This window comes from Erigeron canadensis, chromosome 3, assembly GCF_010389155.1.
Source record: "Erigeron canadensis isolate Cc75 chromosome 3, C_canadensis_v1, whole genome shotgun sequence".
NCBI lineage: Eukaryota > Viridiplantae > Streptophyta > Magnoliopsida > Asterales > Asteraceae > Erigeron > Erigeron canadensis.
In genome coordinates this window covers 20,500,455-20,572,543 of record NC_057763.1, presented here as the reverse complement: position 1 = coordinate 20,572,543, position 72,089 = coordinate 20,500,455, and the positions used below count along the sequence as shown (strand labels likewise).

General features: G+C 34.6%; 4 protein-coding genes and 2 pseudogenes across 4 annotated transcripts; 2 read left to right on the top strand and 4 right to left on the bottom strand.

Annotated features, from left to right (window-relative positions):
* Positions 1-15,193: 15,193 nt before the first annotated feature.
* LOC122593332 lies at positions 15,194-16,943 on the bottom strand. Its single transcript, XM_043765727.1, has 2 exons — positions 15,621-16,943; positions 15,194-15,450 (listed from the first exon to the last, which is right to left on the bottom strand). Exon 1 carries the CDS (start codon positions 16,808-16,810, stop codon positions 15,629-15,631), a length of 1,182 nt encoding a protein of 393 aa, XP_043621662.1. The 5' UTR covers positions 16,811-16,943; the 3' UTR covers positions 15,194-15,450; positions 15,621-15,628.
* Positions 16,944-20,593: 3,650 nt separating this feature from the next.
* On the bottom strand, positions 20,594-27,178 carry LOC122593486 (probable aldehyde dehydrogenase). Its single transcript, XM_043765904.1, has 16 exons — positions 26,780-27,178; positions 25,975-26,054; positions 25,419-25,522; positions 25,236-25,303; positions 25,092-25,149; positions 24,892-25,005; positions 24,668-24,751; positions 24,277-24,381; positions 24,042-24,155; positions 23,790-23,921; positions 23,347-23,436; positions 22,966-23,055; positions 22,639-22,848; positions 22,222-22,332; positions 21,520-21,599; positions 20,594-20,965 (listed from the first exon to the last, which is right to left on the bottom strand). Exons 1-16 carry the CDS (start codon positions 26,857-26,859, stop codon positions 20,827-20,829), a joined length of 1,659 nt encoding a protein of 552 aa, XP_043621839.1. The 5' UTR covers positions 26,860-27,178; the 3' UTR covers positions 20,594-20,826.
* A 6,903-nt stretch (positions 27,179-34,081) lies between these two features.
* LOC122592962 (NAD(P)H-quinone oxidoreductase subunit N, chloroplastic) lies at positions 34,082-35,721 on the top strand. Its single transcript, XM_043765295.1, has 4 exons — positions 34,082-34,516; positions 34,639-34,755; positions 35,233-35,318; positions 35,428-35,721. The coding sequence occupies exons 1-4, from the start codon at positions 34,139-34,141 to the stop codon at positions 35,489-35,491; spliced, it is 645 nt and encodes a 214-aa protein (XP_043621230.1). The 5' UTR covers positions 34,082-34,138; the 3' UTR covers positions 35,492-35,721.
* Positions 35,722-37,873: 2,152 nt separating this feature from the next.
* Positions 37,874-39,734, top strand: LOC122590520 (annotated as a pseudogene).
* A 1,029-nt stretch (positions 39,735-40,763) lies between these two features.
* Positions 40,764-41,261, bottom strand: LOC122594682 (calcium uniporter protein 5, mitochondrial-like). The gene has a single exon (XM_043767107.1). It carries the CDS (start codon positions 41,254-41,256, stop codon positions 40,765-40,767), a length of 492 nt encoding a protein of 163 aa, XP_043623042.1. The 5' UTR covers positions 41,257-41,261; the 3' UTR covers position 40,764.
* A 23,221-nt stretch (positions 41,262-64,482) lies between these two features.
* LOC122591650 lies at positions 64,483-67,796 on the bottom strand (annotated as a pseudogene).
* Between the last annotated feature and the right edge of the window lie 4,293 nt (positions 67,797-72,089).

Here is a 72,089-nt window from a genome sequence, read left to right as displayed (position 1 = left end):
TTTAATAAAATGTTTAGTTAAATTCTTGCCCTACAAAATGTTTAGTTAAACTGGCCTTCATAGAGCCTACAAAAAGAAGCTGCTTTCACACCATCATTCTTACCTTCTGCTGGGTGATATGGACCTCCAGGAATAAATATATCTTCAAGAACAAAAACCCATGCCTGCGCCTAGCCAAGAACGAGATAAAACGAACAAGATTCTCATGGATAGTCAACAGATTCCCCAAATTAAGCATACTGGGCCAAATGGTGTAGTTTCAATCTCTAGTTATTTATATTATGTCTATCTCGATACGTTGATGCTTGTAATCCGATGTACTTCATGTTTGTATTCTAGCCTCTCGCTAGCAATGTTTATCGGTAATGAAAAATCCCAGCATTTGAATGTTAAAAAAAAAAAAAAAACATGTTTAGTTAAATTATTGATGTAATAAGAAAAATGAAAATGAAATTGGGTAAGTTTAATGAATTGTGTATATTATGTCTAGGATTTAGGTAAGAATTGGGTAGAATTAGGTAGTTGTGAGTTGAAAGGTTTTGATTGTAGAAGAGATTGAGCAAGGAAACTTGTTTGGGTACCATTCCCTCCCCCTAATGATTCACGAAGGGTACCCCCGCCATAAAATGGAAAATGATTGAACGGATCATCCATTTTTCTTTGAAATTAACATCCGCAATATCAAATGTAACATTAGCTTGAACAACATCATGAAATGGCAAAATGAACACAGTTCATACATGATTATGACTGATTTTGGCTCTGGTATGAACATGATAAACCTTCACATGTTTTGAGAATTATACCAATTATTAAAATGTTTGATTTTAGAAAAGTTACTTTAGTTGATAACTAGAGTTTAGACCTGTGTCCGACACTGGACACGGGGTTTACGATATTATCAATATTAGATCTTCATATATTTAATTTATAAAAACTTATAATTTTGAAAATATACGGTTCTAAGTGTTATACTTTGCAAGTTGTAGTACAATAACCACATGTTCGTCACTGTCATTATTAGCTGATACATATTGATGAGATTGTTTGTCGTTGTCAATCCACAAGGCACATGCTACAATAATTTCTCTATTATATAATTTTTTGAAACCAATTGTACTCATAATGTGATATTATTATGAAAGATTATTAAGAATTAAAATATAAACATACTTGTGATCTTATACTTGACATTTAAATATATGTGTTTGATCATAATACGACTCATAACATGAATATGTTTATTTTCAATCATTGTCCTATGATAATTTGATAACAATTAGGATTGTTTTCATATTGTTTGATAACAATTAGGACTTTTGATTTGAGTGACAATTGTAACTTTAAAAATACTTTTTGTAACGTTTTTAAAAAATCTAAGAAAAAAATTTCTCAAATTGATGGCTAAAAATAAATATGAATTAAGTATTTAGGGTTAAAAAGTGTAAATTCTTGATGGAAAACAAAAAAGTGTAAATTAATGATACTTTTTCTACAAATTAATATAAATACCAATATAATAATATTGGAAGCTGACGAGTTGTGGACACTCTTGGCAGAGGGTATGAGGGAGACGGCAAAGGAGGTACTAGGAGTAACTAGAGGAACTTAACGACAACGGAAAGTGGGTAGGGAATCTTGGTGGATTAGTGAAGAGGTCTAGTCCAAGGTCGCGGCAAAACTTAGTTGCTTTAAGGATCTTGTCAAAAGCCGCCAGAACGGGACAAATGAAGACTGGTCTTTGGCTAGGCAGAGGTACTACGAAGCCAGGAAAGAAGCAAAGAGGACTATCGCTATAGCAAAAGAAATAGCGTACGAAGAACTGTACAAGAAACTAGATTCCAAAGAAGGCGAAAACGAAATCTTCAGAATCGCTAAAGCAAGGGAGAAAAGACGTAGGGATTTAGGAGATGTCATTTATATAAAAGACGAAAGTGGACGGAGCATTGTGAAGGAGGGAGACTGTAACATCCGTAAATTTTGACCCGTTGACTCTATGTGTAATTTGACGAATTAATGAAATTAATGACATCGTTGAGTCTATTTTGTAATTAATTGACTAACTTTGTACTCGTTGGGTCGATTGTCGGTATGCTAAGTGATATGTCGTGGATTGTGAACTAGTTAGTTAGTGATGGGTCGACCCATGGATCAAGGTCTTGACCCATGACCCATCTAGTCAACCCAACCCCCTCCCCACCCACCTTATCCCTTTCACCTCTCATTCTCTTATCTCTCCCTCTCTCTTAATTCTTCTAAAGAACACACAGACTCTTCCTCTTAACTCTCTCTCTAGATTAATCCTTATTTTGTGGTAATTCAAGCTTGGAAATTTCAAGATTAATAAACCTTATCATAATAATAACAACATATCAAAGAATTGGGCTCCAAAGTGCAAGAACATACCACATTAGGGTTAAAATTCGGATTTGGGTGCTAGGTGGTGAGCTTGGTAAGTTAAACTTGTTCTACAACCTTTATTTTATCTTCATTTACTTGTTTCTAGTTGATGTCGAGTGGGTTTGGGTCATAATTCGGGTCAAAAAGCTTGCATGTGTGGTTTAGGATTTTAGGAAGTTTGATTCATGAATTGGAGCTTAAATCGAGTTATGGAATGGAATTGTAAGATGGGTTATGTTTAAATATAGTCTATGTTTGATTTTGTGGGATAAAAACTAATTTGGAGAAGTGTCGGAATAGATTTTGAGGTTAAATGGTGAATTGGGTCGACTTTGATGTTAGAAAGTGCAGGTTTTGGGCTGCAGGGAGTGGGACTGTGGCGCAATGAGGAGGCAAAGCCTCACTGCGGCGCAGCCCTTTCTTGCGTCTGGATTTGGCTTTGAACCTCACTGCAGCGCAGTGAGGTGTGCCAAGCCTCACTGCGGCGCAGTGAAGGCTTTTCTGGTCGCCAGTTTTCGTTCGTTGTTTTCAAACGCTTGTATCTTTCAAACCGAAAGTCCAATCGAGTCATGTGACCTATCGTTGGATTCGTAAATGAGTGTAGTTTCTTGTAGTAACCTTATTTTTTTATTGAAACCTTCCCCATTTCAAAAAGGGTCGAATCTTTTGAGTCTAAGTCTTATTCGGGGAAAGTTACTAACGCTTTGGCATGTTGTAGTTCTACCTAAACTTGATATGGATCTCACCTAGGCGTTTCACAACTTTATCAAGTCTCGAGAGTCGGTAGGATTGTACTTGCCTTATTGGGACGTGAATGAATCGTATTAATAATTGCACATAATATTATAATTATAGGTGGTGGACGTGAGGTGAACGCAAGACAACTTTAATTGCTTTTAACTTGTATTATCTACTCTTAGCCGATCAAGGTGAGTTCGTATCTCCCTAATCTATTGAGATTCGGGCTGAAAAGTGTGCATTGTGTGTTTATTTGTTTGCATTGGTTGTTTGTTGATCGAATGATGATTGATGGTTGAATTGAATTGTTTTGTGCATGTTGGTTTTGAGAAAGGTTATATTTTGGTTAGGTGTACATACATGAAAGTCGACTTTGCTTTCAAAAGGTTTGAGATGTGGAGGGTTAGCCGCTGGTATACCCTGTATACATACATCAATGACTCTTTGAAAGCAAGCCCTCTCAAGTGTCTGTATGTATAGTTTGTTCATATGGTTGAGTTATTGGGTGTTGGATTGATGGATTGTTGGATTTGCATTGTGATGGTTGCATTGAGAAGATTTGGTTGTCTGTTGAGACAAATGTGTTTATCCAGGTATAGACGTATACACTGGTGTTGGTCATCCGGGTTTATAGACGTATATTCTCTGATGTTTTTGAGATGCCACATTGGTCATGGTGATGACATGTAAGTATCTTTGCATAGATGGCATGATGGCCATACATATCATTCGCATCGTGACATTGACATTGCATTGGTTTTCTTATCGGGTTGTGATATTGTGATGCATTGATTGGATGACGTGTAAGACTTCTTGTATGCAATGATTGTTCTTGTTTCTATAATATGTGGTTATTGTCGGTGGTTCCTTTTGGGCCACCACTACGAACTCACCAACCTCATGTTGACTTGTTAGTACACTTTTCAGGTAATCAAGTGGTTCAAGGACGTGATGCATGACCGTGACTAGCTTTTGGGATTCGGGCATGGACTTATATGGATCAAGGATTCATTCGCCCATTTTTGACTAATGCTTAGGATCGATAGCCATCTTTTGAATATTCTTTTGTAAACTTTGATGGTCATTTGGTCCTCGTGCATTGTATGAATATTTGACTAGTTATGAATTCACCGAATTCAGTATTTTCATTTAGTTGCCTACGATAATTCCTCCTTGTGCTATGTGATTTCCGTAATATTTCGAGCCCTAGCTCGAAGTGTTACAGAGACATTAGGAAAAGATGGGAAGAGTACTTCGCCAACCTGTTTAATGGGAGAGGGTCGGGGAGAATTGAAGGAGGAGAAGACCTCACCGCACACCCAAACACACGTTACGACGACAACGATGCTACGAGGATCAGCCGAGAGGAAGTAAGGGTCGCCTTAAAGAAGATGGGGAGAAACAAAGCAGTAGGTCCTGACCAAATTCCGGTTGAGGCATGGAGATGCCTGGGGACGTGGGGATAAGCTTGTTGACAAGCCTCTTCAACAAGATTTGGACGAGTGTAAAAATGCCAGAAGAATGAAGACTTAGTGAGGTTATACCTATTTATAAGAACAAGGGGGACGTGCAGAGTTGTAGCAACTATGGGGGCATTAAAATCCTAAGTCATACTATGAAGCTCTAGGAGAGAGTGATCGAAACGAGACTTAGAAGAGTTACGAAGGTGGCAGAGAACCAATTTGGTTTTATGCCAGGGAGGTCGACGATGGAGGCTATCCATATCACTAGAAGCCTGATGGAAAAGTATAGGGAAAGACAAAAAGCGCTACATTGTGCTTTCCTAGATTTGGATAAGGCGTACGATAGTGTACCACGAGAGCTGATCTGGAGGATGCTCCAAGCAAAAGGAGTTACTGGGAGATACATTAGTGTTATTAGGGATATGTACGATAGGGCGAGGACCGGTGTTCGAACACCGGTGGGGAGCACAGAGCTTTTCTCGGTAGAAATGGGCCTTCACCAGGGTTCAGCGCTTAGCCCATACCTTTTTACCTTGATCTTAGACGATTTGTCTAGTGGCCTACAGGAGGAACTACCGTGGTGCATGACATTGCACTGATTGCAAGATCGATGGAGGAGCTAAACCGTAGGTTAGAGAAATGGAGAGAAGCCCTTGAAGATAATGGTCTGTGTGTGAGCCGAGAAAAGACTGAATACCTACGATGTGACTTCGATAAACAGGAAATAAGACAAAATGGGGATGAGGATATTCGCATTAGGGAGCGGGTATTGGGTCCGAAGGTGTCTTTTAGATACATGGGATCGGTGATACACAAATCGGGGGGGGGGGGGGGATAGACGAAGACGTGACACATCGAATACAAGCTGGATGGATGAGGTGGAGAGCAGCTTCTGGAGTCATGTGCGACAAGCGGATGCCGCTAAAACTGAAAGGCAAGTTTTACAGAGTGGCTATTAGACCGGCTATGTTATACGGGTCAGAATGTTGGTCGATGACGAAAGCCCAAGGGTCTCGAGTAGAGGTGGCAGAGATGAGGATGCTAAGGTGGTCTTGCGGGAAGACCCTATCTGACAGGATCCCCGCGGGAGTATTTAGAGCTGAACTTGAAGTAGGGACCATCATTAACAAGCTAAGAGAAGGGCGCTTGAGAAGGTTTGGCCATGTTAGGAGAAGGGATCGAACAACACCACTAAGGAGAGCGGAGTCTATCCACGTCGAAGGCATACGAAGAAGGGGAAGGCCAAAGATGAGGTGGGAGGACCGACTGGCGAATGACCTAATAGAGCTTGGTTTGTCGGAGGACATGACGTCAGATAGGACGGCCTGGAGAACTAGGATTAGAGTGGAGGATTAGGTTAGGGTTTGTCTTTTGCGGGACTTCGATTGACTTCCTTTTCCCATTGTGCCTTGCCTAAGGTGGTTTGCGTTGGTTAGGCCGGGAGAGGTAGGCCTAACATAGGTAACTCAAGGCAATAAAAGGCTTTGACCTGACAGGAGGAGAGGTAGGCTAACGGAGGTGGAAAGACAGAATACCGAAGGATATGGAGGAGTTTTCTGGTGGATGGGGTTGGACAGGGAGTGTAAGGCATATGGGAATAGTTTTTTTTTTTTTCTTAGACTTTGGTTCTCAGTAACCTCCGTAGAGGTTTTGGCCGGAGTAGAGGGAGGCCAAAATCGAGGGGGGAGGTTACTCTTGGCCGCCCCAAATTGCTTTGCCTGTTGGAGGACATGACCGATGAGAGTTTATTAGAGGACTAGGACTAGTTTAGGGGTTTAGGTGCTTAGGAGAGGACTATGATTAGTCTAAGTTAATGTCTAGCTAGGCAGCTAAGTTAGCGTGTAAAGGACTAGGTGCATAGGTTACCTTTATCGTGTTGGAGCGTTTTTGCGAGTAGACTAGGATTAGTTTGGCCTAGTGGCCTAAGGTACTTTGCTACGTAGATTGTTTAGAAATAATTTAATCCCCTTAGTCTTCAGTCAATTCTTGCGTATAGGTTTGGTTGTCATGGCAGTTTACATCCCTCTTGTTTGAGCCCCTTGTTGAAGACTGTGTTTATTATGTTCCTACATTTTATGCTGTTATTTGCGTATTATGGTTGCTAGATCTTATGTACTATGCTAAGGTATTTTTTAGGCCATACATTTGCTACTCTTCCTTACTCGCCAGGTAGCCATAAAAACTTATAACTTTGAATATATAATGTTCTAAGTGTTATACTTTGCAAGTTGTAGTACAATAACCACATGTTCGTCACTGTCATTATTAATTGATACATATTGTGGGATGTTTGTCGTAGTCATTCCACAAGACACATGCTACAATAATTTCTCTATTTTATAAGTTTTTGAAACCAATTGTACTCATAATGTATGTGATCCCGTACTTGACATTCAAGTATACGTCTTTGATCATGATACGGCCCATAACATGAATATGTTTATTTTCAACCACTGTCCTATAATAATTAGATAACAATAAGGTTGTTTTCATATTGTTTGATAACAATTATGACTTTTGATTTGAGTGACAATTGTAATTTTAAAAAATTAAATAAAAATACTTTTTGTAACGTTTTTAAAAAATTTAAGAAAAAACTTTTCAAATTGATGGCTAAAAATAAATATAAATTAAGTATTTAGGGTTAAAAAGTGTAAATTATTGATGGAAAACAAAAAAAATGTAAATTAATGAGACTTTTTCTACAAATTAATTATAATAATATATTTAGATAATGATTATTATGATTTTTATTTTATAGTTAATCTAAATGATGACATAAGCGAAAGTCAATTTGATAAAATTGAGCGATTTGATTGGTTAATAAGTCATTAGTTTAACTGTCTTAAATTGATGGCTAAAAATAAATATAAATTAAGTATTTAAGGTTAAAAAGTGTAATTTATTGATGGAAAACAAAAAAGTGTAAATTAATGAGACTTTTTCTACAAATTAATTATAATAATATATTTGGATAATGATTATTATGATTTTTAATGTATAGTTAATCTAAATGATGAAATAAGCGAGATTCAATTTGATAAAATTGAGCGATTTGATTGGTTAATAAATCATTAGTTCAACTGTCTTATAGTATATATAAAGATAAAGATAAAGATTTGGGAGCAAAGTTAATGATCGTATCAAAAAGGATCAAAAGTTTAACTTGAAAGCTAAAAAATATAGAGAAAATAGCCTAGATACCCCAAAACCATCTTCAATATATGAAAATACCCAACTTTTTTCAAATTCACCAAAAATACTCATAAAATCGCAAGACCGCAAGGAGGAGTTACGGATCGCAAGGAATCCTTGCGATGCACAAGCAAGTCTTGCGATCCGCAAGCAAGGCTTGCGATTTTGACTTTTTTTGACTTATGAATAAGATTTTTGTGAGATTTTCTTGTACTTGTTAAGATAGCAATCAGATTTTTATGTACTTTTTTTTTACTTATGAATTTACCAACAACCTTTCACCATAAACAACACCATAATTTTTTGTTTCTTTCAGTTTGCAAAGTAAAAGATATGTTTTTCTTAGCTAATAAGTATTTAATGCCGTTGCAAAAAGTGGCAAACCACGAGGACCAATTTTGTATTTACAATGTTGATAAACAACTACTAAAAAGATACAAGGGTTTTTGAAACAACAGTACTAACTACCAAAAACCCAGCCAAGTAATGACCTGTACAAAGTTGAAACATTCTTTTATCTCTAGTCAACTAAAAAACCTGTTTGCTCAAAAATATTTATCATCGAGTTTCTGTAAGTTTCAAGCACAGAGCAACAAAATATTGACCAGTTTACACTTCTGACTCGAGTCCAATAATAACGTGGTCCATTTTCTTGATAAAACCTGTTGAAATTACTATTTAATGAATTTTAATCTTAGCTTTGTTACTAGATTTATGTCTTTCAAGATTACCATGATCAAAGAAACACAAACAGGTAGCAAATTTCACTTGTTAAATAACAATTTTCCATAATGAAAACATAGAAACCGTCTCAGTTCTTAGTGACACACCAGTACCTAAGAAGACTCAGAGTTCAGCCTCAAACTTCCATCCTAACTCTACGTTTCAAACAAAACAAAATTAAATACCAAATACTTATTAGCTAAGAAAAACATACCTTTTACTTTGCAAATTGAAAAAAACAATAAACTATGGTGTTGTTTATTGTGTAAGGTTGTTGGTAAATTCATAAGTAAAAAAAATACATAAAAATCCGATTGCTATCTTAACAAGTACAAGAAAATCTCAAAAAAAAATCTTATCCATAAGTCAAAAAAAGTCAAAATCGCAAGCCTTGCTTGTGGATCGCAAGCATTGCTTGCGGATCGCAAGAACTCCTTACGGAACGCAAGACTTGCTTGCGGATCGCAAGACTTGCTTGCGAATCGCAAGGATTCCTTGCGATCCGCAACTCCTCCTTGCGGTCTTGCGATTTTATGGGTATTTTTGGTGAATTCGAAAAAAGTTGGGTATTTTCATATATTGAAGATGATTTTTGGGTATCTAGGCTATTTTCTCAAAAATATATTTGGTAAAAATAGCTGGAACTAAAGGTGGAACAAGGAACTGAAATAGGAGGTCGTTCCTATAAAACCAAAACATTCAACTGTATAAAATTGTTGGAAAAACTAGTTATAAATGAAGCTAAAAAAATGTAAACTACATTAATATGCAATTATATATATATATATTGCCGGTAGAGCAGAGAGAAAAAAATAAAGTTGAACTTTTGATCTGGACCATTAAAATTAGTTTTACAAATCAATCTGGGCTCTTGAAATTAAAAATCTAGATATGGTAACTAATTAATTATACTAAATGTATAGTTTATATATATATGGTAACATGTTTAAAATTTATTTCGTTTTTTTCCTATTTCTCATTTGGCAACGTTTTAATGATTTTTTTTCTCATTTTTAACCCATTTTCAAACATGTCGCTTTTTATAATAATAAAAACTAGCTTAATATTCGATGAGTGGCCGGGTTAAACGAATAATTATGTAACTTACAATATACGAAAGTTGTATTGGGGTTAGTTTATCATTATGAGTTAGAAAATAAAATTTAAAATATTAAATTCAAGAAAAAAATAAAAACATTTTTAAATTGGTTGGAATAAAAATGTCGTTATTTCCAACCATTTTTAAAACGGTTTGTCAATATCATTACACAACCATTTATTTCTATTCAGTTTTCACGTACTCTTTATTTTCATTCATTCACTCTCAACCATATGATGGTTGTTCTCTACGGGAAGGTCTTGTCGGAGATGGTGGCTGACGGGATGGGAAGGTTGATGTAGATCTTGATAATTAGACAAAGATGAGAATACCACATCTTAGCTATAAAATACCATTACGAGCATAATGATATCAAAAGTGTATTTGTCTGTTTGTTTGTTTAGGTGAAAAAAAAAAGAGGAGGGTGAATCTAGCTATGATTAGTGGTAATATTTTGTTATTCAAATGGAAGAGTTAAAATATATAAATGTAAACTAAAAAAATGAATTTCTGATTAATTAAAAAAATCATAAAGTGATTTATTTCGGGGGGGGGGGGGGGGGGAGGAAAAATATATTATTACTTCAATTTTTAATTAATGTATATAATACGTAAAAGTGTTTTTCTTAAGAAAATTGAACAAGATAGCCGTGAAACCTAAATTTTAAAAGATTTTTAGAGATTATCAAGATAACTCACCCTACGAGTCTAATCCAAAATTTCACATCCATTATTTTTGTTAGTTTTATATTATTTAGAATATCCATATATTATTTTATTAATTCAATCATATTTACTGTCATATAGTTTTTTACAACATATATTTATTAAGATTTTTGATTTTAAATTTTACAGATATATAATAATGTTTTAAATTATGTAGCCTATATATATTTTTCTTTTATATAGATAAAATACAATGTAACGTTTAGAAATATACTTAACATGATGTTTTAGTCATCTATAATGTACTTTAAAAGTTTATAGCAAGTTATTATATAATTTAAAATTTTGTATGAAAGAGTAAATAACTTTATATAGAACAACAATTAAAATAAATATAAGTATAATTATCTCTGGTTCGAGTTAATGGGTTCGGAATGCCGGTATATAATTATAATTTAAAATTTCTCAACCAAAACCTGTAACTCTGTCAGTTCGTTAACAGAAACCCAAGCACCAACCAACAAAACTAAAGTTTACGAGTTAAATGGTTTGGTGAGTTGATTTCAGGTGATATGGTTGGTGGTTGGCAGATTGATTTCAAGTAAATGGGTTGTGAGTTGTCTGATCAAATGAGTTGATGGGTCGATTTGTTTTAATTTTTTTATATAATTTAAAAATATTTTTGGGTTGACAGGTTGATCTATTAATCCAAAAGGTCAACCCGACCACGACCCAAAAACTCAAGTTGACAGATTATCGGGTCGAGATTTCACAACCCTAACCCAGGTTTTCCAGATTAGTTTCAAGTTGAATTTCATGTAAGGTCGAGTACATATATAACCGACTTCATATATGTTATACCTAAAAAAGTACAAGATTCTTTATCTTAACATATGTCCGTTTTCATAATAAACTTCAATATAATATACTATAAGACGTATATTTTTCACAATATGTGATATATTACTAATAAATTTAGTTGATAACCCGATCACCGACCGGGTATTAATCTAATTCACTTTTATGGAAAAAACATAGAAAATACTTTTTTTCTATGGGTAGAAAAACATTTTAAATGCATTGTATCACTTGGCTCCAGTAATTAGCAACTCTCAAAAATCTCAGACATTGGACCATATATATGTCAGACTGGCACAGGTCAAAAGCTTGGTGTCGTCATATTAGTGTTTGCTTTGTTGCTAGCCTATTTTACTTACGAATCTGGCCTTACCAGTATATACTCATTCTTGCATTTTAAGTGAGATGAAAATGGCAGAATTAAGCAATCTGCTTGCCAACATTGATTTCTCTAGATGACAAGTAGGCTGTCACCATTGATGCCTAAAACTGTTGATATCACAAAACATTATCTTTCATTCTTTCTTATCTTTTTACAAGGCAAGTATTTCACACGTCAATACATATTTTCATACGTTCAACATATGACTAGAACCTGCAAACTCTTGGTTTTGAGTGCCTCAAATGCCTCTAGGACTTTATCTAAGTTAAAACATTATTAAAGGAGTTTTTCGTATGATATCCACATTGCTACTGAGCAAGCCACAAATGCCACAAATTAAACAAACAAGAACCAACCAAAAGTGGACTCTACGAGCATACTTGTAAAGTTCGCCACACAAGGCAAAAACCACAAATTAAGTCCCAGCATACATTCTATTGAAAGAAGGTTGAACTGCCAACTCAAACTTGTTCATATTACAAGTTTCTGACTTTTTCCATACTTCCACCATTACTTTACTTATGAAGTCTTTAAATCCCTAATAAATTCTACTTGACTGTTCCATTATCGTGCTTCTGATATGACAATGTGGACATTAACAAATGTGTTATATTAAGGACATGTCTTGTAGATAGAAAAGTAGTGTATGTGTTATATTAAGGACATGTCTTGTAGATAGAAAAGTAGTTTATTTTCTTTCTTTATAAAGGGAAATGTCTTTGCTTGTAGATCATCGGATGATAAAGTTAACAAAGACTTAAAAGTCAAAAAGTGCTTTTTGTCATTGGAAGAGGAAGACGGTACAGTATGAATATAAGTTTGCCTTGATCCTGTTGTTTAAGTAGGCTCTTGTATGTATATTAAAGGAAGGGAAAAAAAAAAAAACAAGAAAAGATTAATCGAAAAATAATTAATCTGTAGAAACATGATCTAAATGTGTAGTGCAGTGAAATTATACCATCCTGGTGCGATTGCTCTCTTTTACTTTTAAGAATATGATCATGTATATATATGAGGGAAGGCAGGAAAGGAATATGTAGCTATCTTGTACCTAAGTTTGGATAGAACCCCTCACATGCCAATTTTTTAAACCATAAAATTCATGGGGGCCATGTGATTTATTCATTTTGAAACAAATATTAAAAAACTGATATGTGAGGGTATCTATACCCAATCTTGGGTACAAGATAACCACATATTCACTTTTCCCTATATATATTCCATCAAAGATAACATATATAGCTCTTACCTTGACAACAATGGGTACATGAAAGGATGGTTTCTTCACTGAAGTCAAGTTCTAGCTCAGCATCCCCGAGCTCATAAGATGGTGACCGAATCGCCTTAAGTTACTCAAAATTTTACTAAATTCTGCAAGACGATAGATATATACAGCTTTGTGTTGGGATGGCTTACTTTTGTTTGTAATGTGTTTGTAATGCCTGCATATCCAGCTTTAAAGGTTTAAACCATTTTTCTTGTCCGAAAAAAGCCTCAAACTCTGGATTCTGGAACCAATGTGCTTCCAAAATGTTCTTGAGGTAAAACTCCATATATGCTTTCAATTGGGTTAAATGCCTTTGACCAGATTGGGGGTAATGAACTCAATATCTTCTATATCACATTGTGAATGTAGCTCCATTTTTCGAAAGGAGTGACTTGATAACTTCAGGTTCTTACATTCACCAGAAGTACTTAAACCCAAATCCTTTTGAGTTACAATACAATGAAGTACTAGATAACTTTTTCCAGAACAAAGAATATAATGAACCAAAGTTAGTAACTGAATGCCTGGATATTGAGTTACAATAAAATGGGAGGCATTAAATAGGCATCAGATCATTTTTATGCTAAATACCATTAATTACTTATTTACTTTGATTAATTCATACATCTAACAAGTATACGAAATCCTACTAAACCCATTTTTAATAAAATTAACATATACCACCAGTCATGAGCACTAAGAAAATTTGCACATATAATGAAAACATTAAGGTGTTTTTCTAGGATCTAGTTGGTTTGTCACTAAACATCACTACATGAAGACTTGAGATATTGCTACAATAGCATTGTGAATATGGTAGCTATCAATCTTATTTAACTTTGTGCTACTGGCTATAACATGCTAGCCCTACTGGTATACCTCTAATGATCAAATTTGGGTGGAACTGTACTGTCACTTAAATACTATAAAGTGCAATGCTGGTGGACCATCTGCTGGTTCATGTACGGTATGGGTGCACTACAGATTGCTTGGCAATATAAATCGCAAGATGGTAGTCATAGTCTAAAGGTAGACTGTTGCGTAACTGTGCCACAAGTATATGAGGGGTATCATAAAGAAAAAAGAAATGAGGTTTAAAAAAAAGCATAGTAAATTCAATTTGAAGCATCTTCTAATATGTACGGAATTCTCCCTGATATACTCTCAAACCTACAGGCATGATGTACTGGTCGCATACAACTAACAGCAAACCAGCAAAACCAGTTGATAAGTAACGAGCCGAATTCTGGACGGAAAGTAACAGCAAACCAGCAAACAACTAACAGCAACAAGTTAACAGAACACAAACAGAATGTAAAAGATAAAAGCTAAGCTGATTGAAGTCGGCTGTTGCAATAAGAGATAATCTGGATAAACACCAGTAGCCGCGTGTTTGGATTTAATCCCCAGCGGCCCTAAAAAGTTCCTAAGAACAATTAATTATAATTCTCCACGACCTAAACAATTGGCTGTCAGCCTTATTAAAAGAAGTACCAGAGAAGACCAAACTTGTCCACCAAGACATTACTATAATAAATTAACTAATTACTAAAAACGACACTTAACCCCCTGAATTTCTTTCTATTGTAACTTCTGATCCATATCATACTCTTACACTTAAACTGGAGTACTGGAGTACTGGACTACTGGAAGTTTTATCTATTAATCACACAGATAACAAAGCTGTCATATGATGCATTACCATTAAAAAACTTACAACTCATATGTTTTATCTAATTATCATATCAATGAATGAATTTATAAATAAGGCTCCCCTACGTAATAATGTTATATCTTCAAACCATGTCCATTAGAAGTGGCAGATTACATGAGTTAATAGATTAGTGAAGAAAATCTTACAGGTCCATAGAGCCACCTGAAACCATGACTATGCTGCTTAAGATGACTCCCAGTAACTCCAAAGGATCTTTCCATAAAACTTACCTATATAGCATGCAGAACATATGATTTGAAATCAATGAGGAATTTTGCAGTCAAGTAACTAAGATAAATTATACTAGTAACTCTTATAACGCAAGTACTTTTATACAACGGGTAAATCAATTACATAATTTATTTCGACTTTTGAGATTAAATGACCTGGTAGAATCTCAAACGATCATGTACTTGATCACCAGAGAAGTTCTCAAGAAACTATCCTGTAACATTAACTTCAGCAAGCCCCTGCTGAACTCAAAGGTGGAACCATCTGAATTCCACAATATGTATCCCAAGATTCGCTAGTATAAATTCAATGATGTTGATAGAAGAGAATAATACTAAAATAGAAGATTAAAAATCACAAACCAAAAAATACAAGGAAAAAAAAAAAGAAGCGACCGACGATTAAGTCCGCCATTTTAACTATAATGATATTACCAATCTCATCAAAAATGCGTTCATTTCAAAGATAAATCTCAAATAGATAAGCTTTCACTTTCAAGAATACATGATGCATATATTAAAAGCAAACATAAAAAGTGACCGTGTTGCCATTTTACATTCTCAGATTCCCAATTCAAGTATCTCAAAATTCACTAATACAAACAAAAAGTTGTAGGGCTATAACAGCATATCTTGCCATCTGCAAAATCATCCATCTAACGTTTATACCTCTCCTTTTTAGTAATGGCCGTTTCAAGGGCCTAATGGCTCATACCTGCAACCGATTGTATTTGTTAGGATAACATTCAGAGCTGTTAATTACGTCAAAGAACTTCATTGCAAGAATCATTGGTATTCATATCACATGAAACATTAAATTTAATTTATGTGAATTGCAAAATAATATATGTGTGTAACAAAAATAACATCCACCTGTAAACACACCTTTAACATCAATTTTTCAAACTTGCACTTAAGTTTGCTAGAGTGCAACAAAACCTTGCTTCCGATGCCAAAGAATTCACAACCACCTCGACAGACTTCATCTCTTCACAAAACTCCGGATGCATCACCAACGAAGAAAAATGCTCATCAATTACCAACCCAAAACACTTTGTAACAGCTTCAATAGAAGGAACCGACTCAAGAGCTTTTAACCCAAGTATAGACGAACCACCTTTAACAGTCATACACGCTTGAGGAAATTTCTCATACTTCACCAACCATTTCTTCAAATATCGTACAAAACCCATAATCTCCAAACCATTCAACTTTCCAACACAAGCCGCAAATATCACATCATCAACATTTGGTGACACAATCAGATAATGCAAACACAACTCACTCGTCGTAAACCCATCATGACCCATCATGAGCAAAACCGCCGCTTCCTTAGCCAAATTCATCTTTTTCTCACCAACACTTTTATCCGCCGCCATTTCAATAGCCATCACCGCTTCCCTCTCCCAACCTTCCCTTACATCACCAAACCCATCTTTCGTCGTCCGAGACAAAAAATACTTCAAAACCGAAAGCACATCCAAAAGTTCTAAATCCAAAACATACTTAACACACAAACAAACCAAACCCGGTTTTCCTTTCTCAACCAATTTCGAAACCAAACCTTTACAACACGAACCGACAACAAAACCCTTAACAATCAAACATTCCAAAACATCCCAAATTTCAAACATAACACAACCTTCAATCACCAAACTTAAAGCACCTTCACCCATAAAAGAACCCAACTTTTCGACAAGTCTTTTCGTATAACCATCACGATTTTCGGGTAGTTTGATATCGGATATGCGAATGCCAACCTTTTGGCTAATCTTTTCAAGAAAGGAGTTCAAAATGTTGACAAATTCAAGTTTTGTGAAAGAGTTGGTGTTTTTGAGTTTGATTTGAAGTTTTTTGAGAAAGTTTTGGGATAAATCGATGATTTCGGTGTCGGTTTTGGAAAGGGACCAACCTTGGACAGGTTTAAGGAAGTGAGATTCATTGTTTGGTTGTTGGTTTTGAGAAATTAAGGTAAGGAAAGCAGGGTCTGGGTTTAGGACAATTGGGTATTGTGAATCTGATGAAGATTTTTGTTCAGCTGAAGAAGCTTTGGTTATTAATTGAAGCATAGACATTATTATTGTTATAAATTATTAATGTTATGTATATATGTATATATATGTAATATTGGAAATAAAAATGGTGAAGATAAAAACCAGTTGGAATGGAGAAGACAACAGCGGCGAATTAGGGTTTATGAAGAGGAAGAACAAGAACAAGAGTGGCTATCTATCAAGGGTTTTAGGACGATAATAATAATAATAATAATAATAATAATAATGATAATAATAATAATAATAATAATAATAATAATAATAATAATAATAATAAAAGATGTATCAATGTGTATGATTATTGATTAATTAAATTAAATTTTTTAAATATGTATGGATGTGTATGATTAATGGCACGTGACCAGGTTTGGGGAGAAAATCGAGCATTACCTATTGACATGTATGACGTTAAAATTATGAAAAATGATTAATCAACTTAATTGGTGTACCTAAAGATATGCCTAAAACTTTAGGAATTTGACATGTGGAATGCACTAATTCTCTTTCCTAATCTTGCCCTCTGATTTTTCTACATATCATCATCTTACAATTAGGCACAACTTTAGACATATTAATTAAGTTGATTTATTATTATCCTAAAATTATTGGTGTTAAACTCACTTCAAATTTTCACACATATTAAACCGTACTTTTTAAATTTAAAGTTTGTATAAGGAACATTATATAAGTTATCGTAAAAAATGGGTCGAGAACGGTGTTCATGTGTGGCGTCACGCCCACACTGTACCCACACGAGATCTCAATACTCTAAAATGAATATAAATCATACACATATATACACACCTTGACCCTATTTCACCTCGTCCAACCAAATTTATGAGTTATGATGATGACAGTAATCAGCTTTATGGGTTGTCATGTTATCGACGTGTAAGTTAATTCGTATTTCCTTTTTCTTTATAATATAAAGTTAATTGGGATAAAAGCTCCGTTTGTTTAACTAGTGGGAAGACGTCGACATCATAACTAATTAATTAATTAGTAATTAATCAACTCTATAAACTATAGACTTAAATTGAAGACAATAACAATAAATGATAAAATATATAATTTAAAATTAAATTAAAATATGTTTAAGTAAATATCGTTATTAATAAAGTTTAAAATTAAAATATGTGTAGGTGAAATAGTTGGGGTCTAAACTCTAAACAACATATTGTCAGTTTGTAACTTAAACTCCTTAGATTATGATTAAGATCTTTATGATATTATAAATTACATAAATTAATTAAAATGTCAAAGTGATGCCAAAAGATTACATATAAATCTTTAAATAATAATAATAATAATAATAATAATAATAATAATAAATTACATATAGATCTTAAGTTATGTGATAACCTATATTTCTAACTGTATCATTTATTTAGCCATACCCAAACCCGGTTATTTTTATGTCATGTTTGTATCACATGAGAGTGTCAGAATTGGTCATCCTAATTTAAACTCACGGCCAAAGACATTATTCGAGGGTTTTCGAGAAATCCGAGTTTCGTCTCAAGCATACGTGTAATTTAGTAGTAGGAATAATGATGCAGAAATATCCAGGTTCACTGAACTGACTGACACTAGTGAACTGGAGAAACCCACTGAACTGATGAAGTCATCTGAGTAGAAAGGAATTTTTGAAATGAAAAGAGTTTCTGAAATAAAGTTCAATTCTGAGCTGAAGAGGCTACCTGAACGAATAATGCAATCTGAACAGACCATGTTAATTTTATCATTAGTTGCCCACTTCAGGCAAGTATTTAATGAACTAGTCCAGTCACCAGTTGTAACACTTCTCCAGTAGCAAGTATCTCTTGTTGCAACCAGCAGTAACCCACTAGTTACGTTTACCACTGAAGTACCTTAGTGACCAGCTCCAGTCTAGTCTCCAGATGAATGCTTCAGATTTGAGTCTCCAGTGGAAGTCCCAAAGTTTAGTTCTAGTTTACAATAAAGATTGTTTCGGTCACGTGTTTGTGGGGTCCAATAAAGAAGGAATGACAGTTGTTGACAGGAAGAAGGAAGGAAGGAAAGAGTGACAACGTTATTTTTAACCGTTTGTGGGTCCATGCGCAAAAGGAATATTTCTAGAAGCTTTGTTTGTCCATTTCCTATTGACCAATAAATTAGTGGTTGTCCTTTACCCATGACCAATGGCGGTTCTCTTTAGGGGCCCGGGCCACCACCGTTTTTTCGTTTAGTAGTACTATTATATCCGTATTTTGTTCAAAATAATTTATATCTATTAAGTCGGCCCTCAAGGATTATTTTTTAAAAACTTTTGATACGTTTAATAAATTTAATAGTATAATAAAATTTACCTTTTTGGTTTTTATAACCCACAATTAACTTAGTCCATTCATAATTCTATGTTTTAGTTTACAATTCACAACCCACGTAACAAGGTCTTCCTCCCTTTTTTGAATTTTAGGCTCAAGAAAAAATAAAATTTACCTTTTTAAATTTTATAACCCACGATTCACTTAGTTCATTCATAATTCTATGTTTTAGCCTACAATTCACAATCCACGTAATAAGGTCTTCCTCCCTTTTTTGAGTTTTAGGCTCCAGAAAACAATAAAATTTACCTTGTTAGTTTTTATAACCCACAATTCACTTAGTCCATTCGTAATTTTATGTTTTAACCAACAAGCCACAATCCACGTAACAAGACATATCTCCCACAATCTACAATCCAACGCCTTTTCTCTTGGTATATTCATAAGTCTTTGTAGTTTTTTGTTGTAATGAAAAACTTAGATTATTAGTGTTATTTTTGTTTGACCCGACCCAATTAAGTGTATTGCATTACCATAATATAATACCCGGAACATAGCGATGGGAAAAAAAAATATTGGCCCCCACCGCTAAAAATATTAAGATCCGTCACTGCCCATGACAACCTTTTATTTATTTTATTATTATTTTGTTAATTTCTAGGTGATAGTTTCTGTGGCTATAAATAGAGGCTTTATTTCTTATTGTAAAATGAGTTTTATGTTGAATTGAATGAAATTAATAGAGGAGCCTCTATTTCTTACAAAATCTTCATTTAACTTTATAGATCTTTGATCCCGGTGGTTTGGAGTGACCCCTTTATTTATAATTGTGGTGGCTCGTCCTTTATCAATTATAGTGGTGAGGTCTTTAAATCTTCGATTCCTTTATCTGTGTTTGTGGTAACTAGATCTTTAATAAACATAATGGTGAGTTAGAGTGTTTCTTTTATCATTGATTTTGGTGGCTTAGCCTTTACGAATCTTGATGGTGGATTCTTTATCTATCCTTTTATTTTATTTTATTGTCTTAGTTTGTTTTATTTCATTAAAACCCAGAAAGTACCAAAAATAGCAATTCCGTTGAGCCAGTTTCTTTGTTTAATCCCGCTGTTTTGCGTGTTTTACGCATCACATAGATTATCATCCCGTTAAAAAAAAAAACACTACAATATGTTTGGCATAACATGTTGTACGTCCAATCCATTTTATTTATTTACGAGCATAGTGCCCGCGCGTTGCGGTGGCTAGAAGGGTGGTGGAGATCGAGGGAGGCTGTGGAGAAGGAGGGTGGCAACGAAGGGTGATAGAAAGTCGATAGAGTGTATAATGATTAGAGAGAAAATTGGGGAAAGAGGAATATATAAGGGTTTTATGTTTTAAGTAGGAGTATTTTGGGAAAAAAAATTTTGCTTAATTTCTTAATCTCAATCCTCTTTATAAGGGATTATAGATATGATGAATAAATAAGGTCGATAGGCTGTTTTCGCGGTGCCAGCATTGGTTGCAATGTTCCAGATAAGTAAACCATTCTAACACTTGTATTTATTCAAATTTAACTTAAAGAGTCATAGTATATGCCGCAGTTACTAGCTAATTCACTCATCATTTGGCTACACAAAGAGAGCCGTCGATGGCCTTACATTTGAGTCAATCAGAACTCAAAGTCAATAACTTGTCGACTGCAGTCAACTTTAACCACCAATGAATGCCGCTGTAATGCCATCTTTCTTCACCCAGGAAAAAAGTAGTTCAAGTAGAGGGTGGTAGTTGCCATTTGTGTGGGACCGGGCCAACATCGTATATAACCTCTCTATGACACGACCACACAAGTTTTATAGCTTCAGGAGTTCCTATTCCTGCTCCTCTTGGATCTCCAGCAGGTCCAAACCTGCACACGCAATCGTCCATCCCATTTAATCACAACCCTTTTTTGGAGTGATTAGTTTTCAAACTTTCCATATTTGATATATAACCATAATACTCATGTCGTGCTGGCGAATTTAACTGAGTAATTTGTAAATTGGTCGATTCGAGTTTGGTTATTTACTAAAATCGCCCTTAAAGGGGGGGGGGGGGGGGTAGCTTCAAAGTTTCCTAATAATGCATAAGCCAGTTTAATTTAAATCAGAAAAAGATTAATTCGTATGGAAACAATGTAATTTCTGAAATCATCAAAAAGAGCATGCAGAAAGTGTTTCAGATCAGCTTGAAGGTTTTGAACCGTACAAAACATCTTGAAATGTTACCCAACCCGTCTTACCAGCCAATAAATGTTTGAAATAATCATAAAAATTTGGATACATTGGTGAAATTTTTCAAAATGAATCAAAGATTTGTCCAAGAAAGATGGTTTATTTGCACAAAGTGTGATCACTATATTAAAAGATATGGAAGAAGATATAAAAGAAATTCATAATGAAGAAAGTGGTGTTTGTTACTCACCAGTGATTCTGAGGTGCCCCAGTGGTCCTTGCTCTAAGTCCAACGTAAGTGGTTCCATTAACTGTTTGCCCGACAACATCCTGGAAATTAGTTGCAAACATCAGCTTATCTTATAAAAATGAAGTCATAATATCTAACATTTAAAAAAAAACTTAGTGTGCTGACTGCTGAATATGCAAAGGTAACTTTCGAATTACGAAAAAAAAGTCATTATCACTCTTCTCATCTATTTCTGAAATTTCCGATATGGTTACCAAATCAAAATAATCCTAATTTTGACCTGTTCAATAAATGATTCAGGAAAGTTTGACCCGCTTATTAATATTTGTGTTGATTCAGGATATGTGTTATGCCTAACACGTCAAAATCACCCGAATAGCATAACTAAATGCATAAAACATCCTAAACTATTTAAAAAATTAAGATTGTTGTTGAAATAACGAAGATTTGTAATCATAATTGCCAACCTAATTGTTTATACGGGGAAATAAATCCAGACAAAATGTGGTCAGGGTCAATCCAAACATCCGCACATGTACCAAAAATTACCCAATTTGACATGTTACGTGACCCACCCATTTTCACACTAGATTATACCACAGATAGAAAGTGGCAAGAACACATAGCAACAAAATAAAAATAAAAAAAGTTTAATAGTTCCAATTCAGAATAACATATCGAATGAGATCTTTTTGATCAAACCTGAATAAACAATGGATCATTTGAAACCACGGCAGCAGTTAAATGTGCATGCATCTTTTCAAGGGCATCCAACACCAGTTGGAGTTGATTATCTTTGTACTCCGTGATAATCTAAAGATTAGAAATAGTCATATGATGGCATAAGTACAGAAGAAGGAATGTAGAAACAGTTTTTTCGATTTTGTTCGACCTAAGCTAATTTTCTGCAGTTAACAGCCTTGAAAGTTCAAGAAGCCATTAAGCTCCAATGTACCAGCTTATCAACTTGAGCTTAATTAAAAAAAACCCAAGTTGATAATATCATAAGCTATTAGATAGGAGATTATCGTCTTTTTGAAAAGTTCAACGAGCCGAAAAGCCCAAAAATGAAGCTAAGCCAAACACCCATTAAGACTCAAATACTCTACAACCTCTTACCTGAAACGGGCCAAATATTTCTTTTGTAACAAGTTCATAGTTTTCAGCTTTCAGTATTTCTTCAATTGGAACAAATACAGCTGTAGGTTTGATAGCACCATATACTTTAGGAATGGAATGGTTTTCCAATTCTTCACCACCAAAGAGTATCTTGGATCCAGGAATTTGAAGCAGCTTCTTCATGTGATCTAGCATAGCTTCGGTTGTAAACTGCATCAAACCAACAAATTTACTCGTTTTAACTTGTATGTAGCGGACAAGGGAACGGAATTCCTTTCCCCGTTTCAAATTTACTTTAACAATAAAGAATTAAAGAGGGATGCTTACAGTAAGAACTGGGCCAATGGTCAAGTCTTCAAGCTTCCTTCTTGCAGCCAGGTCAGTCAGTTGACGCAACAGTGATGTTTTGCTCCAGTTCTGCATGTATAATAATAAAGAAAAACGGTTAACTATTGATAACAGATCTACCTGAAATTAAACTGTTGCCACTATCCTCAAAATGGTTCATTTTTAAATAAAAAAAAATAGGTCCAACAGATAGTCAATATTGGGATGTTCAACACTACCCTTTTCCTTTGTAAAGATCGGATCAATAAACTTCCAACACTTGCATCTAACATGTGTAAGATTGACTTGCATATTCCTTTAAAAATCAAAAGAAGATGCATTTTGGGACAGAGGGGGTAATGAACTGATGTGGCAGCTAACCTCATGCATAAAAAGCATTGACTGTGCCGAGCACTTTTGACCACTGCACGCATATGCATCTTGATCGCAAACCCATGAAACATAATCCACCTGCCAATAAATCAATGACAACGAATGAGTCAAAATCGATTTTGGGTCCAAACTCCAAAGTATCCTTTAACAAAAACGTGTTGAAGTCACCTAAAGTGTTTTCAGATTGCAGAAAATCTCCTAGATCTCTTTAATTAAAAATTTAAAATATAGAGTATTTTTGTAATATGGAGTACTATTGTTTTGGTACTAAATATTAACAAATTAAATATTTTGAATATTCAGTAGAAAAAGAGAAATATGTGTTAGTGGATTGGCCCGGCCAGGCCTAACCCATTTACGACCAGCGTAAAGAGTATCAGATTTGAAATGGTACCCAAACCACTCCTTCACCATCTACAACAATTATGTACCTCATGAACATCAGGGCCAAGGATTTTCCAGTCAAATCCAGCGTCTTCCAATTTGATTCTACCATTGAGGTCATCCGCCAACTTGTCCGCTACTCTGGAGCTACCGGTAAAGAGAGTCATCCGTGGTTTTGCCTAAATATCACATTGATAGGTTACATAAAATGAGGTAATTAGTTAGACAAAAACTACAATTACTGAAGTTTTGATTTTCAACATCGACAAGACAAACTGAAGTGGAGCACAAAAGCCAACCTCTAGCAGAAGCTTGTTCATTGTCTTTCCATCAGAATTGATGAAATCAACATCATCTAAAGGCATGCCACAATCATGCAGCAATCGAAGCATTTGTTCCATAACAATGCATACCTGGAAATAGCTATATTTTATGAACGAAATAATAAATAATAACATAGTGATAAATATGCAGAAAGAGCCTAAAAAGTAAAATCTACTTTCAAATGAATCAATTTAATCGTTTAAAACTCACCTTGCTATCAACCTTAAGGACAGGCTTGTTTCCCATATAAAGTGCTCCCATCAACTGGAGTAAAGGAATCTCCAGAGGGAAATTAAAAGGTGTAATCACTGCCACCTAAACAAAATATGAAAATTTAGTTGCAAGATTAGAGGAAAGAGGTAATTTCATATATCATTGTACTTCAATGAGATTACATAGTTACTGATTAAGAATGAGCTTGTATATTAAAGATGATTAAAGAAATTAGACAATACAAATGACGAATAAATCGTATATGGTAGTTGCATTTTACTGTTTATCTTTGATATTTGGCTCTCTTGCACAATGAATTTTTCATCTTCAAAGCCCATCTATGAGGTACCAAATTTATGAGTATATTGGCACGTGAAATAAATCTTACAGGTCCATAAGGCCAGCGGAAACCATGACTCTGCTGCCCGAGATGATTCCCAGGAACTCCAAAAGACCTTGCCAGGAAACGTACCTGTTTCACATGTAGAATTTAAAGTTTGAACTAAGCCCCTTGGTTTTGAACTTGAATAACTAAGACACACTGTAAGTCGTATGACAGCAAAACAAACATTATCAGCAATAGATGATATTACAGAATGTATTCGCATGTACCTGATCACCCGAGAAGTTCTCAAGAAATTTTCCTGTAACATAAACTTCACCAAGTGCCTGCTGGTAGCTCTTAGGAGCAACCCTCTGTATTAACTTGGCGAAGAAATCCGAAACCTGAAAGGATAAAATATGAAAACTCACTATCAAACTATGGAGATGTTTTGAAAACCAGATAGTCAAAAATTATATAAGTTTCATACCTCAGGCAGGGAAAGCATATGTCCTGCTTTAGAAGATATGTCTCCATACAAAAGGTATCTGTAAACAATGAATTGTTAGTACCTACATCGTCATTAAATGACAACAGTTGAAATTCACATTAACAATTAGGAGTGACTGAAAACCTTTCAGGGGATTTAAATGGGTTGTGCATGCCATGTTTGGGACACTTGGATAAGCTCTCTACAAAAGGCTGCATAATAAGCAAAAAATATATGATAAGATAGCTAGAAAGACATGTAAAAAAATGAATGTTTTTAAACGCAATAAACAATTTGGTTGATTTATGACACATTCAAAATGCATACCTTGATTCCACTTTCTTCTATTTCAGAAACTTGGATGAACGGTTCTCCATTTAATGGATCGACGATTGTATTCCAATTGGCAGATGTAATCCATTTTCCCTGGACTGCAGAAAAATGACAAACCACGTCAGGCTAAGAGCTATCTCCCAACCTCTTCCTTATTGACAAAATGAGAGGGATTTCTGGCAATTAGCATATAAGAATTCCTGCCCTAGAAGATCGCATTTCTGACTTGCCTTTTTGACAACTCAAGGTTTATGTCAATACATATGTCCTATTTAATTCATCACAATGAGACCAATCTCCTAAAATGCATTTGCCTTCCCAGTTTGACGTAGCCGGTGACAATCATTCATTTGAATTTGCTTATTTAGTGAATTAGTGGTCTGAAATGTATGTAAGTTACATATATAACTCAAGCTACACAGTGAACGATAGAAAAGAAGATCTAAAGAAAATAAACTTTTCACTCAAGAAATAGATAAAGTGATTAACAGCATCATGCCAACCACAGAAGTTGCCAATTACCAAAAAAACGGAAAATTAAAGTGGTTACCCAAGTTGTGTACTTCAGCAGGCTTAGACCCAGAAATCTCTTCAGCTTTCACCGTTGCAAATCCAAGTGAATGCATAAATCTGCATAACGATAACTACTCATAAAGATTCTTAACACAAAATGGGGGAAAGTTTATCAACTATTCATAAGAGGTTTAACATAGTTTACGTTACTACTTGGCTACTATACATGAAGTAATTCCACATCTATCTAACAAATGACACCGCTAATGCTTGAAGTAACTCCACATATATCTGTGAGCACTCGTACAATAATCTCCCGGCAAAAGAGCAACGACCAGAAAGACAAAGCATACGTTCTAATCATAAAAGACCAAGTGCATTTTTAGTTGAGTAATCATACTCATTTGCACATCTAAACTATTAAAAGACGGTTTCGTTCTTGAATTCATTAAAAGTTGTTCTGTAGGTCTAAAAAGTATAACCCGGATTTCAAAAACGACTTATTTTTATAATAATAATAACAATATTAAATTCACAAAAAAATGATAACCGGTAACAACACAGAGTTTCCGACCCGCCCCAAGAATAACATCAAGTAATAAGCTGAGTTTGACTCGTGTTCGAAAACTAATATCCTCTAACTCGGCTTAAACGAGCTCGAATTCGAGTAGCTTATTAGAAGCTCTGATCGATCTCACCCCTAGTATCTCACAATGACTTGCCCGCCCGCCCACCAAAGACAGTGTCCACCAAAATGAGACCATATTCGCAAAATACATACATACATACACATACAGACAAGAAAATAAAATAAAATAAAACAGATATAAAAAAAAACCTACCTTGAGGAGAATCTGAGGGAAGGTGAAACATTTGACTTGATTTTGATTCCTCTTATGCCTGCTCGAACAAATACACTCATTTTACCCACTATATTTATCACGCTTGTTATTACAGTATTATGTTTGTATTTTGATTTTGGTTTGTTGATGTATGTGGAAACTCGATTGATTAAGTAAGTGAGACCCAGTCGGATTTTGATCTGTTACTGTGATTATTATTGTATAGATTACCAAAAAAAATTATAGATAAAATATAGTATAACAATACAAGTTTTGTACGTGACATCCGCGTCATCACCAAGTCACCATTTCTTTATTAACTCAGTCTCAGATACAGACAAGATCCTTTTCTTTCTTTTATTGTTGCGCGTATCTCTATATCCATAAACACCCTAACACGTGTTGTTTTACATTGTCAACCGCCTAGGTGATCTAGCGGTGCCAAGTAGCACGGCGATGGATGATTTCATGATTATGACAGTTTGAATAAAGTAATTTAATTATTGATTAAAAGTTAACTGATACAGTATATGATAAAATAGTATAATTATTTCGGAGCGATCGACACAAATTATCCTTGTGGTTTGTCCAAACAGTCAGATTTCATCCATTAACTTTTGAAACCTCAGAGACAATCTTTTATGGGCGGATAATATTCATGTTTCATTCTTTTCGATAACAGACATTATCTCGAGTCCGTTAAGCCCCTCACGTGTAAATCACGTGAGGGTATTAATGTCATTTTCATTGTTAAAGGACCAAAGTTGATTGTTTTTTTTTCTACCCCACCTGCAAAACTAAATATATTTAAATAAGTATAGATACATAAATATCATAGATTTATATCACTTTCTCCATTTTTTGGTAAGAAGAAATCAAACACAAAAATTGTATTTACAAGTTTCTTAAAAAAACTATGACCAATCTATCAATTTGTATCTATATTCATAACCTGTCCTCCGTTTCTTACCTCCCATTTTCTTTATAAAAATAACCAATTTAATAAAAGTATGGAGCTAGTTTGTCCAACCCCTTGTATCCTTATCTCAGACTTAAACCCCCTTGTATCTCCAACTCCCTTTTATACCTTTAATCTTTCTACATATATCTAAAGCAAAGCATATATAGATCTGAATATATCTATACTAAAAAAATCGGAAGTTGACCACCAAGACCCGAATAACCCACCTCCGTCACTTTTCATCGCCGGAAAAAGCCGCCGCCACCACCGCAGTTTGTTGCATGACAGAAAAAGCCATCAGGCCGGAAAAAAACCACCACCACCACAACGATTTGTTACACCACCGAGATCCGTTGCCCCTCTTCAGAGATGATATTGTTTATCAAAAAAGCTAAAACAACAACCATGGTTAATGTAAATGTTCTTATCTTTTTTTTTCTTCTCTTGCTTAGATTCGCCCACCATCGAAATCCGACTTTATATATAGATTAATATAAATCAAATCTTGGTTGAGTCTCTTTTCAAACCATTAATATAAATATATTATTGTCCAGGTGAAGAATGGCTACTTGGTTGTATAATTATTGGGTTTTGGTTAAAGATTTGTATTAAGTGTGAATGTGTGATGTATGTATGACTAGGTATATCTAAGTTTGCAGGTAACTAAAGAAGAAGCAGAAAAAGTATCACGTTTGGTCCTTTTAAGGCTGGCAAAATACAAGAATGCCCTCACGTGATTTACACGTGAGGGGCTTAACGGACTCAAGATAACGTCTGTTATCGATAAGGATGAAACATGAATGTTATCCGCCTATAAAGGATTGTCTCTGAGGTTTCGAAAGTTAAAGGATGAAACCTGACTGTTTAGACAAACCACAAGGACGATTTGTGTCGATCACTCAATTATTTTATTAGTTGAGGGCTTGAAACATATTTGTTTTAAATTATTTTATTATTGAATTAGCTAATCAACTCGGATATTTAGTTGAACAAATATACTTTATAAACATACGAGAGTAAGTACCCGTGCATTGCGGCGGTGAGATGATGGGATGATAGGTCATAAAGTGTGATAACCAAAGGCTTTAACTGTACGGGTTCTGCCATCGGATTTAAAAATTCGTTGAAAGTATATCGAATGATATGTCTAATGAAAGAGCATAAAATTTCAAGAACACCCATATAATTTTTATAATTTATCGATGTATGGTTTGTAAGATAAAATTTTTTGAATGAATTGGAGGAGGAAATGATTTATGGAGGAGAGAGAAAAAAGATGATAGGTTAAGATTTGAGGAGAGAGAAAGGGTGTTTGGTAATATAGAACTGATAAAAGGGGCATTTTAGGAAGTAAATGTTGAAACTGAAAATTTTAGAAAGGGGAATCTGCTTTATAATATAGTATAGATTAGTTATAAAACTGTGAATAGAGTAAAGAAGGATCACCATTCCGATTAGATATGGAGGGTTTCTAAAATTGAGCCCATCACTAATTATACAAGAAAACAGTTTACCTAACAGATAACTTAGATACTGTCAAATTAAATTAAACTGGATCAACACAGCACACATCTTGTGTGTTGTGCCTCTTCAAACATGTCATCACCGTTAATGAGTGGACCAAGAGTAGGAGTGAGTATGATCTTGGCAAGTTGGCAAGGCCATCAAGCTACCGTTGGTTGGCAAATTATCAGTAGCGGGAGTAGGTGTTGGGAAAATACGCATTTTTTCACCACTTTGGACATTAATAAATATATGGTCATGTGACATATATAGAGAACCGTTTAGTGGGTTGTGTAGTCTCTGGCCAAGGCTACGCAACGAACTAAGATGTGTCCAAATTGGGTTAAAGGTGAATGAGATACCGAGTCTCAAAGTTGTGTGTTTGTTGCATAAGTTGGAGTTGAAAAACATTTGTCCCACATTGGTGTGGGATATAAACTTTCACTAGTTTATAAATGGAAGTTTCTAAGCTATGTCAAGATCTTGTGTTGTGTTTTACTCTGCCTCCTACCCGTGCGTAGGGGGGGTGCAGAAAATGGGTTTCCGGGTCAAAATTCTCTGAACCAATGCGTATACGCGGGACCTGCGGACAAGAATGCAACTCGGAAAATTGGGGACCGCGCGGGGCTCCCGGGAAAAACCCGACCCGGTTTTAGACCCGTTTAATAATGAACTAGAATAAGCTTTTGGAACTCCTGAAACTGATGTCATAAACATCAGTTTTGTAACTCTGAAATTGATAGTAATTAAATCACCATTATTGCTAATTAACTATATGAGTTACAATTTTGTGTATAAAAGGTCCTATCAGGGATTTGGAAGATACACCAGATTTTCGTAGTCCATACACACACTCTTTCTTTGCATCCTCGGTCTCATAACAACATCCATCCCTGTGCTCCGTTCTTCTTTCAGGCAAGTGATCAACGTCCGGCAGTACGCTGATTTTAACCGGTGTACCCTGGGAATAGACGGCGAATCTGTTTAAGGGAATTGTGTCAAACACAAGCCCGGTTCTTCTTTGTTCAATCACGTTTCTTTTGTTTTGCAGGAACCTTTCGAGTTGCTGATTTTATATAGTTCTTCCATTCTGTTATTGTATTTATTGCTTCATCTTTTTCTATCATATTGTTATATATCTAAGAAATTACGTATACTGTATTTCCAACAGTAGGTAAGATCTTGGACCAGCAAGCTAGTAGCATCAGATTGTGAAACGTGTAGCTAGATCTCGATAATACATGTAATCACAATTTCAATATAATACTAATATCGAAGGCTATTGATGTCCCAGTTTCATTTACAATAAAGAGTGGAATGTAGTATAGTTCAATGTGGCAAACAAATTCAATGACAACTCCTTATATAACTCGATTCAATCTACGTGCATATTCATCTGAACGAGTCTTTTTATAAAAGAAAGTTTTTCTAATTCCATGTGAAATTTAAAATTGAGACAATGAATCAACTAACAAAATGATAGTAAAAAGCCATAATAATTTAATATGTAGTTGTGAATTATAACAAATATAACTTACCGACCACTGCCATGTTTTGAAGTTTGCTGCTTACAACAGTCAACATATGGCATGTGTCAGCAAGGTTCTCAAAGTCAAGACATCACAAACATGAAAATCATCTTTTTCGTCGGAAAAGAATTAATAAAAGGATAGGAATCCACATGTACACAAGGTAATTAGTAATTGACATAGCAAGTTGTAAATTCTTCGTCGAATATTTTGATTTTTGAAGGAATAAGGTACTTCCAAAGAAACATGCTTCTACCAAATTCCTTTATAAAAATTTTCCATTATCCTATTTTAAACTTAGTAAAATGTACATATTATTTCGCGAGGGGGAAACACCTAGGGAATTAAGCATATAAGAGAGCATTTTTTAACAGCCATATATAATAATAATTTTAAAAAGTATTTGACTGGATCATAAAACTAGATATAGAGTAGTAATACAGTAATCACATCAAAAACCCGAGGAGGAGGAGGGGGCAAAAACATGAACCACAAGGACCCATGCCCATTATTATTTTTAAGTTATTATATGAACCAATATTGGTTTTTGAAACTACCTTAACATTGTTTTGATCCATTGTCTAATGTGATTTCCTTCCTTTTCTAGAGATATAGGCATAGTCAAAGGAAACTAATAAAAAGTACTTGCAATCCATTAGGTCAATGTAAGATCTTTAATTTAATACAGAAATTAGTTATCACTGAGTTAATGATGATACTTCACATACTCAAGCATTTCACCAAATACTTAATCTTTTAACAGCAGAGGCATTTCACCAAACACTTGTTATGCGTTCAAATGAAATCAAGTGTTTGCCCTAAAATATCAATCATTATAATTAACATAAATCGATATGAGATTTAAAAACCTAAGACAAATAGAGTATACAAATCAAGACAATAACCTAGTATTTTGATAGGTTCTTTTTTTAGTAAAATACAATGGATGGAATCCTAACCTTGAGTGCAATCGTAATCGAGTACCTTGTGACCTCCAATGACGTATTAAAAATCAATGGAATTAATTTGAAGCCTAGACAGTGAATTGATGAAGCAACCATACATATAAGGGCTGTGATTTGTGCCGATTTCAGAGAAGAAGAAAGGGTAAAAATAAGATGCCTGCCCGGTTAATTATCATTACTTAAATTGATTTATTTAATATATTTGAATTTTTGAAAAGGAAGGCTAGTTAATATGTCTAACGGGAGAAGTTAATGAAATAAAGGGATATGTTGACTAATTTTCTAAAGAAGTTTAGTTAGTGAGATCCTCTTTTATCAAATGTAAAGATATTGAATAATTTTAATAAAGCGTTAGATGTAAGAAAGTCAATTTTTTTTAATGAATAACAAACATTACAACTATATTATAACCCAAATAAATTTTAAACTATCCCATTGTCAAGGATTGTCTTTTACGCTAAGAGGCAAAACCTGTGCTACCCTACCAAAATGGTGATGGCGTTAGAAATGTTAATTGCATAGACAATTTAGGAAGGGTTCTCCTTTGAGAATTAGGGAGTGTTATATAGTTTTAAAATGAATCAATTTTTGAAAATTCTATTAAAATTATAAAAGTTTGACATTTGAGTTTCATTCAATCTCTTTTTCAGTCTCTATCTTTTGATTATGTCATGTATCATCATGTAGTTAAGGGTTTTTAAAAAGATAAATTAAAAGATATATCATTTCCCCATTTCATTAATATGATACTATGTATTACGAGTATTAGGATAAATAAAATGGATTTTCTATAAGGAACTAAAATACCTTCCTAAAAAATCATCGTAATAGCTAGTTCCTTTTTAACAATTTGATTACTTACAAACTTAATCTTTGGATTTTACCTCATGTCAGGATTAAGTTGTTAAACTTAAAAGTATGATTAACGTGATTTTTTTAGATCATATATTATTTAACGTGTCTTTAAGGTATATGTTAAGACACATGGTAAGCATGGATGAACACCTATTACGAATCTCAATCTCTTGCCAGGTCCGGTAACAAAAAGTAACAAGAGGATCTGTATCTACTTTTGGTGACCATTAGAAATACCAAAAACATCAAGAAATACCGGTATTATACTGGTTGCATATCAATACATGTTCGTATGGAACTTAACATTTCTTACACTTGTAAAATATGATAAACTTTTGGGATTAGTACTTCAAATGTAAATAACTTTACGAATTACACGAATTGTCATAGTGTGTATCAAACTTCAATTTTATGCATTTGTATGTAATGAACTTTCTAATTCTTTGCATTGTATGTATTCAACCAATCAAAAACTTACAAGTACCAGCCACATATACTCAGATACATAAAACGCACATGATTTAAAAGTTTCTTATATACAATGTCTAAAATTGAAATTTCATACATACTATGATAATTCGTTTAAAGTTGTTTACATGTTAAATACTAATCCCTAAACTTTTTATATGTGAATTAAAACGGTAAAAGTCCTATCACGAGCCTAGATGCGGCACACATAATGTGTTGAGACTCCCAATAAACTTTTTGAGTAGAAGGTGTGACGCACCAGACAGGTTGTGCTTCACTTCGTGTGGCAAGATTACCTAAGGGAAAATTTAGAGGTGTGGTACTAGGTCTTAGGTGCATTACACCATCTCGATAATTGTTGAAAAATTATTAAAAGTCAATTGGTTAATCAAGTTATATTCAATTACTTTTTTTTATACGTTTTGTAAGTGTTTTGAAAAAAAAATAGTCTTTTTCATTGGATGTTTCACAACCCACCAGAACACCCTTTAATCACTACATTTTACAATTTCTTACCTTTTACAATCTTAACGAAGAAACTCTTTAGTTACCACTATATGATTGTGAAATTCCGCGAACAACGTACACTGAACTTTAGATCACTGTAGCTACTATAAGTGTTTTTTTTCTTCGGATCCACTTACTGGGGAATATGAGTCGAAGCAATAACACGAATATTTCTAGTTACATAATTCATAAATAGAAGATTCATTAATAGACCCAAGGAACTTCATTTTTATTTGTAGTCATTTGTATTTCATTGTAATTATTTCGTATTAGAATTATTGTTGGCTTTGAATGGTAAGAAGTAGAGATTCTATCTTCAAATGTAAAAGATTTTTCATTTGTTTGCTATCACCAAACGAAGAGTTACCTTAAGATTGTAGATTAAAGTCTCGTTAGTCTGTTAGAACTTTTTGTTTATAGAGAAAGGGCATAAATGTAAAACCATAAGCATCTCAAAAACAAACTTCTCTTATCTTGTTTTCCCACCATAGAACACAAACAATCATCAATCCACTTATTTTCACATGTTTTCCAATGGCAAATTTCCACCCCACTTGAAATCTTCAAAAAAATGGCATCCACAGCTTGTTCTTACCATTCGGGCCTCCTCCCTTCTTCACACAGTTTCACCCGCCAAAAGCTAGTATCAACTACACTTTCGACTACGAAAAAATGCTTTAGGCGAACAAATTACAGAACACAAGTAATAAAATGTGGCCGCGAGTTTACAGATTTCATTGGAGGGGATCTTCTAAAGCCTGATCTTGGAAAATGGCTAGCAGATGTTGAAGAACACAAAGCCATTGCTATTTATCCTCCTCATGAAGGTGGTTATGAAGGCCGGTATCTTAACCGTCTTAGGTACCAAGGCTATAAGTTTTTGGACTTATCGGCTCGTGGTCTAGGTGACCCTGAGACCACATTAACCAAGATTCATCCTGTTTGTCCTGTGAGTTATTATTATTAATTTTTTTTTATATGTGTATATATATAATGTTGTTGATTGATTAATTTTCATTGGAATTTTTATAAGTTTTCTATAAGTATAACTCTCTGAATTGAAATTTGCAGCCTCATATAGGAAAGCAACCGATTGCAAGGTGGTATTTCCCACCAGAGGTTGATTATCGGCTATCGTTGCTTCCTCCAGATGCTAAGGGTCTAGTGGTCTGGATCCTAGAAGCAAAGGTATAATTTCAAAACATGTCACAATTGTTTTAGATTTTATTGAAGTAATAAATTTCAGTCAGTATACTTATGAATGGGTCAATCTGGTTATGTTGTATCTGTAACGGGCCAAATGGGTCAAAAGTTACCTTGAGTGTAGATTGATTTAGGCATGTTCATTTCTTATAAGTATCTTTGGACTAGGTTGCAGGTTAACCCAACCACCCTGCCCTAATAAGATAGACAGCACAAATACCCGTTTGATCAAGGGAGATGATCCTTATACAAAATATATTTACCATACACAAAAATATATGCATCTTATGGTTGTACTGTACAACTATATAATGCACACATTTGTGTAGGATCATAACCATTTGACCAGTTGCCAAAAGCTACCGAGTCCTGAGACTCCCATTATGTCACTTCCAATTTTTTTTAATTTTTTTTATATATTTAACATGGAAACGCACTGGTTACGTGCTATTTTCATTCTAGGTTCTCTCAAAAGCAGAACTGCAGTTTCTTGCACTACTCCCCTCACTCCGGCCCAAGGTTAGGGTGATTGCGGAATGTGGTAATTGGTAAGCTAAATTATACCACTACACTTGTTTGATAATTTAGTGACTAATTCATGTTGTTTTTCAAGTTTTATTCGATAATTCTTAAAGAAAACTGTGGTAATACTTGCAGGAGAAAATTTGTTTGGACACCACTCAAAGACATTGCAGGTTTAACTGCAAATGAAGCCTCATGATATGACTCTGCAATCAACAAAGCAGTTAAACAGCTTGAAATTTTGTTGTTCAAGATGAACCATGTGTATACACAGAACTTATGAACATGAAAGTTTCGTATATTGCCAACTATTCTTTCCTAATGTATATACGTATAGTATTAAATCTGGGGCAAGCTTCAAACCATAGACGTTTTATTATTGTACGTGTAAGACTTCAATGCTTTTTCTTAATTTTCTCTTTTATGTATTGTATCATCTGATAATCTGATACTCCATTTAAAGGCAAAGTAGATAAAGAATAGTACATTGCTTTCTAGTTAGTACATTGTAAAGCAAATGGGTATTAAGGTAACAAAGGAGAACCAGTGATACAAGTTTTGTATCTTAGTATAATCAACAACCTTGGGCTGAAGGTTAATCATCGTCGTGACAAGGGTAAGTGCAGATCATTTGGTGGATATATATTTCAAGTGGTGGGTAATGCAATAAGTTCAAGAGTGTCTCCTAAACCTTAGTAACCTTGTGGTCAGCAGAGACAGAATATATACACTGCTGTCACTGCAACTGCATCTATAGAAGCTCAAGTGAGAATGCAGTTTGGAAGAGATACAACTGAATTATGTGTTGTGATGTTTAAAATGTAAAGACCAGTAATAGTCCAAATGATCAAATTTATGCTAACCTAAGTTACATGAACCAACCAAACTGTGTTGCAACCAATCACTTTCCAATTTTACATTTGTGACAAAATTAAAACGATGTGCAAACTAGGGATGAGCATGGGTCAAAACCCGGCGCGACCCTGTCCAACCCAAGTAGTCCCGAAACCGAAAAGTCAGAAAATGTGGACCTGAGGCCCGGACTAAGATGGGTTCGGTCGATTCGGGTCGGGGTCGGTTTTGACTGGTTCGGGCTAGGGCTACACCGATATGTTTATTTTATGATAATTTTTTTTGAGAATTTGGGCTCATCACCTTGTATTTGAGAAAAGATGAAGTTGTAGAAAAGAAATCAAGATGCAGAAAAACAACCGAAAGATGAAGAGGAAGAAAAAGAGCTTGGTAGATGACGTGTGTTTGGTCGGGTCTGGTTCAGGACTCGGGTTACCTGGCTAAGAACTCAAGGCTAGTGCAAACAAACATTAATCCTTTCATTTCAACTTCTATCACGTTAACTTCTAACACCATTCATTTGAGACCATAGTTCTTCCACAGTTCCACACACTTGCCGGAAGTAATTCTGAAAGTAGTCAATCTGGTCTTAAGATCGGACCCTGAGACATGAGGGGAATGTCGATTTTACTTGAATCCTGTACCCGATCTTTAATCCCACTCAGCTATCCAATGCTGTCGAGAGAGGCTTATTGCACGATCCACCCAACCCAGTTTCAATTATAATGTATGTCTATGCAGTAGAAGAAAGTCATTCTTGTGTCATTTTATGGTGTTCCAATGTTATTATTCTGACGCAGACGGAATGAAGATAAATGATTGGTTATATTGATTCTATGAATATCCAGAAACAAATTCTTCTAAAATTCGTTGATTCAAAAGAGAATACCGAAAATTAGGAATTTCACACTAAAACACACATGTGCTTAGGGAAAAATGAAATTTTGATTTATGAAAAACTGATCATTTCCCCATGTCCGGATACATATAAATAGAGCTGCAAATTTCGAATAGGCCTACAAACATAAGTGGGCTGAAAGTTATAACAAAAAAGAAAATATGAAAAACCCGAAAAAACATATAAAAAGGTCCATAACTCCTAGAAAACAGCGTTTTTGGGACCGAAGACCGACCCAATGGTTTGCAGCTTGACGCTCCTCTTTCCGACGGTCGTTTCGACTGGTCATACGTCAAAATCGGAGCTCTATGGCAAAAGTTATGGCTGTTTTAGTGAAGGACTCTTTTGTCTTGCTTTTCTAAGTACAAAAGGGTCTGATTTTCAATATTTGGGCCTGGGCAGCATCATATTCCTAGTAATTGCAAGAGACAGTCATTATAATGTCTTGCTACTTGGTAATTATTAAGGTAATAGTATTATAGTAGTAGGTATATATATTTATTCTAAAAATATAATCTCTTTGAAATACTTTTTTTTTTGAATATTTTATGAAATAATTTTAAACACTCCGAATATAAAGGTTATATTAATGGTTTACATGCATTTTGTATTATCATGGAACTGGTTTTCCTCATTTGCAATTTTGTTGAATCCTGTTTAGAATTTTTCCTTTCTCCAGAAGAAAAGGTCAATCATCAAAACTCCTTCAACACATTCTGAATAAAAGATACAGTAAGAACAATCTGTCAAAATTCATATTTTATAATTACTGGATTTGCATATTTATTGTACATATGTTACGTACCATGATCTTTGATTTTAGATTTTAATATGGTAGATCCGGCCGTCGAAGATAAGATAATTAATGGCGGCAACGGAGAACAAGATTGAAGAATTGCCAGCAGCAACCGAGAATGAGGATAAGAAACAATCTGGTTCTGCTAAACGCCACCTCTTTGGTCGTCAGAAGCCTCTTCATGCTGCTCTTGGTTCTGGGAAAAGTATATTCTGTTTTTTGTTTTTGATGAAATCGTTTAATAGCTAATATAATCCTGTTATGCATTTAGTATATTCTGTTTTTAGTTTTTGATGAAATCATCCATTATCCACTTTATAAGGAGGAAGACGTCGTGTCACAATTGAATTTGTTTTGAGAAACAAAGCTAGAACCCACAAAATGTATAATGAAGCCGATCGGTATTAGAGGATAGAAATTAGAAAAAGAGTTTCTTTTCTATAAAGCGTTATTAGATTCTGATAACGTGTTTGATGGATTAAGAATATCCTAATCTTATTTCTGTAATGTCTCTATTTCCAGCTGCTGATATTTTACTATGGCGACAAAAGCAGTTGTCTGGCGCCATTTTTGTTTCTGCAACGGTTATATGGCTTCTCTTTGAATGGATTGGCTACCATCTTCTTCCATTTTTATGTCACTTTCTAATACTTACTTTGGCGATATTGTTCCTGTGGTCCAATCTTTCTTCTTTTGTTAACAAGTGAGTTGCTTACTTTACTTTCTATGGTTACATTACTAAGTTCCAATCTTTATTCATTACCAAGTTTATACAATGTTTATCGTTGGAGCATCAAAAGCATTGCCAAAGTTACACTAAAGTAACAAAAAAGCGAGCCATAACTTGTGAGACTAAAGGTCTAGCCTGTTAATATTGTAAAATCAACATACTATCTTGTTTTGATATATAGGTCTCCTCCAAAGTTCCCTGATATTAGATTGTCACAAGAATTGTGTGATAGTATTGCTCTCTATCTGAAAGATCAGATCAATCACGCATGCCTGTTCTTAAGAGAAATGACTTCCGGGAAGGACTTAAAGAGATTTTTGCGAGTATGTATATATCTCCCCTCTTGAAGTTCCTTACCTGATTGTAGTAACATACTCGTTTTTTTTATACTACTAGTAATTGCAAAACCAACTTGTGGCATGCAGGTTATTTTCACCCTGTGGGTGGTCTCAGTGATTGGTGGCTGGTTTGAGTTTTTGACCCTTGTATATTTCTGTAAGTTAATCGTACTCACATTCTAAAAATTGTTGGTTCTAGTTAGAGTTATCGGCTTAATTCACCCATATTACGAATGATTTAGTTGGTTCATGTTATGTTTCATCTCTATTGAGTAAAATAAAGAAAACAGATAAACAGGTTAAATGGGTCGAACAAGTCAATCCAGACGAAAGTTGATTAACTTATGTTTTTATGCTTATAAGTTATAACATCCTTAATGATTATGGTCACAAACTTAGATTATGGTTGAAATAATATAGTTGTTGCAATCATAGTCGACACACTTAGTTATCATAAAATAATTAAAAACTTCACCAAATTCTCCATGTCAATCCCATCTGGTCATCTGACAGCGTACATAAATGACCTTTTTTTTAATCCGTATCCATTTAACCCCTCGACAAACCCATTCTACCACCTTTAGTTCCAGTACCTTATGTGTATTGATTTGCTTACCTGATTTAACATTCAAATGCCGAATGCTAATAAATGGTGTTGCTTTTGGACCAGCGTTTGTGTTTCTTTTGACAGCCCCATTGTTGTATGAGAGGAATGAACGTCATGTGGATGCTTATGGTGAAAAGTTAGGCAATGAAATCATGGGGGCTCTTCAGAAACTTCCGCTGCCTAATTTCAAGAACAACAAACAGCATTGATTCCAAAGATATATATATCAGTTGGTTTAATAGCTTTTACTTACTCAAGAAATATAGGCTTTATTATGTTCTAGATCACTCATTTTGCCCAGATTGGCACTGGCACCCAAAGTCGTAATTATTTTGCTATTTTATTTATTGATTCGAACCTCTGATGTATTCAGCGCCAACAAAGCAGAAAGTTATGGTATTCTGATGTACTTATAGCATTCCCAATGGGGCCTTAGTGAAAATCTTTTTGTCTTTCAGAAAAGCTTTCAAAAGCTAATTGGCATAAGAGAAAACATACTATTTGTAGTTTCTTAGCTAAAAGCATCCTAACTGTGTATTAGTATCATTCTGTGTTTAATTTGATTATTTGTTTAAACTTAAAGAAAAGGACAGAAATGACAAGAGTAGAAACAAAAACACAAATCATCAGATAAACACACATAATCACACACAGTAATTTCAAGTTGGAATACTTCTTAAGAAGGATTTTGAGCAATTCCATCAGATAAGAACTAAAAATAGATAGAATAAAATTTCAACACAACTTATTCGAGCATAACTTTTAATCGACTAAATATTTCTTGAAAAAACTGTATCATAATACATAAGAGATTTTAATTTTTTTTTTCCAAATACATGTTGACAATAACTAATGAGTAAATTTAAGTTGTTATTAGTGTCTAATTGATAAAAATAAATGTAAGTAGTATGAATCAGTTCAGTCCCACTCAAATAGTGACCATAATAATACTTGATCATTTCAAATTTGTTATTTGTAGTTGACTGTCTAAAAATAAATTACATTTTCAAAAACACTTTTTTAGTTCATTTTACAAGTTGACTTCCTTTTTGAGTTGTATGAAATTAAAATCCACAAATGTGTCTCATTTTAACCCATTGTTGGTTCTATATATGCTACTTCTTGCAGGTCACTCGAAAATGCTTGCAAGACATATTAATTTAAGGAGTTAATTAAATAGTAGACTAAACTTAATTGGAGTATGATATTGTTTAATTAAGGAGATAAATAATTAAATGTAATTACACAGCCTCAAAAGAAAGTATTTCGAGGATGAGACGCAACAGATCCTGAATTTCCAGTGCCACCCCTACAAGCAGATATTCTGCTAAAAGGATCATCCAACGGTCTGCATTTCTTCTGAAGCTCTGTGAATCTTTGTACATCAAAATTGTGTTTCTTCATGAGCTTTCTGCGACGTGACAAAAATAGCCTCTTCATAAAATCTTCATAACTGGGATCCCTTGAAGTGAAGAGAAAATAAGCATAACCTAAAATTAAACCGGAAGAGGTGGTGAAGAATGTGATTGGTTCCATAACATCCCATGAGAATTCCCAGAAAGTTAGACGGAAAAATAGTGACGCTTGTGTAAGTGAGAGCCCGAGCCCTGCCCAAAGGATGTGACGGACTTGCTTGTGTGCTAACACATCAATTTCTTCCTGTTTTGCTTGTAGTTTCTTCAACTCTTGCTTCCTTGGATCGTTGTCAGGCATCAAGGGAAGAGGAATGACCTTTCTAACCATACCAAACACCTGATTTTTAAAACTATATTATTGTTACTTTGACAAAAGTATATAAGTAGTGCATTGAGGTTTTGATTTATTACTTGACAAGTGAATGCTTAATGTAGAACAATTCAGCCAATTAAAGAACGTCGAAATGGTCTGAAGTTATTTGGGATACATGTGTTCATATCAAAGTATGACACTGATGTGGCACAACTGACGAGCAGTGATGTACGTCACCATTGGCGGATCAAATGAAATATATATTAACCCCACCCTCAACATAAAATTGTTTGAGATTTTTTTTTATATTTTTAAGACTAGGTACCTCCCAATTAACCCAAAATTTACCAACTTTCTCAACAAAAGCCCGTCTTATAGAATTCCTAGATCCACCACTGTTAACGTTTCCATTGGGAATGGTCTATCATTGTATAGAGTGTATATATACCTTATGAGGATGAAGATAAACTTTATCTCTATATATGAATATAACATTAGCATCATCAAACATTTTGGCAACCTCCTTGGCTTCTTCAACAGATTTTGCAACGCCTATGCTCTCGCACGCCTGTAAAAGCTCTGAATATCGAACCACCTCACTACCTCCCGCCCCTAACTTCACCTTTAATGCTTCTGCATTCTTACGCAATGCAGGATCACATGCATGACCACATCCAGTCAAACTCGAGAACAAACAACTGCATAATGGGCCGCTATTAGATTTAATAAACGTCGTGGTCCTAAACAATCCATCTGATGTCGGTTTGCATCCACGACCAGCCAATGCTAGGCGATGTTTTAGAAATGGAAATGATGATCGCCACATTTTGTATACCAAATGTGTATGTAATACATGTACGTCTAGATATATTAGTGTATGTAAATGTTCATTTGCACTTTGAATGTTGTTTTGCAATATGTTATCGATGTAGCAAGTGAAAGAAGAAAAATGGCACCAATATTAGATAGAGAAGAAAGTGGGAAGTTGAGGAAGAGAGAAATAAACGGATGAAGACATGAAGATGGTTCCGTACAAATTAATCTCCGATTAGAAGGGACAGTGATAAATTTGAGAACAACCATGCACAACAAATATAAATATATATATATATATATATATATATTACATACATTTTAATGCATATGTAGAAATTTATAAAACATAAATAACTAAAAGTTATTGTATATTTATCAATTAAAAGCCATCCAATCAGTTAAAGTTTTTAACACAAGAAACACAAATGTCTTTACATGGTTGTCTTTCATAGGAGAGAATTGACAACGGTCTTCAAGACATGGATGTTGATGCGAAGATGTTGTCAACATTTAATCAGTGAATAATTCAACATTTAGGGTGGAGGGAATGGGTCTCCGCTAGGGCTCGGGTTCATGGTAACCGATCGGGTACACCATTTCAAGGTGTTGGGTAAGACTCGGGTAGGGTATTTTCGGGTATGACTTTGAGCTCCTTACCCGACGTGCGGGTATCACTTTTGGACGTTGGAAAGCTGTGGGACAAACCCCCCCCCCCCCCCCCCCCAAACGGCTACATCTCAATATTTAAAAAGAAAAAACATTTTCTCCCTCTATATATACACTTTACATTTATTTTAAAACACACAACATACACACATATTATTCACACAACATACACCTAAAAAAACCTGTTCTCCTCTATAATATCTTCAAGTTCTTCGGAATCTCGTTGTGTCGTTGTTGAATCGGATTCGTCATCCGAATTCGATGGTATGTTCTTGCATAGCGCCATTCAATGGATGGAAGACACGACATCTTCCAACGCGGTTCAAAACCTCCGAACCATAGATCGCCAATGCGAAATTGGTCATCAAATTTTACTAAACGATTGGTTTGTTGACGAGCCAAAATACGATGACGCTTACTTTCAAAAGAAACTTCGAAGGGAAAAAAGCATGTTTTTGAAAATCGTCGACGACATCGAGGCGAATTTTCCATATTTTAAAGATGGGTTCGATGCACGTGGGTGAGGCAGTTTCAAACCGCTCCAAAAAGTCGCATCGGCGGTACGCAACTCGCAACGGGAAATCCGCCCGACGAGTATGATGAGTACTTACATATGGCCGCTCGAACAGGCCGCGAGTCTCTTGATCATTTTTGTGACGCCATCATTAAGTTGTATGGCCGTGAGTACTTACGTAGGCCTACTCAACACGACGTGGCTCGTATTTTCCAAGCCCATGAAGAGCGCCATCACATGCCGGGGATGCTTGGTAGCATCGATTGTACACATGTCGAGTGGTTAAATTGTCCTAGACACTTGAAAGGACAATATACGAGAGGCGGCCATGGCGTTCCCACTATTATGCTTGAGATAACCGCTTCTCAAGATATGTGGATTTGGCATGCTTATTTTGGTGCTCCCGGTTCAAACAACGACATCAACGTGTTGAACCAATCCGATTTGTATCTTACGGAGCAAAATGGCACGGCACCGACACATCATTTTATGTTAACAACCGCTTTTACAAATGCGTTATTATCTAACCGACGACATCTACAACAAGTACTCGACGTTTGTAAAAGCATACCCATATCCTACCGACCCGAAGGAGAAAAGATTCAAGAAGTTACAAGAGGGGGCGAGGAAAGATGTGGAGCGTGCTTTTGGGGTTCTAAAAGCAAAATGAAAGATTCTTAGGTGCCCTCTCCGACCCATGATCAAAGACAAGATTGGGCAGTATGTTTACGTGGCGTGTATTTTGCACAATATGGTGATAAAGGCGATGGTACAGCTATCTCATCGGTTCACATCATGGACCCGCCGGTCTAACCGGTGTTCGACGACACCGTTTTAGCGGAGTTACTAAATGAAGAGATCCATCATCGTCTTCGCTATAACCTCCCTGAACACGTGTGGGCTCAAGAGTTGGGATATTTCGACGACTAGTTTCTTTTAAAAAATAAGTCTAGTGTTTTTATTTTAGTGTATTTTTTTATTATGTATTGTTTTTTTTTTAAGTGTTATGTAATGTTTTATTAAGTTTTAAATAAAATGTTTAGCTAAATTATTGGTGTAATAAAAAAAAAGAAAAAGAAAATGAAATTGGGTAAGTTTAATGAATTGGGTATGTATTTCAAGTGATTTGGGTAAGAATTGGGTTGAATTGGGTAGTGGTGAGTTGGAAGGTATTGATTGGGTGAAGGATTGGGTAAACTAACCAAGTCTACAACCATTCCCCCCACCCTTAATGCTTTTGGAATACCCTTGTGTTCTTTTGCCATTTCTAGGAAGAAGAAAAATGTATACAAATTTACACAAACTTAGATGGTTTCTCAAAAAGAAATATAGTAAGCTAGCCACCACTCGTCATTGGTCATGTGATCCTTTGGGTCCAAGTATTTTCTTTCATTCTTCCGCCCATATCTGATTTATAAAATAGGTAATGAGTTATTGAATGTACTTATCTTCACTCATACATGTTGATGCCCCGTTGATGTAAGCTAGCCACCACTCGTCATTGGTCATGTGATCCTTTGGGTCCAAGTATTTTCTTTCATTCTTCCGCCCATATCTGATTTATAAAATGGGTAATGAGTTATTGAATGTACTTATCTTCACTCATACATGTTGATGCCCCGTTGATGTCTTCGTTACGTATCAGTACATATCACATCAAATACACTTCCCAATATAAACTTTAGCCATTCGTGAGTTATGAACAAGTTTAAGAACACATAGTAATAAATGAAGTATTTGGGATGGGATTCCTCAAGTTATCCAACTTGACAGTCAAATTGGAAAAATCTTAACCCTTGAATTCAAATTGAGGGTTAAGATTAAAAGATTTATTTTAATCTTAACCCTTAATTTTAATTAAATGGTCAAAATTGGTCAAACTTGACCCCTCAAGTTATTTTCAACTTGAAGGGATCTCCACCTAATATATGTATAGGGGAAATAAGTATTTGCTTAAAGTGGTGCTTGCTTAATACTATTTTGGGGAGTGATATATCTACAACACTTAATAGCCATCTACAACAATATATGCTTTACACGGTTGTAAACTGTGTAGTAAGCTATGCACATTTGTTGTAGATAGTTAATAAGCGTTGTAGATATATCACTTCCCTACTATTTAAGTTCAATTTAGTTTGCATATGAGAACAATTGTAGACTCTTTCAAGGTGTAAGTTAATTGATTAAATATCATTATCAAGATAACAGAAATATAATTTAAAGTCAAATTTCATAAAAACAAGATTCGTAGCTGGATGTTGTAATTGTTAACTAGAAGTTTAAACCCGCCCGTTTGCTAGTGATCATGGCTAAAGCTCTTATTTAGACCACTCTTAACGGACGTCAATACTGGTCATTTTTCTCATATCAGTGACACATCAGCACTTTTTTACCGATTTTCAAACCAACATGCTTCTACTAACGATACTTCATCAATTCTTTATCACATGATATTTTTATTAAGAAAATTTTAAATGAAGTCCTTAGGACTCCACTTAACGTGCATAAAAAAATTGTATTTTTTTATATCAAAAGTCCTATATCAAAAGTCCACCATCTGAATTTTATGGTAAGTATATAACTATTTAGTTCATCTTAACGAAAACCCGTAAGATTTTGTTTAGCAAAACGTTTTTACTAATTAAACTAATACTAATAAATAATAATGTCTTTTTGTGTGTTACCACATCCGATGTCTACTTGAAGATGAATTACTATGCCATGACACTTTCATATTAGTTGAGTCTTAGCATTATACTCGTATTAGTTTCAAAATGATACACAAATAACATCAAAAATTTGGTCTTCTTAATTATATATAATATAATTGGTTATGTTTCTTAGAAGGGAGGTGAATATGGAGATCAAATAAAAAAAATTTTAACATTGGAAATCAAATAGATTAAATCTTGAAATTATAAGCTATTGATTGCACATGAACGTCATGCATATGCATGTTACAATTTTAAAAATATATGCCATATATAATACTCGTATATATGTAAGGCACAAAGATCATATTACTTTCATTGATAATCATAAACTCTAGCTATTCAACAATAGTCGACCTTTAAACACTTCTACATGAAATTATAAGCTATTATGTGTTGGGTTGGAGGTGGGTCACCACCATCTTTTGGGGTGACTTTGCATGCTCGGTTTGAGGTAGTACCGAAGTGGGAGGAACTGTCTTTGTTTGTAAGGAAGAACAAGGACAAGTCGGACATAATTCATGTAAGCACAAGCATACTTCTTTGTGACAAGTGCCATAAAATGCTTTCTCCGATTCTTTACATCCTTCTTCGCACTTTAAGTCGTCCCACCTTCTTCCTTCTCTATATATGTATGTCTTGCTTTTCCTATTACATATCATTGGATCATTATTCTCTGCCTCTTTTTTTTTTTAATGAAGTTAGTTAACTTATAGTAGATAATAAGCATTTTCTTAACAGCGTTAAGTAGATGATCATAAGTATTTCCAAAAAAATAACAATGATCATGATATCTAAAATTCCTATGATAACACAATACTTTTGAAAACGAAACTAACAAGCAATTATTAAACAAACTAAAGTAGTAGATAATAACCATATACTTAATTTCTACTATGGTTTAACTTCTTCATTAATTAATTCTCATCTTAATGTCATAGAAGTGACTCTTCACAATTATAATATATATAGGTGTTTACTTAACAAATAACTAAGACATAAACAATCATGATATGTTTTCATCAATTTCTTGTTAGCCACCATTTTAATTTCTTTTATGGATGGTCCTTGAAATTATTATATAAGCTTTCTAAATCTCATTTTCTTTAATTGCATGGGTGGTCCTTTGACCTCCCTAACCTAATGTGCAACTATCCTTGCGGTTCTTAAAAAAAATTCAAAAATTAAAATCTGTTCATAAATGTTTTATAATGTAATAAAGATATAAAATATAAAATATAAGTTGATTAAGCACCTGATATAGCAATAACAAACAGGAGTGAAAGTCCTGCCAACAAAGCAAATAAACCTTTTGCCATTTTTGAGTTGTAAAGATGTTTAAGAATGACACTTGATAGTAGTTGATGAAGTAAATCTAAAGTATTTATAGGAGAAAAAAGGATTTTTGGTTAAATTTTGTGCATGTGATGTATTATATGGAAAGTGGATTGGTGCTCTAAGTTACAAAGTAGAAAGAAACATGGACATTTCTTTTCTTCCTCTGCCTTTAGTCGAGAATTTCACCCAAACAACAATTTGTTTTAACGCTTGAAACCCCAAAAGAAACTTCCTATCTCTATCGAAGACAAGACACAAACAATACCAAATCATGTTCCTCTGTTCTCGTCTTTATACCATGCCAAACGCCCAATCAGTAGTGACGTCTACTCCTATGTGAATTCACCCACAACAGCTCCCTAGCTCAATCTCCGTCGATTTCTTAGCAAAAACGCTTAACAAAACACATTAGGAACCGGTGTTTTAATTTGTCTTTTGTTTCATCCCCCAAATCACAAACGAAAAATTTTATCTCGATTCTCATTTTATCTCCCACTATATATTAAAATGGACAAGTGTCACCTAAATATTGCGCAACTGTCGGTTTAGAGATGCTGCAATCCGCTTTAGTATATTGGTAGATAGATATCTTATGTGAATGAAAATAAACTTCATCTCTAAATTATAAGGTATACCCTAGGGGCATGTAATGAAATTAACACTTAAAACAATTAATAGTGAAGATTGAAGATGCAAAAGTTATGAAATTAACCCGCGAATAAATCAACACAAACATTGCACACAACATAGGGTAATTACAGATGATCCTGCGGAACCTGTAAGGGCATTAAATATGTTTGCAATTGATCTTGGGTTCCCAAAACAAGATGATTGAGTGATGATGAGATGATGAAAAATTGGCTGGAATGATGCACGAGTTTAATCAGAGGAGAGACACATGAATTTGAGAGATTAGTATGTGAGTAACCTTAAATTACGATTAATGACTCTCTATTTATAATGAGAGTATTTACACCTTCAACCCCTTTGGTGTTTAAAAGGTGCACTGTTAGTCCTCACAGTTTCAATCACCTAATGGGAAACCCTATAGTATGTCTTTAAAAGTAAATACTTCCATCGTGTATTTACTAGACATAAGGATTTCAATTATCATCAATTATCATACCAGCAATGATAAACAATCAGTGACGGTCACATAAACGTAGCTCCAATGTTGATGTGAAGATGTTTGTGAGTTATATTAGTAACATATCACATCAAATCTACTTCCCAACATAAACTTTTGCCATTTTTAAGGTATGAAGAAGTTTAAAAACACTTAGTAATGGGTGAAGTAGTTGAGATGAGATTCCCTCAAGTTATCTTGGAAAAATCTTAGACATTTTAAGTTATTTCTAACTTGAGGGGATCTCCACCCAAAGTATTTATAGGAGGAAATAGGTATTTAGTTAAAGTGGTGCTTGGATAATATATAATTGAAGTTCAATTTAACTAATTTGCATGTGAGAACATATATCTTTTACACAAACTCTTTTATGATGTAAGTTAATTGGTTAAATATCATTATCAAGATAAGAGAAATATAATTTTAAGTATTTAAGTTATTTAGAATATGCGTGTCAAATTTCGTGGAAACAGGATTGGTAGCTGGATGTTGTAATTGTTAATTAGAAGTTTAAACCCAGCTGGTTGCGAACAGTGATCATGGCTAAAGCTGTTAGACCACTCCTAACGGAGGTCAATACTCGTCACTTTTCTCATATCAGCGACACCTCGGCACTTTTTTACCGATTTTTAAACCGACACGCTACACTAACAATACTTTATCATATCTTTATTTAAGAAAATGTTAAATGAAACTCTAATGGTTTCACTCAACGTGCATAAAAAATTGTACTTTTATATATCAAAAGTTCATCATCTGAATTATATGGTAGGTGTACAACTATACAATGCACATTAACGAAATACCTTTGGACTTTGTTTAGCAAAACCATTTTAATAATTTTCCTAATACTAATAAATAATAATTTATTTTGTGTGGTACCAATGTTTACTTGAAGATGAATTAATATGCCAAAACACTTTCACATTAATTGAATGTTAACATTATACTCTTATTAATTTTAAATGATACACAAAATAACATCAAAAGTTTGGTCTTTTTGATTGGTTATGATTCTTAGGAGGGAGGTGAATATGGAAATCAAATATATTAAATTCTTGAAATGATGAAATTATAAGTTATTGATTACATATGAACGTCATGCATATATATGCATGTTACACTTTTGAAAATATATGCTATATATGTAAGGCACATAGATCATATTAATTCCTTTCATTCATAATTATAAACTCTAGCTATTCAATTACAATCAACCTTTCATAGCAAATGACAAGTCGTTAATAACATTTCCTCTAGGTGATCGAGTGCTAGGGTCGAGGCGGTGAATTGCCCTTAATAGAGGTTAGTAACTATTGGCTTTGGAGTTGGCTTACCACCATCACCTTGGAGTGGTTTTATGTGTTGAGTTGGAGGTGCGTCACCACCATCTTTTGGGAGTGGTTTTGCGTGCTGGGTCTGAGGTGGTACCGAAGTGGGAGGAGGTGCTAGGGAAAAACAAGAACAAGTCCCACACAATTTATAATAGCAATAGCATATTGCTATGGAACAAGTGCCATAAAATGCTTTCTCCGATTGTTTACATCCTTTTTCGCATTTTAAGTTGTCACACGGCCCTCTTGAAGGATTTTATATACTCTTGAAGGATCCTCTACCTCTATTTTTGTTCATTAAGTTAGTTAACTTAGCTGTTTGATAGATACTAGCTTAAGTAGATGATCATGATATCTATAATTCCCATAATAATACAATACTTAGTAGATAATAACCATTTACTTTCTAGTTTCTACTATTCATTAACTTTTCCATTTAACTCATCTTATATCTTAGAAATGACTATTCACAAGTATAATATGTTAGTATATGATCATGTATAATGAACGTATGTCCGGAAATGATTTAAGCCTACGGGGTCACACGAAATGACACAGTAACTCTTAAATTATTAATTAATATATTAAAGTAGTATATTAATTAGTTTGATCACTTAAATGATTAATTTAAATAAGTTAAAAGGTTAATTGTATTTAATTAATTAAAAGGAGGTTAAATGTGAAATAAGGAAATTAGAATTGGACTCTAATTCCATATATGGGGGCCGAAATACTCAAGGATTTTTGGCCTTTAGATTACTTGGTCACCAAGATTAAAAACCCTAAGAATTAACTCTATAAATAGAGGACTTAGTCAAGGGTTTTAATCATTCATTTCACATACAAAAATCTCTCCTTCTCTCCCTCTCCTCTCTCTCGGTCGAAACCCCTCACCAAGGGTTTTGGGATTTTCAGTTCTAGGTTAGCAAGGGTTTAAACAAACGGTTGTTTGGTTCGTGATCAAGGTACTAGCATACGATATACGGGGTGTCTAATGTGCAAACGTAGAGGGATTTACTTCAAATCCTCATAAAGTTCTTCACTTTATCATCTACAGCAAGAGGTAATCACAATTGTAACACCCGCCATTTTGACCGGTCAACGCTAGCAAACTGATAAAATAGAAATTAGTCAAATTTAAGTAAATAAATTCTTGTAATGAAAAGGTAGGCATGTGAATAGTCATTAAGAGCGTAATTTAAAAATATGTAATATTGTGTCAATGAAATATTTTTACAATACTCGAGTTAATAGTTTAACTAAACGAATCAATTGTCGGGTGAAACTGGAACTAGCTGCGAGATTTCTTTAGATGGAACAACCCCCCCGCCCCCAAACCCCCTTCCCACCTCTCATTTCTCTTAACTCTTCACACACAAAACACACACACTCTCTCTCTTTTTCTCTCTAAAAAACAAGAACACACACACAAGCACCAATTTCTTCTTCCTTCTTCTTGAATCCAAAAATTTAGGGTTTTGTGGCATCATATTGTTAATTAATCATTGTATAATAATAACCTCATGCAAAACTTCAAGATTTATAGGTTATGTGAGTGTTCATCTTCTCCAAGAACTTCAAAACCGGATTTTTAACTTCAGGTCAATTTGGTAAGTGTTCTTTAGCTCAAAATGTTCCCCTTACTTAGTAGAATACTTCCTTGTTATAGATCTAAGAAATTTGCGGTCGATTCGAATGTAAAATGGTTGTATTTGCTTAAAACGGGTTTTGGTTTAGATCTTGAGATTTGGGAAGTGGGTTTTGTTTAAGAGTTGATTATTACACTTGTTTATACTTGAATTTGGTTATGTTAAAGTTTGGAAACTCGATTTGGCTCCTACGTTGGTCGATTTTGATGTCAAAACCCGTTTTTGGTTTGGAATCTGGGTCAGTGGGGCTCACTGGTTTCTAGTGCTACCCACTGGTTCATTTTTTGTGGTCAGAAATATTCTAGTGCGCCCCACCAAAATTCTTGTGAGGCTCACTAGCTGCTGGTTCTGATCAGGTATCATCCTAGTACCCCCCCACCAAGTTTTTGGTGAGGCTCACTATCTGGAGTCTAACATTTTGCTCCGTTTAACTTCCGTACTTGATTTGTGGGAGCCAATGGGTTACGGGAACTTACTCAAACGTTCTTATGGGTTATGGCATGACGTAAACTAGCTAGGCCTTATTGTTTAGGGTATTTGTGTTGACTTGATGCTTGTGAAATAGGTTGTGATCGTTGTGCTCCCCGCTCAAGCTCATTCTAACAACATCTAAGGCTAAGGTGAGTTTCGTAAACCTCTCCCTACTCAACTGAGATTCGGGCTGAAAAGTGTACGCATACGTATTTGTTTTGACTGTTTGGTTGATTTGATTGACGACTTATTGATTGTATGATTGATCATTTGATTGAGATATGGTTTTGATTGATTACCTGACGGTTGATGACTTGATGGCCAAACTTATGATATGCATTATGACATTCGTAAACATATGGTACATGGGTTGATATTGACATTACTCGTGCTCATTCATTACACGTAATTGTTGTGCAACGTATACTTATATGTCATTTGGTTGAATATGCATACGATGTTGGATTATGTGATGTGATTAGGATAGTTGTACATACATGGAAGACAATGATACATTTAATGAGTTGAAGATGTGGTGGGAAGGCTACGGGTGACCCTATATATAAGCATCAAAGATTCCTTAAATGTAAAGTCGTATGAAATGTATGTGCATGGTGGTTTGGATGATTTGTGGTATGATGGATTTGTGAACGTCATATGGAGCATTATTCATTATATAAGTCGCAACGTTATATGGCGCATTATTCATTATATAAGTCGCAACGTTATGGGTATCTTTATATCCACGTTATGGATTGTTGAATCCACGTTATGGGTATCTTTATATCCACGTTATGGATTGTTGAATCCACGTTATGAGTATCTTCATACTCACGTTATGGATTGTTAAATCCACGTTATGGGTATCTCTATATCCACGTTATGGGTATCTCTATATCCACGTTATGGGTTATTGAGCCCACGTTATTGAACATTATTAATCGTTATATGAATTGTTGTTGTTAAACGTTGATTGTATTGATATTGTGCTAACGTGATCCCTTTTAGGGTTTCCTTGGAACGTGATTAAGTATTCTAATCCTCTTATAACGTTAACGGCTGTTATCCCGACACACTTGTTTCCTATTACTTGTCCCTACGAACTCACCAACTTTATGTTGATCCGTTATAATACACTTTTCAGGTGACAGGTTAGCTCAAAGATGTGCTGGATGATTGATTGCTTGATTATGCTAGATTTGAATTTGGACTTGGACTTCTTGGATCCGTGATTCATTATTTCCCGATTAGGGTTTATGCTTAGACGTGATCCGGTTACTTGCACTACTAAATGGTTCGTATGGATTTTCTTGATCCTTTTATGCATTTAGTTTTACTCTACATAATTTCCATGTCGTGTTGTGTTTTTCTTGTGATACCCCATGATTCCGCCTTGTTGGGGTGTTACAGAATGGTATCAGAGCCGTGGTTGTAGAGAATTAGGTGGATTGTCCTAGCCTATAGCCATTGCACCCACATTTTTCATATTAGCATGCATGATAGGAAATTTTGTGTGCAACGTAAATTGTATGACGTATAAAACTTGTTTAAGCGGAGTTCGTAGGTTTTCCATGATTGTTGACTTGATTGTTATGTGATGGCTTAATGGACGTATGTGTTAGTGTCGGGATACACCGTGACTACCGAACGAATGTTAACATATATTCTTATAGTTTATTGTTTAAGGTTATTAATGAAGTATGACATTCGGTAACCCTAGAGGCGCCTGATCAACAAATTTAAGGTTATCCTATGTCATATAAAGTAAGTGGCCTTGTGGATTGCGCATTGTGGATGAAGTATAGTAGGTAACCCGGTATGCTTAATAAGTGCTGGTTAGGTAGAGGGTTAGCTGCTGGTACACCCTGTATACATACCCGACCGATACTTAGAGGGCATAACGGAACCGAATCCCGACGTCCATTCAATATACTAACGGTGTGGAGGGTTAGCCGCTGGTACACACCCTGTATGCATACACTTTTAATGTGTTGAATATTGAAGTTAAGATTCGGACTATGCTTTACCCGCTTTGTTAATGACTTGGCCTCATTATATTTGTATGAATTGGTTTCAATTGTGGAAATTGATTGGGAATTTAATGAAACGATGATGTTTTGCCTTATTATACTTGAAGTGGTACGTTGTATTGAATGATTCGGATTATACTTTATACCACTTGTGTTAGTAGACTTGTTTTAGTTACTTGTAATGTGATGTTTTGAATATGAGTACTTGGTTTTGATGGTGGAAAATTGTTGTGAACTTGACACAAGAACATGATAGATAACGATTACTTGAGAACTTTGATATATTGTCCTTAGTGTGGTGTATGAAACACGTATGATATGTTGATAACGATTACTTGAGAACTTTGATATATTGTCCTTAGTGTGGTGTATGAAACACGTATGATATGTTGGTATGACAGCATGATATTGACACTTACACTTACTTGAGGACATTTATATGTTGGCCTTGGTGGAAAGACATTAAACATGTGTAGTGTGTTGGCATGAAAGCATTAACTACTAGTGTGACTAACATGAGAAGAATTGTGAAGTTAATCCCTGGGTCATACACTCTAGGGCTATTACTATGGTTGGAGATTTGATGATGGAATGACATGTTGTTTCGTATGATTGAGTAACATATATGTTATGCATGCGTGATGTGTATGTATGTATGGCCCGTAGTGGTCAAGTTGATATTATAAATGCTTTTGTTGTGGTTCGACTTGAACGTGTTGATAGATGGTTAGGATACAGTGCGATGAATGTGTTGATATGAATCCTTAGAGAGAGTCAATGTTGTAAGTATCCTAATTCTCATATATTGTGATAACCCAACACTAACGATGTTAATTGTAATCGGTGAACAATGTGGATATGTTGCTTAATGGTATGTGAACTTAAACATGTATTAGACATTGTTAAACTTGGTTGTATGCAGGATATCAGATATTTGGTAATGCACGCGTAAAACATATTAATTAACGGATAATTATATGAATTGATTTAACATATTAGTTATATGGCAAAAGAATGAGAAACTATGTTGATAAGAGTGACTTTTATGCATGATGTAACATAAATAGATAATGCAGGTGTAGGTGTTTTAATCAACGAACACTTTCATGAAAGGGTTGGTTTACTAGTTTGATAGTTTGGCATGTATAAAGTATGTTGTTAGACTAAATTGTATACATGAGATAAGCGAATACGGTGATGTATGTATAAATATTTAATCAATGGACAATTAGATGAATAAGAACGGTAGACATGTTTGAAATTTGAATATGCCCAAACTTTATTTCCTAACTTAGTGTAACACCCTGAGCTAGGCTCGAAATACTACTGAAAAGATATAACGTATGCATGGGATTATCGTAGAACATGAACTATATGAAATAGAGGGGATTCGGTGAATCCAACAACAACAAACAAGTACATAATGCATAATGCAAAATACGGGCGAATGAATCCTGGATCCATGTAAGTCCAAGCCCCAAACTCTAGCACAAACATCAATTAACCGACAAATCTTGGATTCTCTTGAAATACCTGAAAAGTGTACTAAACAAAGTCAACACTAGGTAGGTGAGTTCGTAGGAGAAAATGACAAGGATATAAAGCCAAATCCATTCGCATTATGAACAAAGATAATGAACAAAGAACACACTTACAATAAGTCCTTAAAAGGCACAATTATTCAATTTAGGTTGGCTCGTAGTGCAACCTAGACCCACACGTATCCATTGCACAAATTATACCATAGCTAGAACACATGTAATGCACGAGAACACAAAATATGGACATCAACAAGTAGCCATTAAGTTCTAAAATGTCAAACAAGTTCATCAATGTTCCTAAATTGTTCTCATGTCATTCAATTCTCATTAAGTACATAAAGTACCCGTTTATTGCACTTGCAAACATTGCACCTCAATTGTCCACCCTATTGTCTCAAGTATATCTTGTCCATCAAACACAACCAAACACAATACACATACATTTCATACGACTTTACATTTAAGGAATCTTAGATGTTTGTATACAGGATCACCCGCAGCCTTCCCACCACATCTGCAACTCATTAAATGTATCATCGTCTTCCATGTATGTACAACTATCCTAATCATAAATAAATCACTCATACTCAAACAATCCATAATCAATCAATGTCCATCAATGACCCTCACATATGTACTCACATAATGAACTACGCAAGGTATTTAGAATACGCATAGTAAACAAGAACAAGTAATAATGATATCAATAAGTATCTACCAAGTTTTATAATGCCAAACATGTCTATCAATGTCCCTCAATTGCACTCAATTGCACGTAATGTACCTCATTATACTCAATTGCACGTAATGTACCTCATTGTACTCAATTGCACGTAACGTACTTCATTGTACTCAATTGCACGTAATGTACCTCAATGTACTCAATTGCACGTAATGTACCTCATTGTACTCAATTGCATGTAATGTACCATATTGTACTCAATTGCACGTAATGTACCTCATTGTAATCAATTGCACGTAATGTACTTCAATGTACTCAATTGCACCATGACCATCAATATCCACCCAGAAATAAACACCATGTGTATATACTTCGTACGATACTACTTTTGAAAGGCCTTTGATGCTTATATATAGGGTGACCTGCAGCCTTCCCACCACATCTACAACCTTTCGAAGGTATTACCGTCTTCCATATATACACAACTAACCTAATAATCAACCAAAGATGCACATACAATAATCATATAACAAGCACGTATTTACACGTCAACAAATCCATCAATCAAACAATGTCATCACTCAAGACACTCAAACATATGCACAATCAAGTCATGTCATCATCAAGGAAATCAAACGTGTGCACAATTGAACTATGTCATCAATCAAGGCAAACACATAATTGCACAAACAAACAAGTTAACACACAAAGGTTGTACACTTTTCAGCCCGAATCTCAAACGAGTAGGGAGCTACGAACTCACCTTGATCGGCAAGACTCAAGTTAAGAATGATCACAAGCGTACAATATTCGTCACACGTTCACAACCTATAGTCATACATATATGCATATCAATACACGTTCATAATTTTATTCTTTGGGATTCGTTCGATCATGAGAATCAAAATGATGTTTGTTGGATGGATATGAAATTTGGGGGATGTTAGGAATTGACTATGACATGGATTAAACGAGTTAAAGACATAGAGGAAGAAAACGGGCAGCAACATGGGTAAGAATGGTTTGACTAAAAAGTCAAAATTGACCAAGAACATCCAAACCCTAACTAGACACTTGAAACCGGTTTGTAATGCTTCAAAACTGAATTTTATGCTTTATTAGACATGAAATGACATCAGTGAACATAACCCACTTCAAAAGTTTAACCCATGACTCACAAAATCATCAAAACCCGTTTTTGACCCACTTTGACTTTTGCAAAAACCCTAACTCGGCCAAATTGCCTTTTTGAAGGCTTGGAACTCATTTGGAAGTATATATAAACGAAAATTAGGTACATCTACTGCAAAAATCGATTTAGAACATCCATTTTTAGTTTAGATTCGGATTTGACCTAGTTTACCAACTTTGAAACCCTAATTTCGACCCATTTCACTTTTGACCTACAATTTCACTCAAGAACACTTGGTTTTGACTAGCAACATGATTATAAACATAAAATGGTGGATTTGAGAAGAGTTTTACTTACCAAAATTATCTTCAAAGAGTCAAACCCGAATTTTAGCTAGATGGAAGAATTGCTTGGACTTTGACCTTCAAATCTTTGATATGTTGTTTAGAAGATCTTGATGATTATTATTCTAGTTTTAATCTTGCTTAAATTTTCATAAACTTGATAGAAACCTAGAGAGAGGGAGATATGTGTTTGTGTGTGTTCATGGGAGGGAAGTAGAGAGAGAAAGGGAAGATAGAATGAGATGGGTGGAAGGGAAATAAGTCTAAGATAAGGGGGTGTGGGGTTCTAGCACTTAGACTATTACTCCAAGAATTAGTCTCACTCTGTCTATTTAGACTATTACTCTACGATCTAGTCTCACTCTGTCTATTTAGACTATTACTCTACGAATTAGTCTCACTCTGTCTATTTAGACTATTACTCTACGAATTAGTCTCATTCTATCTTTTAGACTATTACCCCGAGAATCAGAAAGACGAGTTATACACACAAATGAAGAATCCAAAAAGGAAAACGCAGATGTCACATACATAATTAACGAAAGTAAACGGGTCCAACACCACGAGCGTTACAATTAACCACATAGTCAACAAAAGTCAAACATAGTCAAATAGGTCAAAATTCACGAATGTTACATAGATATCATCTCAAGGTTTAGGTTCAATTTGCACCAACGATGATATCGACTAGCACATAAGTCCTAAATTAAACGATAAATTGATCTATTTGGACACATTGCACTTACATGAACTCCAAATTGCACTTGAACTATATTGGCCAACTCAATAGTTAGTTAAATTGTACATATGGTCAAAAGGTCAGGAACCACGATTGTTACACTTAGTTATAAGAACGAATCGGTAATAATTGGAAAATCATGCATAGTTGTATTTAACTTATGAGATACCGTAAGTATGACTTGGTTTACAGGATTAGTTGGTAGAACATACGAAAATCTTACCTCCTACTTGATTATGTGGATGAATTGTTAGAATATGCGGTGGAATAAGTATGGTTGTCATGATGTTCTAATTGGTAAATATGCTTGCATTTTGTTGCCTAACTAATCTGGTGAGGTAAATCGTTAGAACTTAGTAATACGTGTGTAAGGGTAGTTGAAATCTTGGACAATGGTGTATATAGGTTGCCATGCTAGCCTAGTTATTTGAATATCTCGAAATCTTGTTTCTGAACTTGCTTATTGAATACATGGTTAGGAATTCAAGATGCATACGTAGGTATAAATGGTCACGTGAGCAATTGTATGTATAATTGGTATGACGATTAGAAAGAAAAAAAAAATTCTTGGCTAAGTTATCCTCCCTTGTTTAGTTTAAGACTTAGTCAGTAGCGTGAAGATTTCAAGTATAGTTGTATTATGATTATGAGAATCTCGTTGTGTTCTACGCCATTAGGATTGAACCTTAGGACAACGCCCTGAGCTAACTAGGGTGAGTTGATGAGAATGAATGAATAATAAGGGAGTTACTGCGAAGTCAATATCGATGGTGACAAAGGGACGTAATGATTTTCTTTTGAGTCGTTAAACAACTTTAAACTTTACTGAGTTGCAAGGAATGACCTTAGTTAGCCTAACCATATACTTGAACAAATAAATTAAAAACTTAAAGGTCTACCCATCATGTAAAATATGCGCAAACATGAACGTCGCAGAAATGGAATTGAGGTGTAAACGATATTCGGTGGAATGTATACACGAATACGATTGGTGGAAGTTGATCTAATTGAACGTCTAGCTTAACGTGAAATCGAGAGTTCATAAACATGGGAACGAGGAGCTTGTTGAGCTAGTTGAGTGCCATAGTGCGAGTCACTTGTGAGATGTGAGAAGCTCGAGTACTTATACAGTGCGATTCTCAAATCTTCTCGACCTTAAACGGATCGTTAGATCGTTGCCTATCACACGAATGAGGTGTTGTCAGGATTGGATGCCATGGACATGAACCCTGCCATTGTCAGCCAGATGGCCAGAAGTGGGAGCAAACACGTGATTTCAGCGAATGAGCCGCCGACTAATGGGTGAAACACGTCACGAGTGCGCTGACTATAAGTCAAATCTTCATATTAAGTGTTACCAATTTATAACTAATTGCACTTAATGTTAACCGCGATGTGTAGATGTATAATAATAACAAGTAATAAACTACTGGAAGTTGGCAATAAATTTGTTTGAGAAAATTGAATTATAACCCGAAGATCGATGAGTCATGGCGAAAGATTTTAACACTTGGTATGAAGGATGCGTACGACGTCACCCGGTTTTAATAATCCAACAAGTTATAAACTAAAAACTTGTTACATAATACGGCTCCTATTATCGTATGAAATTCGCTAATATAATAGTAAGATGTTTTCGAGACATATGTGATGAATTTTAAATGAAAAAGACAAATCAATTTTTGAATTGCAACTTATGGAAAGATTTTATTAATTACATTCTATTCCAAAAGCTTGAGGATTCTCGATTTTATATGAGAATCGACTATAGCTTATACAGGGGACAAATGTTAAGTTAAGAGTGATAAAATATAACCGTTAAACAATCCGCGTTTGAACAAAACAATGTGATGACAACTAAGAACGAACAAAAAACCTAAAAACTAGTGAATACTGGCAAGAGTAAACGTAAATATTCGAGTCTTACAAATCGGATTAGTAAAATAAATTCAGAAGCGAGAGGGAATTCTTTTAACTGGGGAATTCCCTGGGACGTCAAGATAATATCTCGGTCCAGGAAGATTCCTTCCTAACTAAGGAATCAACCATGGCGTGTGTGAAATAGAAAGATCAGGATGTGAACGGCATGTGAATGGAAACCCGGGATATCCTACGATACTAAACAGAGCCATGTGCTATAAGTGATGAGAGTGGAAAACCTTAACGAGATTTGAACCTTGATGAGAGTGGGAACCGTTGCAATTTCGAGGACGAAATTCTTTTAACTGGGGAATGATGTAACACCCGCCATTTTGACCGGTCAACGCTAGCAAACTGATAAAAGAGAAATTAGTCAAATTTAAGTAAATAAACTCTTGTAATGAAAAGGTAGGCATGTGAATAGTCATTAGGAGCGTAATTTAAAAATATGTAATATTGTGTCAATGAAATATGTTTACAATACTCGAGTTAATAGTTTAACAAAATGAATCAATTGTCGGGTGAAACTGGAACTAGCTGGGAGATTTCTTTAGATGGAACAACCTCCCCCCCCCCCAAAACCCCCTTCCCACCTCTCATTTCTCTTAACTCTTCACACACAAAACACACACACTCTCTCTCTTTTTCTCTCTAAAAAACAAGAACACACACACAAGCACCAATTTTCTTCTTCCTTCTTCTTGAATCCAAAAATTTAGGGTTTTGTGGCATCATATTGTTAATTAATCATTGTATAATAATAACCTCATGCAAAACTTCAAGATTTATGGGTTATGAAAATGTTCCCCTTAATTAGTAGAATACTTCTTTGTTATAGATCTAAGAGATTTGCGGTCGATTCGAATGTAAAATGGTTGTATTTTCTTAAAACGGGTTTTCGTTTAGATCTTGAGATTTAGGATGTGGGTTTTGTTTAAGAGTTGATTATTACACTTGTTTATACTTGAATTTGGTTATGTTAAAGTTTGGAAACTCGATTTGGCTCCTACGTTGGTCGATTTTGATGTCAAAACCCGTTTTTGGTTTGGAATCTGGGTCAGTGGGGCTCACTGGTCTCTAGTGCTACCCACTGGTTCATTTTTTGTGGTCAGAAATATTCTAGTGCGCCCCACCAAAATTCTTGTGAGGCTCACTAGCTGCTGGTTCTGATCAGGTATCATCCTAGTACCCCCCACCAAGTTTTTGGTGAGGCTCACTATCTGGAGTCTAACATTTTCCTCCGTTTAACTTCCGTACTTGATTTGTGGGAGCCAATGGGTTACGGGAACTTACTCAAACGTTCTTAGGGGTTATGGCATGACGTAAACTAGCTAGGCCTTATTGTTTAGGGTATTTGTGTTGACTTGATGCTTGTGAAGTAGGTTGTGATCGTTGTGCTCCCCGCTCAAGCTCATTCTAACAACATCTAAGGCTAAGGTGAGTTTCGTAAACCTCTCCCTACTCAATTGAGATTCGGGCTGAGAAGTGTACGCATACGTATTTGTTTTGACTGTTTGGTTGATTTGATTGACGACTTATTGATTGTATGATTGATCATTTGATTGAGATGTGGTTTTGATTGATTACCTGACGGTTGATGACTTGATGGCCAAACTTATGATATGCATTATGACATTCGTAAACATATGGTACATGGGTTGATATTGACATTACTCGTGCTCATTCATTACACGTAATTGTTGTGCAACGTATACTTGTATGTCATTTGGTTGAATATGCATACGATGTTGGATTATGTGATGTGATTAGGATAGTTGTACATACATGGAAGACAATGATACATTTAATGAGTTGAAGATGTGGTGGGAAGGCTGCGGGTGACCCTATATATAAGCATCAAAGATTCCTTAAATGTAAAGTCGTATGAAATGTATGTGAATGGTGGTTTGGATGATTTGTGGTATGATGGATTTGTGAACGTCATATGGAGCATTATTCATTATATAACTCGCTACGTTATATGGTGCATTAATCATTATATAAGTCACAACGTTATGGGTATCTTTATATCCACGTTATGGATTGTTGAATCCACGTTATGGGTATCTTTATATCCACGTTATGGATTGTTGAATCCACGTTATGGGTATCTTTATATCCACGTTATGGATTGTTGAATCCACGTTATGGGTATCTCTATATCCACATTATGGGTATCTCTATATCCACGTTATGGGTTGTTGAGCCCACGTTATTGAACATTATTAATCGTTATATGAATTGTTGTTGTTAAACGTTGATTGTATTGATATTGTGCTAACGTGATCCCTTTTAGGGTTTCCTTGGAACGTGATTAAGTATTCTAATCCTCTTATAACGTTAACGGTTGTTATCCCGACACACTTGTTTCCTATTACTTGTCCCTACGAACTCACCAACTTTATGTTGATCCGTTATAGTACACTTTTCAGGTGACAGGTTAGCTCAAAGATGTACTGGATGATTGATTGCTTGATTATGCTAGATTTGGATTTGGAGTTGGACTTCTTGGATCCGTGATTCATTATTTCCCGATTAGGGTTTATGCTTAGATGTGATCCGGTTACTTGCACTACTAAATGGTTCGTATGGATTTTCTTGATCCTTTTATGCATTTAGTTTTACTCTACATAATTTCCATGTCGTGTTGTGCTTTTTTGTGATACCCTATGATTCCGCCTTGTTGGGGTGTTACAATAATCCTATTTCAAGGTTATATATTCCAACAGTGGTATCACGAGCCACCCATGTGATTTTTAATTACCTAAAAAATCAAAACTTGAAGGGGGGTTAGGGTTTCATATTTTTCAGGAATTTTATATAATTATCTTAGTTATTTTATTAATTAATTGATTTAATTGTAATAAAATAATGAAATAAAAATATAACTAATTTTTTTAGAAACCCTAATTTCGAAATCTAGAAAATATAATAAAAAAATTATTTTTTTTTGGAAACCCTAATTGCAAGTTTTTTAATGCATGCGTTTATGAATTACCTTTATTTTAATTATTAAATAGAAGTAATAATCATGAATTTTTTCATGCAATTAATTCATGATTATTACTTAGTTATAATGATTAAATTACTTGATCACTAGGTCTATTTAGGTGGATAATTAAAATAATTAATTCCTTAACAATGTGATAATTGTTTGTTAATGTTGCTGCTTGACACCAGTCCACTAAAATGACCATAACTTTTGATCCGTAAGGAGTTAGAAGTCGTCCTTGGAACTGTAGAAACTAGACTCATAGGGCTTGTCCAACAACTTTAATCAAAATGGACATGTGTCACTTAAATATTGCACAAGTGTCAATCAAAAGATGCTTCAATCCGTTTTAGTATATTGATAGATAGAAATCTTATGTCAACTAAGATAAACTTCATCTCTAAAATATTAGCTATACCCCAGGGGCATGTAATGAAATTAACACTTGAAGATGCAAAAGTTATGAAATTAACCCGCGGATAAATCAGCATAAACATTGCACACAACAAACGGGTAATCACAGAGGGATTATGTTCATGATATTTGGTCAAGTCTTTGGCTCTGATTTAAGTGGCCTAAATAGTATTCCCGTGGCAGTCTGCCACCACAACATTGCACCCAGCTTCTACAAAGACTTGCGATCAAGAAAAAGAAATGACAGAACAACCTCATTTGTGGATCCACAAAACCGGCAAACATGTTCTTTCAACGACCAGTTTTTTGTTTTGATTGCAATTTGCAAGTTCAAATTTACAACAGAATTGAGATCTTCACATACTTATTTTACTGCTACATTTTTTTAATTAATTTGTACTATCATAGTGTTGTTTAAGGTTCCTATTCATTCGGGTTTCAGGAATTCTCTACGGTGTAGACCATCGCCATTGTATCCGTGCACGGCTACACCATTGATCCACGTTTTACAACACCATAAAAAACAATTTGGTGATGCATAGATAAAAGTCATGGTGCATTACGTATTGTCTCCCGTGTTCCAATCCAAGAAAAAAAATGAAATATGACGACAACGTAATGCTAACGAATACAATGTCAATTTGCATTAATAATGCATCCTACACCATCTAATTTCGAATTATAATTACTCAACTAGTCGGCTATCATACTCTGTAGTGTTAATGGACTTCGAATCGCCATCAAAATAGAGAAAATTTTTTGATCTTTTTTTATGAAGATAAATAATGAGCTTACTTTGTGCATTCAAGCTTTTCCTTTTATCTATTCTCCAAGTACTAACCCAATCCCGAACTTGTAATCTTTCTTTCTATGGTCAACCTGCAACAAGAATACCCAAATCCATATAGTAATTTGTTTTCAAAAAAAAAAAAAACTGGAAAACACCTCAAATTTTTATTTCACATTCTTAGAAAAAAGTTTTAGATTGAGAAATGGACCGATAAAATGTACTCACCTCAGCAGAAAGGCACAGCTTTAGACCTATATTCAACTTTTCTTCGAGAAAACCAGATATACGGCCATTTGAATCTATTTTTCCTCTTAGACGACTCTGCCAGCATACAAAAAGTAATTAAAAAAAATATGTAACTCAAGTTTAGAAGTTCATAGGATGCCCTGAAATAAAAGCAATAACTTGTAATGCAGATCGCATAAATATGTAATTGAAGCTTAGAATTTTCGTAGGACATCCTGATATAGAAATTGTTCAAGTGAACTGTAACCATATATAGCTGTTGACTCATAATTTGAAATCCTAATTTTTGACTCATAACTCAACTCATAAGTGTCAGGAAAAGTATATATGTTAATTAAAGAAATACAAACACATTCACTAATACATTACAATTCGTAATTAGTAAGCGTTGCAGGGTCGTTAGCTTGAGAGGAAAAAATCCTCTACGGGCTAAAGGATTCCTGGACATTTACCCGTTAATTTTAATAGCTTAAAAAACAACAATGAGATGGGAATGGAATAAAGTTTGTTTAGATGCGTGAACATAAACAATGACAATTAAGATAGACTTTTGGAATTACCTGATGATTAAATTTACAATCATAACCAACGCTAGCAGTAACATCTCTTGATGAGTGATCGTAAATAAGATCGGATGCCAAAGAAAGCTGCAAAAGATGTCAATTATGTCATAAGCAAGAGACGCCAATCCAGTGTTAAAAATATAATTTATATGAACTTCTTGCCTTATCAGACACTTTGTGAACATAACCAAGAGACGCCACTCCAGTGCTTGTAACCTGTCCAGTAGCAACCTGAAAGAAAGAAACATTTGATTCAATTCTATTGATTAAAATCTAAATCTCCACATATATATGTGAGAACAAGAGAGAGTACCATTTTATCTGTGGCATATCGGGCAGCATAGCCAAGACCAGACTTCCGATGTTCATCGTACCAAAATACTTCCCCACCCATAGACAATTTAGGTGTCACACTCTGCAGATGTACAAATTTCCATTAAAATGTTAGTACTGAATTAATTGCTTTTAAAAAAATATGGTTAATATGTGTGCCAAAGATAATAAACACATCAAATGAATCACTTGTACAATATTTTCAGATTCAACTGGCATTTGCCAAACTAACCATCCATAATGAAATCAACAGAAAGTATTCTAAGCTGATTGAAGTTATTAAATCAAAAAACAATATAAAAAAATGCAAAATTGCCATCAACAACCTACAAAGCTATCGCTAGACTCGACAAATCATAATATACTTTAAGGCCTCATGATACACATTGTGAAAAAACAGTCATATTACATATATACATAATTTGTAAGATAAACTAGATATCTTACCTGGATATAATTAGCGGCAACCAAACCACCATTTCTAAGTTGGACCTGAGCCCTATAGTCGGTACCCTGCATCAACGATAAACAAGTCACTCTTACAATGTACCATCTAACTGCATACTGCCAATAAGCTCTTTGGAGGTCCAGGGTTCAAATATGGGCATTGGCGATTAATTACTGATTTGGGGATTACTAGCTAACATTTGCACTTAGAAAATAAATCTAGCTGCAGACTACATATATTATAAATTACCTTATAATCAAATTAGCAACTGCTTTTGACATGTTTGGCTTATCTGAAAGCTAAAAAAAATATATCTATTTATTATAACTTCAATAATAATAAAGTTAAATAAAAAAATGTAACATGGGCATTAACTAAATCCATTCTTCTACCAGAGCATTGGCTTTGATACTAAGATTCTCAGACAAGTCATACTTCATATTAGCCATAAGCTGTCCATCAGTCGTCACCCTTCCAATGAGTATCAACTTCAATATTCGTCATACAAACCAACATTATCAAAGTCAGATAATTAATCACACACATAAGCTTATGAAAGTAATCAGTAGTTGAAATATAAGCTAGAATTTACCTTTGGGTCGAAATAGTTGGCACCAAACTCATATTCTGAGGAAGGAGTTTTAATGGTTTCGGGTAACTTAGTAGCAATTTCAGTAGGTCCCATCGATAAACTAGAGTGTTATAGACACGAGATATTCAATCACTATTTGTCAATTTAAACATGAAATGCAGATAGTATCCGTGCAAGAAATAAAGTTTTGTCAAGTAGCTTTAACAGTTAACCTGTGACTAAGTGTGAACTTCTGGTTGAGTCCCTTGGTGAAATCAACTCGCATTCCCTCAAAACAATGAGGTTTTAAGGCTGCTACCAACAAGCAAACAATATTAATCAAAAGATGACTTGAAAAGAAAGAACAAAAAAAAGAGTAAAACTTTGATAGAGTAGGATGGAGGCAGAACTTTATTTAGAGAGGCAAATTAGAACATTAGTCTTACGGTTTGTATGTATTCACTACATTTATTTCTTTTTATTGGAAAAAAATCAAAATATATATACCCTTAAAATCAAAAAAGATACGTTGTACAAAAAATGGGGTGATACACTGCCCTCAAACTAGATCCGTCCACAGGAATCACTATAGGTAATGGGTTTATTTATGAGTTGAAATAAAACATTCATTCATCATTATTCATACAAACCAAACGCACCCTTGATTATGACTCGACCAAAAACAAAGTATTCATTGAAAACATCAATGATGCTTTGGAATTAAAACTTGGGAGCATCCGGAGTGGTGCTGATCCACTCCGGTTCCAATGAGGTGTCATTCGGAGTGTGAACACTCCAAATCTAGTATGGTTTGCAACCCTAACCCGCAAACCTAGATATATACCATCCTCAACCCCGTAAACAAAGGGATGTGTTATATTCGGGTCAAACGAACAATAGGCATATGTTTTAGAACCCAGTTTTCTTTATGATAAAATTTGAAGAATGTACTACTACATTACAAAAAATAAAAAAATAAAAAAATAAAAAAAAGAAAAAAACATAAAGGAAAGAATAAAAAAAGTTGGAGCAAAACAATTAAATGGCATGCATGCAAGAATTGAAGTAAATAATAAGAAAGAAAAAAGTACATATGACTTCACGGTTGAGTTCCTCATAAGGAACAGGGCATTGTATTTTTTCTTTAGCTTGAGGAGTTGAAGGAATGTCGCAGCTGGTCGCCATTGATGCTGCAGCAGATACGGATGGGAGGTTGTACAGACAAACTAACTAAAACCCTTTGAACTCTTTTTTTTCTTTTGGCTAAAACCCTTTTGACTTAATTGGTCAAATTTATACGACTATATTTTTTTCTTTTCATATGCCAGAAGGTCAAAAACTTATGCTACAAGTTTTTGTCTAGATTCCTACCCAATTATATACTCCATAACAATCCTAATTTAAACTACTACAGTGGAAGCTTGATTAGACTTTAAAGAGCTTAGTTGGATTTTGGTCGGCTTCTTTGGGCTTTGCACTCTCTGATGTATTATAGTATTAATTAATTAACCAAAAATCTAACACAACACGTACGTGGCATTCCACGTGTTCCCCAGCTTTTTCGACGGTTATATCTTCAATAGAAAAAAAGAATTTGTTTCAAGCTCACTGTCATTATATATACTATGATAAAACGGAAGTCGGCTACGCAGGAAATAATAGTAGATAGATATAACACTCGCAGCAAACACATACACAAATATACAACCACCGCCGCGGTAACGACCAACTCTCTACTCTGTCTTCTCTAATAAGCATTACAAGTCTCTACTTGAACGTGTTGACGACTACAAACGAAGGCAAACTGCTTGACTACATGTATCACCCCTTTAATCGTGTGGAACAACCACCACCGGACGAACGGTAACATGTAAAAGTAAGCATAAAAACGGTTGGAATATGATCACGTAAAATAAACGTATGTCCGGAAAGTATTTAAGCCTACGGGGTCACACCTCAACGTGAATGTAACTATAATTAATTAATATATTAAATGTAATTTATTAATTAGTTTGATCACGAAATAATTAATTTAAATAAGTTAAAGGATTAATTGTATTTAAATTAATTAGAAGGAAGTTTAATTGTGAAATTAGGAAATTAGAGTTGGGGCTCTAATTTCTAATGGGGGCCGAAATTTTAAGGCTTTGAAAGCCTTGAAGATTACTTGTCCATCAAGCTATTAAACCCTAATTAATCACTATATATAATGAGTTAATTTTAAAGGGTTTATTTATTCCTTGGGTTTATTTATTCCTTCACAAAGAAAATTTCTTTTCTATTTCTCCCTTCTTTGGTTCGGCCGCAAGTTACATTCGAAAAGAGTTTTGGCTTTTTGGTTTTGTAACTCACGAACTACCATATGGATCATATATATAATTAATTAATGCTAGGCATTAATTACATGGCTTTGGTTTTGTTAGTAGGCAACTAACATGGTTCGGTTTATAAGGGGTTTCGATTTAACGAAGATGGGTTTGTCAGTTCATGATCAAGTACTAGCATACATATATTCCAACGTTGTGTGTGCAATCGTAGAGAGATTTAATTTAAACCTTATTATAAAGGTTTCTTGCTTTATTCTCTCCAATTTAAGGTACACATTTTCTATCTTGGTTAATTAATTAACTACATAGATTTTATATTCCGCTGCGTGCTTTGTGATTTGATTTGATAATAGTTATATAACCCAACAGTGGTATCACGAGCCTACTATGTATGTTTTTTGATTACCAATAAATCAAAACTTGAAGGGGGGTTAGGGTTCTTGATCTTTAATAAATTTCGAATATATATATATAGTTAAATTGATTTTGTAATTTAATTACATTATTTAAAATTAGAAAAAGGTTTTATTTAAATATATATATATATATGGTTCGAAATTCCAGAAAAAAAAAAGTTTTTTTTAGGGTTCCTAATCCAAGTTTTGATTAATTGCATGTTTATGTGATTATATGTGTACCTTTAATTTTTAATTGTTAAAAAAAAGTAAAAATCATGAATTTTTCATGCAAATCATTCATGAAATCTTGATCATTAGGGTTAATTATGCTAGATAATTGGATAATTAATTGTGTGACTATGTGAATTTTTCGTATAAATTTTCTGATTTGCGACAGTTTACTAAAAAATTCATATCTTTTAATCCGTAATGAGTTAGAGGTCATGATTTGAACTGTATATGATCAACACATAGGGCTAAAACTTTTTAGTTCTGGTCGAAGTCTGAATCGGACCAGAAACAGGTCTAAACTGGTCGTGAAGCTACTGGAATTTCCAGTGAGCAACTATGTGCTTATGTGATGATTGTTTGTTTTGTATATGTTTAAGGCTTACGCAATCAAGGCAACTTGATGTATGTGGTCCTCTTCTTTGAATGGGGAGCCGATTTAGACATAAATAAACCATAGTGACATGTTTAGGTGGCCTACCATAACTCGTTGCATGCTTAATAGTTATAGTTTATGATTTTACATATTTATTGTGAAATAAATTGTGATGTAAAATTGTTTTTGAGAAAATATAAACTTGACTAAGCAATATCGAAATAGAGATTTTTTTAATAAAATTGGAGTCTTACAACCTTGAGATACACCGGCTCACCCATTTGAACAAACTCTAAGAGAGGTATAAGTCGGAGTGCACTAGCCTTCTAAAAGGGCGGGTTTTTAATTGCGTTCATCGCAAACCTTTGCCCTTGCGATTCTTTGTGCGTTCAAATGGAGCTACCGAGCTCTCTTGTGTTGTTAAGACTATACAAATGATTTTATTAAATATTATGTTTAGAAGATATATGCATGAATCTTCGAAACATAACTTTTTGATCACATATCAAATTGAATGACCCAATAAACTTAAGTCATTTGTCATCCAATTTGTCAAGGACACATGTGGTCGTTGTTTTACTCACTGGTACACAGTGGTGAAATGGCAATTACATGGCGAAATCCATTCACTGGTACACAGTGATGGTCAATTTTGCACGTTCTTAGTTGGACAACTTAAAGCGAGTCAAGCGGTGAGACCTTGACCCGTGGCAAAAGATGGGACAAAACATGACTACAAAAGATCACTTGATGAATCGAGTGTCTTACGTAGGTCCCATATAGGAATTGCACTTGTAATGCAATTATTGCTCGTCACTTACCTTTTTAGTGCAATCATTTCTAGCAGATCAACTGATGAAATGGTTGTATGTCAATTGGATCCTAGCCTTAATGAAATTAATTGTTTATTTTATAAACATTGGGTAATTAATTTCTTAAGGATTTATTATTGAAAATACCGATAATTGAACTTGAATCTGTTTTGTAAATGGCAACAAATCCTTCACAAAACATACACCAATCGGCTTTCAGGTCGATGCTAGAAAGAGAAAACTTTCTGAAACCAATTTCAATGACTGTTTTGTCAATAGAGAATTGTTCTAAGAGTTGAAAAGAAAACCGATGTCATTGAAACTCAGATACCGCTATTCCTGATGCAAATGCCACTACTTTTCAGTTGGAAGCATAAAATACTCGGTACAATAGACATATTGAGGTTGCTTATTTGATGCTAGAAGCATGTCTCCTAAGCTTCAAAAAGCAATTCGGATTGCAAAATCCGTGTGATATGATCAAATAACTCAAGTCTATGTACGGGAAACAAGTTGGAGTTGAATTACTTGAGTTAATTGAGTCACTCCATAACTTGAACAGGAGTATGGGAAACCGGTAAGTGCTCATGTACTCAAGATGAAGAGTCAGTTTGAGCAATTATGAAAAGGTTAAAACTATGCATTTCTTCTGCCGATTCTTATGAGCATAAGAGACAATTACAAATTTGCATAGCAAGAAATCTAAGATACCCCAAGTTCTTATGATCAAGGGGGAATGGTTTAGAAAGCAAAACAACCGTAAAGCTAAAGGCAAGAACTTAGGTAAGAGAAAACAAAGTGTTTAGTCTCAAAACCTTAAAAGACCCTTTAGAAAAAGGAGCATACGGCTAAAGACCAGTCTTGTCATCACTATGCTAAGGTGAGACATTGGAAGAGGAATTGTCCTAAGTATCTAGCTGAGTTGAACAAGAAGAAGAAGCAAGTTGGTTTAACCAGTTCTTCAAGTATCTTCTTAACTGAATTATAAGTGTTGATGAGATTCAAATGATAATTCAATAGCAAAAGAGTCAAGTTAACTTGGACTCTATCTTTGACATTGTCATCTTGTTTAATTTTTGTCAAGAAAAGCATTTAAAAGACTTCCATGTGAAGATATCTTACAAATCAAATGATGAATCATTTGATAAATGTGTGTCTTAGGCATTATCATTAGCAAGAAACGCATTAACAGTCTTCAATGTGAAGATATCTTACAATCGAATGATGAATCATTTGATAAATGCGTGTCTTTTGAATTACCTTTAGCAAGAAAAGCATTGTAAAACTACAACGTGAAGGGATCTTACAATCAAATGATGAATCATTTGACAAATGCA

Bases quoted from the DNA above. Each gene is read 5' to 3' on its own strand.
- LOC122594682 (XM_043767107.1), bottom strand. From the start codon at position 41,256: ATGGTTAGAAAGGTCATTCCTCTTCCCTTGATGCCTGACAACGATCCA.
- LOC122592962 (XM_043765295.1), top strand. From the start codon at position 34,139: ATGGCATCCACAGCTTGTTCTTACCATTCGGGCCTCCTCCCTTCTTCA. The intron at 34,517-34,638 runs GTGAGTTATTAT...TGAAATTTGCAG, and splicing joins AGATTCATCCTGTTTGTCCT to CCTCATATAGGAAAGCAACC. The intron at 35,319-35,427 runs GTAAGCTAAATT...TAATACTTGCAG, and splicing joins ATTGCGGAATGTGGTAATTG to GAGAAAATTTGTTTGGACAC.
- LOC122593332 (XM_043765727.1), bottom strand. From the start codon at position 16,810: ATGTCTATGCTTCAATTAATAACCAAAGCTTCTTCAGCTGAACAAAAA.
- LOC122593486 (XM_043765904.1), bottom strand. From the start codon at position 26,859: ATGAGTGTATTTGTTCGAGCAGGCATAAGAGGAATCAAAATCAAGTCA. The intron at 24,156-24,276 runs GTGAGTTTTAAA...AGCTATTTCCAG, and splicing joins TCCTTAAGGTTGATAGCAAG to GTATGCATTGTTATGGAACA. The intron at 21,600-22,221 runs GTTTGATCAAAA...ACTAATTTCCAG, and splicing joins ATGATCCATTGTTTATTCAG to GATGTTGTCGGGCAAACAGT.